General features: G+C 46.0%; 1 protein-coding gene and 1 pseudogene across 1 annotated transcript; one reads left to right on the top strand and one right to left on the bottom strand.

Annotated features, from left to right (window-relative positions):
* Positions 1-39447: 39447 nt before the first annotated feature.
* LOC149361093 (uncharacterized) lies at positions 39448-41093 on the bottom strand. The gene has a single exon (XM_089567996.1). The coding sequence runs from the start codon at positions 41091-41093 to the stop codon at positions 40095-40097; it is 999 nt and encodes a 332-aa protein (XP_089424122.1). The 3' UTR covers positions 39448-40094.
* Positions 41094-52642: 11549 nt separating this feature from the next.
* LOC149361092 (uncharacterized) lies at positions 52643-69744 on the top strand (annotated as a pseudogene).
* The last annotated feature ends 2345 nt before the right edge of the window (positions 69745-72089 follow it).

Below are 72089 nucleotides of genomic sequence, written 5' to 3'. Positions count from 1 at the left end.
GTTCATAGTTGCTAGGCGAAGACGACGTTGTTTTGGGACGTTCGGCAGTGGACGACGACGAGGACGTGGCAGTTTGTGCTGGAGTGATTTAGCTCGGTGTGGTTTCTGACTGTGGCCTGTCCCGTCTGCCGCTGGGCTAACCCCCCGTAATAATATGATTTCGGGAGAATAGCGTTTCGCTGTAGTATAAGGTATGAAATAATGACAACCGGGCGAACTTTCTACGTGTAGCTAGAGATTGAAGAATCATGGCTTGCTTCAGTGCTGATACGCTTTGATGAAGTGAGTAAGATGACAGTATGAATCTGAAGGCTTTATTTTGCACTGCTTCTAGAGCATTTGTAAGAATCGCGTGGGAGGGGTTCCATATAACAGAAGCGTATTCAACAGATGACCTGATAAGCCTGGTATAAGCGCTGTGCCTTGTTTCAGCGTTCGCAATGGGTACAGGGCGTTTCAAGAGACCAGTTTTTTTAAAGGCTTTATTGGTTATGTATTCAATGTGAACATCCCAGGTTAAGTTCTGACTGAAAAACACTCCGAGACATTTTATACACGGCACGGAATCAATTCCCCTATTATTTAACCGGTAATTATTCTGTGATGTTCCTGCCACGCTAGAGAATCTTACATGCTTAGTTTTACTGACATTAATATCCATCTGCCACGTTGAACACCATTCCGTTAGTTCGGTTAGATCTCATTGAAGTGCTAGTGCATCAGTCATCTGCAAAAAGCCGTATTGATGAAGTAATATTAGAGGCTATGTCGTTAATATAAATTAGAAAAAGCAAGGGCCCTAATACTGAGCCCTGCGGGACACCGGATAATACGCGAGTGGGTTTAGAAATGAGGTTCTCAATTTTGACCGACTGGTAACGGTCAGTTAGGAATTGCTCGATCCATGTAGTTGTTTTGTCGACGACCTGTAAATTTCGGGTCTTTAGCAGTAAGCGTTTGTGGGCAACACGGCCAAAAGCTTTTGTAAAGTCAATGAAAATGGCGTCTGTGAAATGAGACATGTGTAGTGATTGATGAAGATCAGTCACAAGCTCAAAGAGTTGCGACTGGCATGATCGGTTTTGCCGGAATCCGTGCTGGTTCTCGAGAAGTAAGTTATTTAGGTTCCGATGGTTCATGATGTGGGAAAACAAGATATGCTCTAGTAGTTTGCAGCAGATACAAGAAAGTGAGATAGGCCTGAAGTTGTTTGGATCGGTGTTACTTCCTCATTTGTGTACCGGAATGATGTGAGGTTGTTTCCAGTCGTCCGGGAGCTGTCCTGCATCCAGAGATTGTTGAAATATCAGCGCGAGCAAACCAGGTGATTCGTGACATGTTAGTTTCAGAATCTTGGTACTGATCCCATCGGGTCCTGGGGCCTTTTTTAGTTCTAGCTTGTCGATTGCGCGGGCGACGCCATTTGTTGTGATAGGAATATGTGCAAATTGAAACCGTATGTATGTTCGAGAAATGGGCGGTAAATTATCAGTGGGGAGTTCATTTGTGAACATGTCACTAAAAGATTTGTTGAAAATTTCGGCGCACTCGTCTAAAGGTAAGGGCGGGCCCTCTCCTTTAGTTAGTGCTGGTGAAATGTTGCTGCTTTTAGGATTTACAGTGCGCCAAAACTTTTTGGGATCACTTTTTAATAGTTTAGGAAGTGTGTCGTTATAACATTTTTGTTCCTCTTCTTCGAGTTTTCTTTCAGTAAGCGCAGCAATTTTCTTATATTTCATCCAGTCGAGTGGTGCATTAGTTCTTAAAGCTCTTCTGTATACCATCTTTTTTTCTGTTTAAGTACCTTTTGCATTAGCCGCCGCGGTGGCTCAGTGGCTATGGTGCTCGGCTGCTGACCCAAAAGACGCGGGTTCGATCCCGGTCGCGGCGGCTGGAATTTCTTTGGAGGAGAAATTCTAGAGGCCCATGTACTGTGCGATGTCAGTGCACGTTAAAGAACCCCAGGTGGTCGAAATTTCCGGAGCCCTCCACTACGGCGGCTCTCATAGCCTTAGTCGCTTTGGGACGTTAAACCCCATAAACCAAACCATAAACCAAACCTCTTGCATTCGTTACTTAACCAGGGATCATTTATTCGGATTGAGATTGTGAATTTGGGAACGCATATCTTCTCAAGTTCTTTTAATTTATCACGAAATAAGCGCCAGTTTTCATTCGTAGTACGTTTAGTGAAGTCGTAGCGGTAATCAGCTGCAAAGGTTGTTAGAATGCTTTTCATTTTTTGTAGGTCTGCTCGTGCGTAATCCAGTATCTCTTTGCTGATCCTTGCGTTATCAGGGCGAGGCAAGCTGAAGCGGCAAATGAATAATCTTGTGGTCGCTGATTTCCTCCAGCACAGAAGCAGACGCGTCATCAGGATGGTTGGTGAAAACAAGTTCTAAGATATTATCGCCACGTGTGGGTCTATGAACCAGCTGAGTTAGTTGATAAATTTGCAACAGATTGAGAAAGCGAATACATTCGGCTCCGTTATTATCATGGCTGGCAGAATAATCCAACCAGTTGATAGAAGAATAGTTGAAATCTCCGCACAGGACAAGAATTGATTTGGGATGTTTAAGTGTTATCTGCTCTAAGGCTTCATTCAGGGAATCAGTAAAATCACATGCAGAGTCAGGAGGTCTGTAAAGAACTCCTAAGATAATTTTCCTAGTTCCAACATGTGCCGAGACCCAAATCATATCGTCCTGTGTCAATAGGTACAACGGTCGGGCGATATTCCTTCTTCATTATTATGATTACTCCTCCCCCTCGAGAACCAATCCTATCTTTACGAAAAATTTGGAACGATGGCAGAAATGACAATTCAGCGTCGGGGATGTCGTCCCAAAGCCATGTTTCAGTGCCGACAATTACATCCGCGGAACATGCGTAGATGAATGAATTGAGAACAAGTTTCGTTAGTATGCTGCGGAAGTTTTCCAAGAGAACCGAAACGTTATTGGTGTCCATGTGTTTGCTGTGGCCGGGCGGGGAAGCCAGTCTGAAATTTTGTTTGGTTGTTCTTCGCTTGGCTGAGATTTGGTTTGGCTGGTTTCGGCCGAAGCTTGTTCGTCTCGTTCTGTGTTCGGCCTATTTTGGCGTATTTCCAGGACACTGCTAGTAACTGCATCATACATAAAGGTGCTCCCCTTCAAATCCAATTTGTTGAAGCGTATGCGGAAACGTTCCCTTTCGTCCCGATTTGTCTTGACGAAGTCTCGCAACTTCTTGCGCGCTAGCTGAATCTTGGGAGAGAAATCCTCCTCCAGCCATACTGTCATTGATTTCAAGTCCTTCAGTTTGTGAGCGTTGCGCAAAGCCTCTGTTTTTGTTTTAAAGTTGAGAAATTTCACAATTAATGGCCTGTTAATTCCTGAGCGGCGCTGTCCTATACGATGAGCACGTTGGATGTCAGTGACGTTTAAATTGAGGTGGGTGGAGAAGATATTCTTCACAATACGTTCAGATTCGGCAAAACCCTCCTGTTCTTCTTCGGAGAGGCCTTTGATGAGCAGATTTTTTTGTCTCATGCGGTTATCCATATCGTCTACTACATCTTCCAGCTCTTGTTTTTGCGATGCCCAACTTCACCGCCTCGACATTGTTCCAAATTTCTGGGACACTTCCGATGTTCTGTTCAATGTCTTTAACCCGCGTTTTTATGCTCATTATGTCTTTCTTTAATTGCAGCTAGGGTGGCTGCGGTTTCACTATGGCATTCACTGATGAGAGCTAAAACGTCGTCAATCTTTGGACCAGGCTTCGCCTCGACATCCCAAAAATAAAGCAGTAACAGTGAAAAAAGAGTCAACAGCACCACAGACGGTCTTGGGCAAAGCACGCGGATTAGTCCGGATGCCCCTCTCCAGCCACAATCATGAGTGTGATCACGACGCTGGTGAGCGAAAAACGTGCCAATGCGCGCTCGGTACGAACACACATCGATCCCCATTAAATAATAAGTCTAAAAGACGCAGCACATAACACTTCACAGTACACAACTCTCTACTGGTGATCTTTTCAACACGCATAGGACGTCCCAGATGCTTTCATTCTAGTACAACACGGTTTCATGCGGAAAGGGAATATAAAATGTATCTTAATTCAAACCTCAGCATGTACCTCATTGAAATATTGGGCTTGATATTGAACCCGCAAAAGCCTTCAGACCAAGAGCATAATTGTGAACTAAATGTTACTCGTAATTTTCTCGCTTCATGCTCATAAGAGATCCCACAAGTGTACACTATTATTATACTAAAGCCCAGCAATAGGTACAGTCTTTGTCAGAAATATGCAGGCCTAGGGATTGGCTTCCAAGCACTGTAACGGGGCTCTAGCACCGCTGGAAGTCCACGGGAGGCGGGGACGGGAGATCATCTCCCCTTCTTGAGATTTGGAACGATGGTGATACTTAACAAGCCACACAGCACGGCCCAGAAGCCAAACCCTTGGCCAGTATATTTTTGATAAAGATTGTTACTTCTGAGTATCTTTCTTTTTTCGGTCTTTTTCTCTTCCTTTTCTATAGGTTTGTTTGATCTACTGGAGAAAAAACATTAGCCCAATGAGACAGGCGCGAAACATTACTCTACGACAACTCCAAGAAGAGGTAAGAAACTAAATTACGTAAAAAAACCGCTTCCCATTATCTGGCGTGGCAGAATGGCCCACAACAGCAAACTGCAGTGGGTCACTTAAGCAGTTTTAATTAATCCTGTACGCAGCCCATTTTCGCAGCAGGGCCGTGTCTTTGCATAATGAAGCGACGGCAACGTGTGCTAGACGCGTTTAGGTTCGAGGGTTGCCGTTGAAAATGAAGTGCCTCGGCTGCTGTCTTCCCCGCCTTGGCATTCTCGCAATCTTTCTTTTCACAAAAAAACTTCAAGAGGCAGGGCTCGGAGGACTTGTTCCTCCAAACCGAAGTTGCGCGCATAAGCTCCTCTACGGAAATGACCGGATTAAAGAGTCGCATGCAATATTTAGACTACCTCTTTGTTTAGGAGATAATCTAGACTATGTCGAAGGGGCTAACAGCTTCATAGTCACGTTTGCTAAGCAAATTTTGGAACAAGGCTAAAAACCAGTAAGGTAAAGAGAAAATCCTAATTAACTTTGCACATCCTCGAGGGGAAAGTGGGCGTCGTTGACCTGAGTTTTTTCTTCTCGTGCCTTCGCATTTTAAGAGCAGAAATTCGCATTTTTCTCTTTGGCCAGTTCGACGTTTTTTATACTATAATCCATTTAATGTGTCATTTTTTTTCTCTTTTGTTACATTCTTCTGCTGTTCTTGGCAAAGCTCAGTGATCTTAGTAACAAGCGTCGCGAGCTGCAGTTTTGTGGCTTGCTTTTGAGGGTGCCGTCTTTGCGCAGTGTTCAGGGAAAGGTAGGCTGGCTACGAACCGCTTGCCTTTTCTAACGGTCTTACGTGTGGGGCGCCCAGCCGCAGTGGCTCAGTGGATACGGCGCTCGGCTGGTGACCCGAAAGACGCGGGTTCGATCCCGGCCGCGGCGGCAAAATTTCGGTGAAGGCGAAATTCTAGAGGCCCGTGTACTGTGCGATGTCAGTGCACGTTAAAGAAAGTGGTCGAAATTATTTCCGGCGCCCTTCTCTACGCCGTCCCTCATAGCCTGAGTTGCTTCGGGACGTTAAACCCCAATAAACCAATAAATAAAACGTGTGTAGCAGCATTCGTCAACATATCTTATAATGTAGTAGCAGCAAGGAGCTTGCAGTTTGCAAAAGTCTTCATTGCTGCCCTCGGTCGTCGGAAAGCCACGGAATCGTCGATGCACACGAGACAACAGAGACACAATTAACTCTCAATATTGGACGAACACACATAAAAAAAGATACTCTCTGACATTTCTACCACATTTTGCTATCTTTTCTTAATGAGATCAATGAAGACCCGGGGTACACGAAAAACTAAACTAATCTAAAATTTTTATGAAATTGTTGATTTTGTTTGCCGTGTCTGCCCGTGAAATCTACAAAACCTAATAAAGAATTGTCTATAGTTGCATACCAACGCCAACAGACGTTTTCCTTACGTATTCTGAATTCTGAGACATTCTCACGATAACAAAGATTTCACACTTTCGAGATACTTGAAACGATTGATTGCGGGAATTGCGATTGTAGATTATTCCCATTGTAGAGTATTCCCATACGCCATTGTAGCGTATTTAAAAAAGTCATAGGAAAATTAAGGACATATTTTTAATTGAGAACAAAATATGATGAAGTGGGCTGTTGGAGCAACAGAAGAAATTTAATGCTGCTTCTTTTTTAACAGAATGACCCATCGCCCCCATCTCTACTATATGTGGACGAGTCGCTCTCCAAATTGCTTTGTCTCATGCTAATGGTACTTCAGCGACAATGAAAACGACACGCGCTATCTGCAAGTAACTGCCGCTCGATCGATCGTTGATGCAGGTAGCGAACCCACCAATGCCACACTTGATACAAACTCAACACTGGCCTGCCTGGACAAGACGGTGCTATGAAAAGGAAGCCGATGAAGTCCGGGGAGACCTCTCGTGGCGTCTTTCTACCTTCCCTTTATTCCTTTCTCCTTTGACAAAGCGAGGAGTCAAGTGCACTCGAAGGCGATTGGCTCGCTGGTGGAGCGTGCCTTTTTGAAAAGGAAGGCGCGGCCGCTGCGGTTCCGGGTGACTTTCAAATGGAAATGACGCGTGCGCAGTCGTCGCTTTCAGACGTAGCCCTCAAAAGGGCCCGCTGCGAAAACGAAGCAGCAGAACGGGTGCGTTCGAACTAAATAATAGAAAGGGCTCGAACGCGAGCCTTTTGTCGAGTAGCAAATGCATCGCAGGGGTGCAGAGAAGCGCGCCAGCAGGGAACAGGAAAGTTTCGCTCTATGTGCTGATTATTGGGCGCGCACTCGGCGGCATGGAAATGGGCGCCGGAGTCAAAGAAAGGCTGCGCGGGACACTGTAAATCATCTTATTTATGCGACGTAAAGAGCAGCTAAACAGAGCGAAACGAGAGCAGCGTGGAAACGGCGACAAAAAGCTCTCGTAGGCAGTTCTTGCTGCTCCCCCTCGAAAAGAAAGCAGCCGTAATTAAAACGGCCAGCGCCCGAACAATGTGCTCTGTGATTTACATTTTATGCGCCCTGTACTCAATTTCGAACCTTCGCGCTTCAATGCACCGTATCAGGCCGACGCTATCGCCACTGGCGCCGGCACCGCCAAGTTCCAAACGCGCATAAGTGTCGCTTTAATGAGCTGTGTGCAGTTAGCGTCTGCAACTACCGGTATGGCAGTGGTGATTTAAAAAAAAAAAGTTTGAATCTTTCTAGTTTTCTTCCTGCACTTTCAGCGAGTTGATTTCAATGTTTTTGGTTTTTTTTTGTCATTGTTTTCCCGCCTCTTGACTGAATGCATAAAGAAAGCTGGGCTTTAGGCGTGGCACCGTTCGTTCTTTCTTTCCGCTCCAAAATACAAAATGCGCAAGAATATCCATATGCTATCTCAAAGGACAAAACATAGGACAGCGGCGATATAGAAAACAAAACACACGTAGATATAAACAGAGCAGTGAAAACGCCAGAAAGAAAACGAGGAACCCAGAACATCAACTGAAAAAGCCAGGGTGGACACCTAGCTATCTCGTCTACGTAACTATGCCACATTGTCGTGATGGTAGTAAGACGTTAAAACGACACTCTTTGTGTAACCATTTTTCGTTGGAATCATTACTGGGGTGGGCTTTGCTGATTTATGCGCAGATTGTAGGCTTGGAACGATACTATAGTGCTGTTAAAAATGCAACTGGCCACACGAAATATGAAGAATGAAGGTATTGAATTTTTCTGGGGTACACATGTTAGCTATAGCCAAACAGAAGCGTTAGGTCCGAAAGAGGCTCTGAGAAATACAAGCGTGCGAAGTGCAATGTACTTCTTTTGGTAACTAAGAAAGAAAGACAGATTTCTATGTGGCCACATACGTTCTGAACTTTCGAGCGTCAGCAGTTCTATGCCGAAAGTTCTTCTCTTATTTGTTTCCTAATCGCATACCCCGCACAAAACTCTAAGGCTGTTCAAAAACAGCTACATCGATTAACCAGCCGTTGAAAATATAGATCGGAACATCTCCACTTCGGCTTATGCAGCATTTTTTCAATGTAAGGACGGAGACAGATTTGACAAATGGGCCTATGTACAACTCTATCTAGAGGCAGTACTCGTCTATGAAATAGAAACTTCCATAGACCATGCATGCCACTGCAATAGCTACTGTGTTTGGGTAATCATTAGAGGGTCCGGATAGGCATAGGAAAAAACAGCTACATCAACCATTAATCATTCATTAACCAGTCTTTGTATATACAGATCGCAACATCTCCACCTCGGCTCATGCTGCATTTTTACCAATGAAAGGAAGGATACAGATTTGAAAAATCGGCCTATACACAACTGTATTTAGAGGCAGTTCTTATCTATAAAATAGGAACTTCCGTAGAACACGCATGCCACTGCAGTAGCTACTGGGTTTAGGTTATCATTAGAGATTCCGGATAGGCATAGGCAAAAACATTTACATCGGTCAACCAGTTATGGTATGTATAGATCAAACATCTCCACTTCGGCCAATTAATGCTGCATTTTTGCCAATGTAAGGAAGGATACATATTTGACAAATCGGCGTATATACATCTGTATTTAGAGGGAGTACTCGTCTAAAATAGAAACTTCCATACAACATGCATGCCACTGCGGTAGCGACTGTGTTTAGGTAATCATTAAAAGGTCCGGATAGGCATTTAATGAGTACTGCATTGTGCTTTGATAGCCCTATTAAGCCCCTTCCTGATCGCATGCACTAAACAAAGACTCAGTTTTTCGGAGCCGATTTTTTGTTAAAACATGAAAGCCTGAAGTGATCAGCTGAAAAAACCAACGGCCCAGCTTTCGCAACTTTATGACATCGGCAATAGTTTTTCTTTAATTACTTGCCTGTTTGCATTTACTCAAACCTGTAGCATATTTTCCACGTGATTCGAACTGCTAACAATATTACTACAGTTCAAGTTCGCTTCTTTTCCGTGAGCATTATTCAGGTTCTGAACATTCCCTTATGCCACCAGACACACGCAGATCTCGTTTTCGGCCCCAGAATGAAAGGTGCAAGCTTACGACACCAGTGCCATCTTCCGGACCACCACCGCCAACAACGTCAAAGCATATAAGACAGCCTACAAGCAACACCCACTTCAGTGGGCTCGGCAGTGATATGGCAGTCAGCTTATCTAAAATGCCACACCTTTTTTTTTGTGCAGGTAAAACATGTTTACCTTCTTTTTGCTAAGCCTACTAGTTTTGCTCGTCTGGTTGAACTGCCGAGCCCACGCTGCTCCTGTATTTCTCTTGCAAATGAGTGCACACATGTATTGCTTGATCTTTTAGTCGTGTGCGGTGATATCGAGCAAAATCCTGGGCCTACGACTCGTGGTGGCGCCGATCGCAACAATGACGGGTTAATGGCACTAGACGATACTAAGGCTGGTCAAATATCAATTCTAGGCGGAATCAAAGTAATACGGACCCTGCTGGCTGAACACGAGAAAACGTTTCAAGAAATTAAAACTAGACTTGCGGAAATCGAAAACGACTGCGCTTCTTTATGCTCTCTTAAACAGCATATTGGTAGCGTCCAGGGTCTCGCACAGAATAAGGCAAATAAAATAGAGGATATCGTGCGTAGAATAGATCACTCAGAGGATCAGTCTCGCCGTTCTAAACTTCTGTTTCTCAGTGCAAAAGGTACTTGAGAAGATACTTGCACGCACCTTTGCAAAGTGCAAAGATACGTGAAACTTGGGCGGAATCTGACAAATCAATTATCGAACTTTGCGATACCAGACTTTGCGATACCAGACTTAATGTTTCAGTTTAACCAATGTAAGTCGAATGAGCGCACCGACTCGGGCGTTCTGAAAGTAAGAAAAAACAGACGAATAGTAGCAAGATTTGGGCGCTTTAAAATCAAAGAACAGGTTGTCTCTATAGCAAAAAAATTTAAAGGGACAAATTTTGGCATTTCCAAACAGTATTGCCAAAACACTCGCCTAGCTCTTAAAAACCTCACCCAGTTTTGAAAAGAGCAACTTGAGAAATTCACACTACGGCACGGAAGGTAGACAATAGGAAACGCCACATACACATCTGATGAAGGCTCACAACAGGTAGTACATTGCACCCCATAGCTATCCCCTAGTAACTCGCACTGCGCAGCTTTTAACTCTGCTTCATTGCTTCATACTAGCATAATAAGCCTTCTTCCTAAACGCGATGCAATTACCAGTCTCATTGACACCACCCAATGCAATGTCGTCGTAGTGACTGAAACTTGTCTGAATGAACTCATATATTCCAAAGAACTTCAGACTATATTCCCGAGCTTGGATATTTTCCCTCGCGATCGCTTAGGTAAGCACACCGCCGCGGTGGCTCAGTGGTTATGGTGTTCGGCTGCTGATCCGAAAGACGCGGGTTCGATCCCGGCCGCGGCGGTCGAATTTCGGTGGAGGCGAAATTCTAGAGGCCCGTGTACTGTGCGATTTTAGTGCACGTAAAATAACCCCAAGTGATCGAAATTTCCGGAGCCCTTCACTACGGCGTCCCTCATAGCCTGAGTTGCTTTGGGACGTTAAATCCCAATAAACCAAACCAAACCAAGCTTAGGCAAGCGAGGCGGTTGCGTGCTACTGCCCACCTGCCATGAACTTCAATGATTTGATTTAAAAAATTACTGACCCGTTTGAATATTCTTCATCTGCTCCAGCGCCTCTTTTCCACCCATATTAATCCGCAGAGTTTACTGTGCTCCAGGCAGCGATGCTTCGGTCGTTCCATTCTTTCGTGACGCTATTAAAGGGACACTGAGGAGAGCACTATTAATATATTTTTTATAGCAAAATCCGATAGTTCGGCATGTCATGGCTTTGTTGCCACTTGGCCGGCAGCGAAAAATGCATTTATTTCTAAGAAATTTGGATTCGAAGTTGAAAAGGTTTTTCCCGCCGCTGTGATTCAAACTTGGGATTCGGCTATGACGACAGAGGACTAAGTGACGTGAAACATGACGTGCATGACGTGATGCAGACTCCGTGATTTCTGTCGGCCAGCAGTGCGGCCTAGCAGCAGCCGAAAAGAAAGCTACCGCCGGCCGCACGTTGAAGGCATCTATCGGCTATTGCGGCCGTCGCTACAGTCGCTTCGCTTACGTTTGCACCAGCGTTTTGCGAGCGTTACGATGGATCTCGTTCTCGAAGTCGTCAACGAAGTTCTCGCAAATAGACACCTTTAGCATACCGTGTACCTTGATACCGCTAGCGGAATACCGGGAGCCCGCCTAACGCCGGCGAGCAGGCGCTGATTGGTCCCGATGCTTCAGGCGAGCGCGTAGCTGCCCGGCACGTGGCGCCATCTGGCGACGTCAAGGAGATTTGCGCATGCATTGGCTGCGCCTCAGTGATTTGTGCTTCTCATGTCCTAGCGTTGCTAGAACCATTGGTTCTAGCAACACTGTTTTGTTATATGACGTCATGACGCTTGTACTTGCGAGTTTGGCCTGTGGCGGCGATACCTGTATTTTGGTTCTTGCTTTTTCTACGTTACAAGAGCTTTGTTGTCAGTATGAGTGGCGTTTTTGTAATCAGGAGCTGGTATTCTGTCGATACAAGCCAACTTCAATTTCTCCTCAGTGTCCCTTTAACACTGTAACCTCAAAAATTCCGCATGCTACTCTCTTTATATTAAGCGATTTTAACTTCCCCGCGGTAAACTGGTCTCGCCCTGGCGAGATCACATGAAATTCCGCACAAGGCCATTTTTTGAATACAAGTCGAACCTTAGCTCTATCCTAACTAGTATGTTCCACAACAAAGCAAACTGCGCAGTCATCTGGCATACTTAATCTGACACTGACGTACCATCCAGAAAACCTGCTATTCCTTTCATGCCTTCCAGGACTTAGTGGTCATTCGATAATTCACGCCACGTTCTCAACCACCTAACAAAACTGAGAAAAGAAACCAAAACACTGACTTTATGATGAAGCCGATCAGAGAAACATTAACCGTGAACTTGAAAGTTTCTGTTCTTGGTTTCTTATCGACTTGAAGAACTATCGAGACTAACTGGCTACTAACTTTGTTTCAGAATAAAATGAATATTCTTCTCCAACGGTACATTACTAGAATTACTGTGAGCGAGCGCGTTTCTACGCCTTGGTTCAATAATACATTGAATCTCTTCAATAACAATAAGAAAAGGCTGTTTCAGACTGCCTGGTGAAATCACAACCCTAGCACATGTCAGAAATATTATGAAGCTGAAAAGATTTATAGCTCCCATGTTTTTAAAGCTAAGCAATCAGTTTTCAACACTACACTCCACGAAATGTTGTGCACAAACCCTCGTCAGTTTTGGAAGTTCATCAATCCAAACCGTAGCAGCACACTAACACTTCGGGGTGATGATAACACTGCAGCTGCAGAACAAGACATTGCAGAAGTGCTCAACCGGACCTATAATTTTGTATTTACTCCCGGAGCAGATCGGGATCTGCCTGATTTTCTGCCCTTTGTTTCCCCTTTTACGACCTATAATACTCAACTTTACAATAAAAAAAAATGATTCTTTGAAACTAACCTAATCATCAGGTATTAATGACACTAACGCAAAGGTACCAGAAACAAAAATTATGCTACAAGTGTCCTGCTGGCTAATACATTTAAGTAATCTCTTTCATCAGGCATTGTGCCACACGACTGGTAAGTGGGCAAAGTCATCCCAGTACCAAAAAAAAAGGCCTTCATCTTCTCATCGTAATTACCGTCTGATATCCATTACTACCGTTCCACCCAAGCTAATAGAACATGTAATTTTCTCTCGCATCATGAAATTTCTAGTGTTAATTTCTTTCACGCCATCCAACACGGATTCATAAAAGGCCTTTCTTGCGATACTCAGATCTATTTATGAATGACCTGAGCTCCAACCATGATCTCACCATTTTTAGTGGACGCCCAATTTTTAGACTTCGGAAAGACCTTTGACTAAATTCCACGCGAACGGCTTTTTTTGAAACTGTCACATCTTAACCTCATTCCATAGTTTTTCAATGCCTTCAAAACTTTCTAACCGGCAATGGTTCGTTTTTGCTAATAAATGCTCGTCTCCCCCTTTTCTGTATTTCTGGGGTACCTCACGGCACAGACCTGGGGCCCTTCCTTTCTCTTATATATATAAACGACCTACCAACTGATGTACACTCTTACATGATCTTATTTGCAGATTGTGTTGTTTAGTGCCCTATCATACTAACAGTGCTCACCAACTCCTCCAATTCGACATAGATTGCATATTATCTTGGTGCAATAAGTAGATAATGCCGCTTAACGTGATAAAACAACTTGCTTTCCTTCACTCTGAACCATCCTCAAAATACTTTATTGTTAAATCAGAAATCACCACTGTAACAACATATACATACTTGGGCTTACATTCAACGCATGATTTTAGGTGGACATACCACGTAACACAAATCTCAACGGAAGTAAATTGCGTTCTCGGGTATTTTTGGCGAGCACTACGTATAGTGCCACTATCGTTGAAATCATTAGCCTGTATGTAACATTTGTACGACCCAGACTAGAGTATACATGCGCTGTTTGGGGCCCTATTCAAAATATTCTTTCTAATACACTAAAAGCAATACAAGACTGAGCCGCTGGGTTCATGTTCTCTGCTTATTCTTATTATGAAAATGTCACCGAACTAAAATGCAATGCTAATCTTATATACTTTACTAACCAACGTCACATCGCAAGGCTATGTCTACATAAAAAATTCTATTATTATTTTCCGCAAGAGTCTTTTATCATCCCTGCCTAACACACCCTCACCTACACGAACCATGAAAAGACGACCTATTTTCCGCCTGCCCCCTCATCAGCGCTTCTGCCATCATTTGAATGACTTCATGCTCCATACCAACTCACTATTCAAGTTATCAACTGAAGCAATGTTATGCTGTGTAACCGACTGCGTCATGTAATATCCCTTCAATCTCGCCTTTAAGGTACAAATAAATGAAATAATATATAATTAAATAAATCAGTCGCTCAATAACATCTTGGGTGTTTTCTACCCGCGGCGGCATCGGCTGAGTCACTGCTACTTTACTGCTTTATCAGTGTGCTGGTGTCTTCTCAAACCACCAATGGTCTCGTCACAGGCACTGCGGCAGGAGTGAGACAGATTTGGGCAGATTTACTGCGTAGGCCCAACTGAGAAAGACAGGGTTTCGCATTTGTTTTCTCAGCGCTACTCGCGCCCCTATTGCCCCCAAAAATCTCGTGATCCATAAGCATTCATATATTGCAGAGCAGCATGCAACTCTGCCCCGTTTAGCAGCGACTGCTGCTGGAAATCACTTGATTCGCCTGCCACCCTCAAGTCCAACACTATACCCATGTGCAAACATCGTCGAAATAGAAGGAACGCATTGGGATATGGGCTGCTGAAGTAAGCTACTGCGAAGCGCCGGTCGCTTTGCACACCACCCAGTAGACCTTGGTGAAGCCGTTGTGCGCAGCAACTTTAGAAGAGCAAGCCGGGCTCGAAGGGTAGCATGCGCTATTTGGAAACAGTGAAGCTGCATCTAATGGCAGGATACATGAACGGTGGCAGGAAGTATGGTGGAGCTGTTTGTGCTGTTTCTTTACAAACAGCTCCACCATACTGTTTACAAGAGCTCTTTACAAACACCATAGAGCTCTGGTGCTCTCGTTTGTGAATCAAGCGGTTCACCTTATTTCCTTCCGACTCGCGGACAACTCCGAAAGACACATTTAACAAAATGGCGTAACAGAGCGTCATTTGGACTAGGGTAGGCAAATGGTACAGGAAATCGCCGTAGCAGGAATAACCACTTTCGTTTTTCACACCAACGCAGTCGCCTTCTCTCGGAGAGAAAAAGGCTCGTAAACTTCCAAATGGCTGTCATCCACCGATATAAAGGTGCTTCGTTCAGCGAATATTTCATTAGTGATGAGTAAATTGAACTTTATTTACTTATTTAGTCACGGTTAGCGTATTACGAGGAGGGCGGGTGACACATTTCTAGTCAATTAACGAGAAGCATTTTAAAAATAAAATGGAAAGTGAAGCTCCGCCCCAAGATAAAATCAAATCAAATCAAATCAAATCTTTATTTACATCATCCAGATGTTAGGGGCGCAGACAAAAAGCTTTCACTGGAGCTTGATTGCGCGCCTGCGCCCCCGTACAAGGTTTCAAGGTATGTTTGATTGCATATATTGGCAGCAACTAACAAGAACAATTGCGTTTGAGGAAAAATAAGCGAGACACAACTGACTCGGAAAAAATAAATAAAAAAGAGATAGAAAGAGACAAAAACAGCAAAAGAAATAAGATGCAAAAATATTGGTTTGTAAGACTAACACAAAGCATTTAGCAATAATGGTAAGTGGTAGCTGAGCATTTGACGTCCATAGTTAGTACGTATTTGGGGAATGAACCATTTATCGCGGTTCCTTATGGCATGAGTGTGTTCTCTAGGTGTTAGTTGAGAAAAAGTTTCAAGAAAATTACGATAGGTATTACTTCTCCTATATTGCTTTATTAAGTTGACATTATATAGATCGTGTATTGGAGTTATGTGGAAGGCATTAAAAAGGAGTTTTGTCGTAACGTCGCGGGGGATGCTTGCAATGCTTCTTATGGCTCGTTTTTGGATTACATGTAACCTGTTTAAGTTGAAGAGTGTGGTAGTTCCCCATACCGTGAAACAGTAGTTTAAAACGGAAGTAAACATGGAATTATAAATAATTAGTTTCACTTTTTGTGGCAGAAAATAGCGCTGTTTACTTAACACACCAGTTATTTTTGACAGCTTGTCCGGTGTTTTATCGACATGTGTTGACCACGATAAATGCTTCCCGAAATATACTCCAAGGCTTTTTACGACGGGGACAACTTCTAAAGGCACAGACCCAATCCGAAGTAAAATGTCGCTATTGCACACTTGGCCTGAAAAGCATGACTTTTGTTTTATTTACGTTTATAGATAGGGAGTTTACGACCGACCAATGATTTAAAAGGTGTTAACACGTGTTTCCTTGTTCAGTCAGATTATATGAAAACGATGTCATTAATGTAGATGATAAAAAGTAGAGGCCCCAATATGCTTCCCTGCGGAACGCCTGCTAAAACTGATTTCGGGTCGGATAATTTATTGTTAATTACTACTTGTTGTACTCGCGCTGATAAATAAGAGTTCAATATGTCATGAAAAACGCCACGGAAGCCATAGAACTCAAGTTTAGCAAGCATTGTGTGATGATTAATAGAATCAAATGCCTTTGAGTAATCTACAAATACACCCAGAGTTAGTTGTTGCTGTTCGAAATATATCAGGATTAGTTCCTTTTGAGTTAAAAGGGCTGTATATGTGGAATGGCCATTTCTAAACCCATGTTGATGAGGTGTCAATAAGTTATGTTTGATACAAAAGCTAATGATCCTTTTGTACAGCAGTTTCTCTAGGCATTTTGAAAAAATGGAGAGGATTGATATGGGACGATAGTTCGACAAGTTATTTTTCTCGCCACCTTTAAAAACTACTGTCACCCTAGCAACTTGCATGGCTTGTGGGAAAACTCCCTGCAGAAAGCATTGATTAAATATATGCTCTAAAACAGGACTAATAAGATCCATGGTATGTTTAATAGGCTGAATTTTTAGATCATTTACGTCCCTTGTACTACTCGTTCGGAGAGCAAGAAAACAGCTTTCAATTTCACTGCGATCCGTTGGTGATAAAAATGCACTACTGTTATTTCTAGATTTCAGATAGCTTAGGGAATCAGGATTATGTACACTGTTAACTAAAGACACGAAGTAATTATTAAAAGTATCTGCTAGTTCTTTACCCGAAAGTTTCTGATTTCGGACTAAGATTTCTAGCTCGACGGGTTCCTGTTCTGTACGGTTTAGAACTTTATTTATTTCTTTCCACATGAGGTCGCTTCGGTTTTGTACATTACCAGTAAATAATTTTTCCATGTATTCCTTCTTGGTTTCTCGAAGAAATGAAGTTACTTTGTTGCGATATGATTTAAATTTGGCTAAGTCGTCGGAAGACCTAGTTCGAAGAAACCGTTTAAAAAGATTATTTTTCTTTTGAATCATATTTAAGCAACGACGATTTATCCAGGGCTTGCGCGCTTTACTAGGCCTCTTAGTTGTTTTATAAGGGAAGCATTTATTGTACAAAAATTTTAGTGTGTTTATAAATGTGTCGTATGCTTTGCTAGGGTCAGTTATTTTGTAGACGTGATTCCAGTCAACTTTTCGTATTTCATTTCTGAAATTTTCGATAGTTTGATTTGTTATGCACTGGTATGTCATATAGGAAGGCTTACTCTTTCGAAATGTCGTTGGCAACTCGACAAAAAGAAAAATTGGCAGGTGATCACTAAGTTGCGCCAGTACCACTCCAGACTTGATAAATTCCTTTGACAAATTGCTACAGAAAACATCAATGGATGTCTTTTGTTAACGGTCGCGTTTCTTCATTAATGTAGTTGGTAAGGGCGTAACATTCGAACAACCTGCTTGCTTCTTGTGACTCGGGAGATGAGGACGAAAAGTCAATATTAAGGTCACCACTTAGTATTAGCTTTAAGTCATTTTCGGTTACCCAAGATAACATTTGATCTAAAAAGGACAAAATGACTGAGATGTTCCCAGATGGGGGACGGTATACAGCAGAAAATACGTTGCGGCCAGATTTCAAAGAAATTATCTCATAATTTTCGTTCGTTTTTGAGAATTCTGGAATAAGGCAGCATTGGAAACATTTCTTAGCAGCTACCAACACGCCTCCGCCCTTTTTATTCAGGCGAGTTTGGAGATAAATATCGTACTGCGGCAGTTTCAATGGCACCGTATCTTTTTTATACCACGTTTCGGTTATCATAATAACGTCAAAATAAAAAGTAAAAGCATCCAAAAGGGCAACAACTTCATCTTCTTTGTTACAGAGTGACTGCGCGTTCAGATGAAAAAAAGTTGAGGCTTTTTTGTTCTTTGCGTACAAAGATGAAACATCATTTTGTGCAAAGAAGCCGGACACCACTTAAGTAACAAAAAGAGTTCGTGGGAGGGCACGCCTAGTTTATCTTGTCTAAGTCTTTCAGGCAAGCTATCCTGACCACATCCGAACTTTCGTCCCTTCTAGCTAGAATGTGGCCATGACGTGTGCAGACGAATTTCCAGCGTTTCTCCTTTTTACGCGAAATTGCCATTCCTAGCAGCTTTTTCAGGGCGGGACACAAGTGCTCATTTATGTAAATGGAAGTTTGTCCTGGGTGGGCAAGGTCGCTTGTAGTCATATTGGTTTTTTTTTTGCCTTTGTTAGAACGGTGTCCCGCTTCAAGCGGTTGCGAAACTGCACAACGATGTTCGGGATTGTGGTATTCCTGGTAGGAACACGGTGACAAGCATCAATGTCATCGAGCGCTATGGACTCGTTAATCACTTCCCCAACCTTCTGTAATGTGTCTTGAAGGTTCTCATGCTCAGTTTCGGGAACGCCCTTAATTTCAATGTTTTTATTTCTGGAATACTGCTCTAGAACAGTGCATCGCTGTTCAGAATCTTCTACAAGCTTCTTGAGTCCATCACGCTCAGATGACAGTGTAGCATTTTCAGCTGTGAGTACCTTGTTTTCTTCCTTAAGCGCTGTAAACTCAGCAGCTTGAAATTTTTTGGAGCAGAAGTCAACACTGTTGGATAATTCGCGGCACTCTTTTCGAACGTCCCTCTCGATTGAGCTACGCAACGAAGCAATTTCCTTTCGGAATTCTATTCGGAGTTCCTCACGTAGCTTGTCGACATCAATAGGCATATTTCACAGGCAACGTCAGCTTGGCAGCGACAGCAGCAAAAGGTACTATAATACTATAAACGTAAAAGGAGCACAACCACAGACCTGTGGGTGACAAGAAAAGCGTGCGGTCGGTCAGGCTTTGTCCCGCTGCCCCTGTCGCTGCCAAGTGCCAAGACGCTGGTCCGATGGCGCTTGTGTAGTTGATGGCCCCTGGTGGTGGTTCCCTGTCGTTGCAGCCCTCGGCGATGAGCAGAATAACTTGCGAGACGTAGGCACCGCAGGCGTTGCCGTGACGTCACAAAAAGTTCTTTTCCGAAGGATGAAAATCCTGGCACGTGGATTACGGCACAGCACAGCAGATCAGGGGTATCTTTGGGTGACAAGAAAAGCGTGCGGTCGGTCAGGCTTTGTTCGGCTGCCCCTGTCGCTGCCAAGTCTTGTTTGCGTAGTCGTAGTCGTATGTTTGCATAGTCGTTAGTTCTGCAGCACCATCATTAGTGAAGTAAATGGCTTACAAAATGAACATTGAGTGGGCAGTGTGTTTTCTGTTGGAAAACAGGAAGAACCGCAAGAACTTATTGCGCCCAGGTATTATCTCAGTGATTAGTGGTCTGTAGAACAAGAATCGTTCCGGTAGATTACGCAGTCGCCAACACAAAACTTAAATAGAGAGTTCACAAAGGCAGGTAGATCAATAATATAGATTAGAAAAAGCAAAGGATCGAGCACGAATTATTGGTGTTCACCAGTTCTGACGTGAACAGTAGATGGGTTATAATTAACACTTGAGGCAAACAATTCAGGGCGAGAAGTCCTTGGTCTATGGACTGCTTTAGGGTGAATGACAAGCTGTGCTAGCTTCAGTAGAAGTCGGCGTTGGGGTACCCCATAGAATGCTTTTGACAAATCTATAAACACGGCGTCGAACCGAAAGCCTGTGTCAACTGGTAAATGTAAGTCATTAGTAAATCTAGTGGGTTGTTTGTCGCATGAAAAGCTGTTCTGGAAGCCGTGCTGATAGTTAAAAATCAAGTTATGATCATCGAGGTAGCTAATCACTTGGCTGTTAGGAACATACGCTAGAAGTTTGTAAATGATGTTTTTTGTGCAATAGCCCGAAATTTAAGTGGGGAGGAACTCTCACGAAATTCGAATATAGGTATTACCTTTCGCTATTCGCCGGTCATTGGGAACTAGTCCGTTTGATAACGATTGCGAGAACAAACAGGACAGCAGATTGCAAATGCTCTGTGGTGCATTCTGACGTATCTTGTTGTTAAAGCCGAGGAGATCCGAACTACTAGTAACCTGAAGATTGTTTAATAGAGGTAAGATATCTTATTCATTTGCAATTATTTCAGGCATATAAATGTCATGGAGTGTATTTAAGCTAGAAAATGAGCCAGTCACTCCGCTAGTAAACATTGATGAGAAGTGTCGATAAAACTCCGAGCGCATTCAGATTCATTAATTATGACGCTATTAGAAGCAGAAAGCAAAATGTTAGTATGAAAGGTACGATTTAGTGTTATCCAGAATTTATTTTAATTTTTGTTAGCAGAAAAGACAAGCCATGATAAAAACAATGACGTCGAGAGTATTTGAGCAATGAGTGATGTTTTTCTCATATAAATTGTGCCTTTGCCACCTTTTTAAAAGGCCATTTGTTACTGCCTACCGGTACAATTCTTTTTTGAAATTCTTCATACGCGCAACTTTTGATTAAAAAATGGTTCATTAATCCCAAAGCTAAGGGGCGCGAAGCTGTTTTTAAGGTTAGTTACAATACTTTTCAAAAAATCTCAGCTTGGTTCTATCGCCCTCGAGGCATATGCAGCCAAGAATTGAGCAGAGAAGTAATCTAATCCACAAGCTCATTCTGTAATTTTTAACTCTGCTGTATTTTCTGATTGTTTCTATATGTAGGTTTTGTTCATTAAACAACGAGTAATGTTTTCTGTTACAATGACACCATCTGAAATTCTGTCTGAATTTTTATGCCTGAACAAACTTCAGGTTTCATTGTACAGATTAATGTAATATTCCTGACAGTGCTTAATGTGCGACGCGTGGCAATGGTAATAATTTCTGAGAATGAAAAATCTGTACCCGAATAAAGAAACATGTGGGCTTAACTGTCGCCTCATTACTTCCTTACTAGTGCGGCGGTTTATTCAGGAAGCTCCGTGTAGACGCGTATTAGAGAAAAACATGTCGAGATTCATCGGAATGTTTCCTAGCCCAAGCAATAGTATGCTGCACCCTTTAATTAGAAATCTAATACAACTTCTTTTCACTTTTGTGTCGATGATTCACTCTTCTCTTAAGCACAGGATGATCCTTGATGCGGACATGGAGAATTTGAGGTGTACGGTCGCGGCTATAAGACGGAGCACACCTCAGCAATAACACTTTTCTCATGCCTAGGCAACAGCTAAAAGAATCAGATGAGTAATACGCGCGCTAACAATTGCATCGGTGCGCTTAGTCATAACCCCCAGAAAGAAACCATATTTTGTCCATGGAACGCGCGAGTAAAGTTTACAGGCCGAAGCCCTAGTAATATTTTGCCGCACCAGTATAAGTCTTTAAGCAAGGAGTGTTCAGGAGCGCTGAATGCAGAATTCAATACTGCTTACACGCAGTATTTGCCAGAAGGTGTCTCGTTCTTCGCTTTCCCATATGCATGTACTATTGGGGACCGAAGCCACCCCCCCCCCTCCCACACACACACACACAGAAACAAATTTCGAACCGTACCGCGCTGCAGTACAGCACAGTTCAAAAATAGTGGAGATGATGGAAGAAGAAATGTAATGATGGAAGATGAAATAGTGGAAGAAGCATTAGAGGCCAAATATACGAACCACGTTAATGACCACCTTAGTACAGATAAGGCATTCCAATGAAAAATTAGGCACGAGTGTTCTCATGCGCATAGACAGCATATTTCGCATTTATTCCTGATTGATGATTGTACATTTGGTCAGCGTCGGATTCAAGGCTGTCAAAATACGGACAGACTATATACCAAAACAATTTCTGTTCTTTCAATGCTCAAAACAACACATCTTGCTTTCCATCCGCGTCGGTCATTTATACTTAGCAGCTACTCCTCCGACGAACATACGAACATATGCCGTGCTGACTGGCACATCGGACCAGCGACAGCATTGCGGAATAAGGGCTGGCACAGCTGCGAGAGCCATTCCCGGTTAATGCTGTACTTAAAAAACCATCACCAAGGAAAGAAACTCTCAAGTGAACGCGATTACAGAGTGCATCTAGCGGCCGCGCCTGCCGACACTAAGTTCGGGTGCCGCCCACACATGTCTGCCCAGGATGTCCTACTACAACGACATAGTACGACCCACAGCCATGCAACAAAATCACAAGACCTTTAACGCTCTCTAACTTAAGGGGGCGTTTGACAATGTTAAACATGGTAGCATACTGTCTAACTTGAACACCACTAACTGCAGGGCGAAGGTCTTCGCCTATGTCAGAGACTTTGTCTGCGCATCAGGCACTCCTCCGGATCGAGGACGAGGAATACGGCCCGTACGCTATGGGTACACGGAGTACACCACAGGTGGCGGTGCTATCACCGCTCCTTTTCAATATCACCATGACGCACCTGCCCGGCCCACTGGCTCGCCGTTGGCCGGGCAGGTGCGTCATGGTGATGGGGAGATGGAGGACCGCCTTCAGCAGGCCGCCTCCTTAGTCGATGCATATGCTGCCGACTGTGGTCTCCAATGTGCTCCCGCGAAATCAGAACTTCTACATGTCACGACAAATCAAAAGGACAACACGTCTCTACACATATCTCTGTCGGGTGGTCCCATCAGAGAGGTGCAGAGCTCTGGATCCTGGGTCTGTTCATCAATACATGCTTAGGCCGGACTCTACTATAGCGAAACTCAAGCGCATAGGCGAGCAAGCAGGGCGCATGGTCCCCTGCGTTTACAACAAGCGGGGCGATCTGCGGGGCAGGGACGCGCTACGGCTCACCCATGCCTTCTTGACCAGCCGGATCCTGTACGCCGTGCCGTACCTATGCCCCACCAAATAAGAAGACGAGCGCGTTGGCGCCATCATTAGGAAGGCAACAAAGCGAACACTTGACCTCCAGGTGGCGGCCTCCAACGCCGAACTGAGTGCATTGGGGGTGATAAACTCCGATCAGGAGTTGCTGGAGGCCCACCTCGGGAACCAATATACGCGGCTCTCGCAGACGGCTCCTGAGCGCCGCCTGTTAAACTGCTTACATATTCAAGATGCATGCATACCAGAAGGGACGGCGAACATCCCGGTGCTGTGGCACCATATGCTCTAGGTCACTCCGTTCCCGCGTAACATGGACACGACTTCACATGAAGGCAGACGACAAGCGAGGATTCGCACGCTTGAGAGGCAGTATCGATCTAAACAGGGCATCTGCTCCGTGGACATCACAGGGCCGTCGCCCGCGGGATTCTACACGGCTGCCATAGCCCACCGGGGAATGAATGTCGATGGGCCATCTTTTCGGGCCCCAAATTCAACGCGAGCGGAGAAAGTTGCAATAGCTCTCGCTGCCGCCGATCCAAATCGGGAATGGTTATCACAGATGCTCGCCGGGCATATCTAACAGGGGAAATATCACCTCTTGCCTCCCAAATTCTAAGACGGGCTCCCGCCGATCCAACTCGCACAAACGCAGTCTGGGCTCCTGGTCACCATGGTCTACGAAGCAATGAGGCCGCTGAAGCAGCCGCCCGAGCGCTCACACACCGGACTCCTCATCCTAACTCTCCCGGCTCAGAAGCTCATAAACAACTTTTGTGGTTCCGCGAAATCTTAATTCATTACTGCGACAGCCACCGCCTCTACCCGGCACCTGCCAAGGGGCTGAGTAAGGCGGAGGAGCGAACTCTGCGGCGCCTGCAAACAGGAACTTTTCTCTGTTCTGCCATCGCCAAACACTTTGATCCGAACATAGATGGGCGCTGCCTGCACTGTGGAGAGATCTGCGATATTTTTCACATGGTGTGGGCATATACTCAGAATCCGCACCTTCCCTCTTCCCCCACCTCCACCTGGGAGGCATGGGAGACTGCCCTCCTCAACTGCTCCACACTGGAGTCCCAAAAGGCTCTAGTAAAGCGGGCGCGAGACGGTGCCTCGTCGTGCGGTGCCCCGGAGTAAGGATACCGACCATGTAGCGGTCTCTTCTGACCCTCAAATTCTCTTTGAGCATTAAAGAAGTTTTTCATCACCACAACCACCGCGCCTGCTAAACCAAACAACACTGTTGCCGGAATGTGAGCAGATTCTGTACTGGAACCAGTGTATAAAATGGCTGTTTCATCTGGCAATAAATTTAGTTGAGAGTAGCGCTCCTTTGTGTCTGTGTTCTATCCCCGTCCTTTCTCAGTCGTTTTGCGCTAAAAGCCTTTTCATTACTAACAGATGGGGTGCTGACGCATTTCGAACCTTCATTATCAATGCACATAGCTTCAAAAATTTCACATTCCGCTTGGGTTTTCATTGTGCCTAGAATGATTGTTTCGATAAAACAGCGTTTGCAGTGCGCAGCGAAATTCCCTCCCGCCGATATGGATTCCGCTGGCAAGCGCTCTCGCTGCGAACGAACGGTACCCTGGCGACATTGACCCTTTACCTTGCACACCAATCTTACCAGAAACAATCATTCTAGACACAATGAAAACCCAAGCGGAACGTGAAATTTTTGAAGCTATGTGCATTGATAATGAAGGTTCGAAATGCGTCAGCACCCCATCTGTTAATTTGTCAAAAAAAGAAATGATGTTCCTGAGGCGTGGCGTTGCTAATGCGCGTGTGTGAGTTCAGCATTTTTTAGATGTCTTATATTGATTGTTTTTGAATAAACGCCAGTTGATCTGGTCTATGGTCTGGTCTATGGAGTTTAACGTCCCAAAGCGACTAAGGCTATGAGAGACGCCGTAGTGGAGGGCTCCGGAAATTTCGACCACCTGGGGTTCTTTAACGTGCACTGACATCGCACAGTACACGGGCCTCTAGAATTTCTCCTTCAAAGAAATTCAACCGCCGCAGCCGGGATCGAACCCGCGTCTTTCGGGTCAGCAGCCGAGCACCATAACCACTGACCACCGCGGCGATTAAACACCAGGTGAAGACTAGCGTCTGTCCTGTGCATTTGTGTTCTTGTCTCGTGTGTTCACTAAGCGCTAGCAAATATGATTCCAGACGCTTTCCAACAAGCCCAAGTTTCCGCCTTAACATCTGTTAATAAAGTCACGAAGAGCACCTAAGAATACTACCGTGATTTGAATGCATAAGCGCTTTATTTTTTCGTATTTTTATTCTTCTCTTCCCCTGTAATGACACTCCTACTCATTAGCACACAGTCGTAAGCCAATGCCTATGCTATGTTCCCCTCTGTTCGCCAAAAAAGCAACGTTTTTTGTGGCCTATGGTTTGCGAGCTCGCATCGCAATCTGAGAGTCCTAGGTTGAATTGCCCAAAACCTTCAGAAAAATTATTTCCCTTTGTGTGGTGACGTGCCTTTTGGGACGCCACTTTTTCTGGGCACCGGATTTCGCTGCCGATGACAAATATAATACTTTCGCATTAGCACGACGAGGAAACCCTTAAGCTATTAACTTCATCGTCTTATCTCGAAAAAAATCTCGATAACGTAACATCACGACTTTTCCAACATCGAGTGTACAGGCCTGACACAAAATGCCATTATTTTTGCCCTCAATCAATGCCCTCAATGCAAAATGAGGCCTCATCAATAATTTTGAAACCTGACTGTACACGAAATGTAGGCGAATGATGGGCCCTTGATTGAGCAACCGCAGTTGGAAGAAAGTCTAGTCGTGAGGTTAGAGCCTCTCTTGTTGTTGTTTGTAGGTCAGTTCGTGCCATTCGCAATGTGCGTTTAAGATGTCACCATGAACTTTAATTCAAATGGCAAGGCGTAGTGCCCTCCCAGGTCTACCATCGAAGGAAAACACTGAAAAGTTCCTTCCATTTCTCTTTCCATTTTTAACAACTACCATGATCGCGAATTCTTATGCCGATTTTCCCTTCCGATTTTCCCGTTTGTCAAAAGTACAGAACTCAGGGGTGTACGCTGACCACATCGTGTGGTACGCTATGCATCAGTCCAAGCGTTCCAAATATTTTGAAGTCGAGAGGAAGTATAGGCCTCCCCTTTACTAATGTTAGAATTTCCGCAGATCCCATAACAGTCCACTACACGGTTGAGAACCAAAACCCTTAAGCTCTAAACTTGTGCTAAAAGCTGTACGTAGCCCGACACAACCATTACTGGAAACTTTGCGGACTCGCAGGTGAGCTTGTAATCTAACACAACGGCAATCAGAATGCGAACAGGCAAGAACAAACGGAACTAACGTGAGCAATAAGCTAATTTTATAGGATTTTATAGGATAAAGTTCAGAATAAAGAATAAATACTTTAAAGCTTTGCTTTAAAAAATTAAAAATAAAGGTAAATGTTAACTGTCATTTCTTACCAGCGATGGTAGTTCGCTTATTTACGCGCAGCATACTGTGTAGTAGTAAGAAAGCGGCATCTATTCTGCTTTACGGCAGTTCAAGGGTAGGAACGCTCCGATACAGCCTGTTGAACTTTACAATAACGTCCACACTGTTTCTCGCACGCATTAGAGTCTGGTTTTACGCATTACTACTTAATGCTAGCAAGCAACTTGCCTTAGTTATTGGCCAAATTGCCTTGGACTTCACATTATCTTTGAACTCCTGTCAGCGAGTACCGTATATCAGCAGAATATAGCGTGGCTAAGCAACTGTGTGAGCAATGAGGACCGCCAGAGTGGGCGGCTTTGGAGTAAAGCTGACCCTTAGGAGCTACCTTGCACGCATGGAAATACCGAAACACTTCATTGCTTGCACTTCGCTTTCTTGGAATGCGGCTGCGGAGCCCGGATTCACTCGCGCAGTCGAGCGCCCATTACCCAATCTCAATTTCGACTGAGCCACTGCGACGCTAATGTGGCTTCTGTTCATCATTTCTACATCTGTTTGGCGCTCGTAATTACCGCTACACGTTAATACGGTCCTGCAAAAGCACAATAGTCGAAATGGTGCGTTTGTTTCTCAGCATAGCTAGGGTTTTCGTTTGAAAGATCCCCTTACTTGGTGGGTTACTTTCCCAAAGCCCGAACTATAGAAAAAAAAATTTGTGCCGTGTTCGAACAACCGGAAAAAAAGACGTAAATGCCGAAAGGATGCACAGCACGATGCTTTCTTTAAAATACAGCTAGTGAGCTATGCACGTTCACGCAGATTGGTTTTATCTGTCAATGTCCCAGCGATAGCGCTTAACAGATGATCGAGATCCCACACTGGAGATGCGGGATTCTGGTGCGTTGTAGCTGCATTCCACAGCAAAAAAGCGGGACTTCAGAGGACGCTAATGTAACAAGAATGACGGCTGATCGCAGTTGGTTCATATTTCCGGAATGGTTTGGTTTGGTTCATTGGGGTTTAACGTCCCAAAGCAACTCAGGCTATGAGGGCCGCCGTAGTGAAGGGCTCCGGAAATTTCGACCACCTGGGGTTCTTTCCGGAATGCACTTTGTGCAAAGCCCGCTGACCCATGGAACCATTCGTTATGGTTAAAAAGTAAGAGTCTACAGGCCCCATTTACAGCTCTCATAAGGACAAAATGCCTGCAAAAAGTGCTAAACGCCCGGTTAGGTGTGCCTCTGTCCGAGCTTAAGCGCACGTTATGTTAGTGGTTCATTTTCTTTCGCGTCCGCTTTTTCGGTCTGACTTTACTGCAGCACCGCGAGGGGAGGCCTTTTCAGTACTCCTTGAAGTCAAATGCGACACTCGTTTCATTTGCTGTTGCCGAGGTTCCTTCCTCCCTCAAAAAATTGTCTGTGGTTTAGCTCTGGTTCAACCTGGAGGGACGCGATACCTACAGCTGGCTGAATGGAACTCGCTCAGTCGAATTCCGAAGTCAGTCTTTCGCCGCTCTGTTTCGCTGGGCGTTCATTCTTTATCTTCGTCACTGGAAGTGGATTAACTGCATCACCCTCTCCACTCCTCCCCCACTCGGTTTCGCCGGCGCACCGCGCTGCTGGCAGCTGCTCCGACCCACGTGACTAACCACGTGACCAGCCACGGCGCCGCCACGCTGAAGGCGGAAAATGCTAGCGTAATGTAGGCGCGTGGCGCGCACACTAGCTGCGGGCTATGGCGTCACTCCGCGCATGCGCACAGCAGGCGAAACGGCGGTGCCACTGCTCAGTGGGCAGCCACGCTGACTTCGCGAAGCGGCTGGCGTAGTGTAGCTAGCGCTACAAAATACTTGCGCGACTGAATACTGCAGAATTAAAGAAATGTGTGCGAGAATAAAAAATGTCGCAGCACTGGTTTTCTCCTGTGCTCCCATTCAGTTGTGTGGAACTTATGTCAGGGGGCCTAATTTCCAACGTTCTCTTTTTGGGTTCTGGACTGCGATGCCGTTTTCTTACAACCGAGGACTGGCTGAGGCACTGCTTTCAGTGCATTTTTATTGCGTACTATATACTTCTACTACTCTGGTCATGGGTGACAGCGTCACTGAATGTGCAGATTGTTTTTTTTTCTTTTCAAAACGCTATTCGCAATAATAGCGAATACTTGTTTTATTTGCATCTATAGCGGTCGTGGTTGGTTCGGTAACAAAGTCTTCATAAAGTTTCCATTTTTTATTCTTCTTCCAGCCAATGATTTTAATGGAATTTTTTTTTATCTTATCAAGCGCATAAGTGGCCGGCAGCCGTGTCAAAAGGGTAGTATTTTTCCTTTTCGCCAATTTTCTTTTGAACATTTTACTAACGGTGATTGCTAAGGCCTTTATTGCCATTTTTCAAACCAAGCCTTAAAGAGCCACTGCCCAGGGTCCGGACATTTTTGAAAAACAAGCCCACTGCATAGATGAGGCATCGAAGATAACCTCTGCAAAATGCTAGAGCCATGCGCGCCCCGAAAAGCTGCGAAAATTCAAATCAAAGCCCGCTCGTTCTTTCCTTCAACAAAAACGGGCCCGGTCCACTACTCTGAACCCCGTTGACGTCATGGGGGTTTACTTTCTCTGAAGGCACTCCATTGGTGTATCGTTCTGACTGACGGGAGAAGATTGGGCGTAGCCTTGGCGTCGCGTCGTCTGCACAACGCTTTCCGCAGCGCCTTCTGTTCTGGCTCATGCCTACAAACCCGCATGAAGGAACAAAAAAAAAAAACTGCGGAGGGAGCGTGCGGCGACAGCCTTGAACCGTTGCCATAAAAAGTAAAAAATAGTAAAACTGAGGGAGTTGGTTCGCACCCCCCCCCCTCCCCCCGCCGTGATCACCTCACGAGACGCTCTGCGTACGCGCTCCCTTCTCAGATTTTTTTTCTTCTATGCAAGCCCCCCAAAACAAGGTTTTAATTACTAGTGCAGCAGAGCCTTTCCCTCGCTCGCCCACTTGACCGCTCCGCACACACACCGCTTATCTTTCGTGCATCTTGCGTACGCCTTGACTCGAATGAATGACATATGCTTTGGAGCGGAGAAAAGACACAAACACACAGAACACAAACACTCATGGAGAAAAGCAAACGGGCGGTTGCCGGGTCCGCGCTTCGCCGTATGTTTCGAACACAACCGACTTCCGCCCCTCCGCTCGTGAAACGGTGGGGAGGCCTAAAAGAAACGGAAAAGGTGGCTCGTTAACTGGGAATGACAAACAGATAGTATGAAAGGATGCGCTCGCTAACAAGTCTAGGTGGTCGAGCCGATCGCGCCTCTCGATCGTTCAGTGTGCGGAGAAAATTCTAAAACCAAGAAAAGAATTCCATTGAAGGCGGGGCCATGACGTCGCCCTGTGACGCACTCCACAGACACCACGCCTCCGGCTTACACCGGAGAACGAAGGGGTGATTTTGCCTTGCCGAGCCTACTCGACGAGGAGCGGGAGAAAAATTTCGAGGAGGGAATGGAAGGAGAGGAGGCTCGCTCAAAGTGAGGTAGAGAGTGTTTGGGACCATGGGGTGGGCAGGGGCCCTTTAACGCGTTGCGTTCGTAGGGGGTTCACACTAGAGAGCCAAATTGATTTCCTTGAGGTGAGGCGAGATTATTGCCATCACGAGCATATTTGTGAAGTGTACACTTCTGGATCTATGGAAAGCCGCCCACATTTCAGCGATACCGCCACCCAACATCAATTGAACGGTGCAATGCAAAGACATATCTTCATGCCACTCTCTCAAAATCCTGTGGAGAGAGCGACAAGACTGGCTTTTTTGAACAAATGGAGCACCAGTTTCCCGTGCATCCCGCGTACTGCCGTGAGCGATTGCCCGCTTCACAATATAAACCGTGCAAGCACATACGACGTACCTGGCAAACAGAGAAACAAGTCTCGTGGCTGTCACAGCATGCTGACAGTCGGTGATCTACGATGCAATTTACGGAAGTAATGTGGAAGGGAGTGCAGCGTTTCTGCGCGTTAGTGCTTGTTTAAAACGAGGAAAGAAGTGGAAAAAGTACTTTCGTGCACCGCCTGCATCTTTATTATCTATACAGGAACTTTCACTGGCAGCAGGTAATAGTAGCATGAAAAAACTGCGTAACAGCGAAAAGTAGTACATCCGAATCGCATCGGCATACTTCTGTCGTCCTCGGCTCGCATGATATAGTTCGTAGTGTCACAGAAAACGGAATGTTGGAGTGTATATATTCCGTCCAAGCGCATTATCTGCAGTGACTGCGGCTTCGGAAACAAAGCAAGGTTATTTTTAACCGCAGTACAACGTGCACAAACGTACGCTGAGTTCACTGCTTTTTCGAGAGCATAATTTTTGGGCACTGTCTGCGAAACCTCTTTGTATATTAGGGTCTCTTGTAGTGCACAATGTGTGAATAAACTTCGCCATTGCCGAAATAATGAGGTCGATGATATTCGTTTGTGTTTATTTCTCAGTTCTCTTAAATACGACCAGAAAAAATGGCTTCATGAAAGTTTCTGATCAATAAGGCGCGGGCCAATCTTTGGTTTTTCTTTTTCTTGCTCATGCGGATACCGCCTGCCATTTGCATATCAGTGGCTATAACAGCAATACGCTCTTCGTTATTAATATAAAGTGGCGACGGCTGTCAAATAGGTGTGGTGATGAAATTGAGAGCGTGTAAACGACAGCAGTTTCTGAGGCATAACGACTAAACCCGCAGCAAACCCAGGACGGAGGCAGGCGACAACACAGGGGCCTTGTTTTCGCCTGCCTCCGTCCTGCGTTTGTTCCGGGTTTAGTCGTTATGCCTCAGAAACTGGCCGACAACATTACTCCCCGGCTTTTCTGAGGTGGCGTAGCGATGCTGCTGTACAATTATGACTCGCCATTTTCAGCCGCATCCTCAGATTCTTTGGATGTTTAAGAAAAGAAAAAACCGCCTTTTTATCATGCCGAGTTAGCAGGAACACACCACTAGTCCCCTGGTGGATCACAGGAATGACTTAATTCTTTCCCATTACGCCATCTGGCACCAAGGCATTTAGACCGCTACCACGCCATCTAGACCGACCATCCGGCAACTAAAATCGCATGCGTATCCTGCTTGGCCCACGGCCACGGTAGTCTAACATACGACTGCTGTGTTTGATACCATCAAGTCATAATAGACTTCCGGGTGCTCGACGTACGACCTTGCGTTAATTTTTTGAAGATACTGAAGGTTAGCCTCGCGGTTATTCTGTCGGCAATTGCTCCACCACTGTGACACTTTTGTGCTAATTACGTGCAATTTATTGATTGTAAAACATTTTATTCGCCGGAAAGAGCTTGGTAAGAGGTCGCGTTAATTAAGTGGTCGAGAGTACATAGCCCTCGACGACTTCATCAGCCCACTGCACCGCCAAAACTTGCGTTCTGGGATTAGAGCGAGCTAACACGGTCTCCCACCACTCGTGAGAAGGAGCGGTAAATACATCATCCGGAGGTGACTCTATTTTACAATCCCATAGGATGTGATCGTAGTTGGCTCATGGGCCGCACTGTTCGGGCTCTATAGATCCGGATAAATGTGCGCGAGCAGTGATGGGGTGCGTAGCGGTTACCATGTAACCTCTTGTACTTTAGTCAAGCTTTTGGCCGGAGGGGGAGGTTCTCCTCTCTATTTTAAAAATTCAGGGGGCACTTTGACTGTCTAAAGTTCGTAGAGGCGAAAGCGTTTTCCGAACCACTTTCACTGCTTCTGTGGCACTGGTGGCGTCACATGTAAATGAGTACTAATTACTAAGTGATGACAAATCAATGATTAGTGGTTAATTACTGATTATTGCCTGAATACTAATTAACTGCTAATTAATGACGCTTAAGCTTCGCCTTTAGGAGTGGAACGCGACAGCGTGTTGTAGCGCTGCCACGGAACGCCACCACCCGTTTGGCGCGATGCCTTGCCGTTTGAACGCAACGCTTTTTCAGGAAAGGAAATGGCGCAGTAATTCGCTGTCATCTCGGTGGACGCCTGAACCGCACCGTAGAGGAAGGGAGGAAGTGGGAGTGAAAGCAGAAAGACAAAGATAGCCCGTAACGAAGAAAATGAAAATTGTATTTGAGGAAAGGAAATTACGCAGTAACTGTCTCACATATCTCGGTGGACACACGCCAAAATTCAGGGGGGGGGGGTGCACTTTTTTGACCTAAAGTGCGGTCACTGATGTGTGGTTAAGATGTTAAGCTTCGCCTTGGAACGCGACAGCGTCTTGCAACGCTGCCAGGGAGTCCATAGAACGCCAAAGCCCATTCGGTTCTACGCCTCGCTCGTCGGTAAATTGGTTTTTGAGGAAAGGAAATCTATCTGTGTCTCATATCTCGGTGGACACCTAAACCTCGCCGGAAGGGAGGGGAGGAGGACGGCAGTGAGCGAAGACACCGTATTCACTAGACGCGCCTTGTTCATTCCAAACCATCGAGCTGGCATGGCGGAGTGGATAGCATGCTCGTCTCGCACTCCGAAGACCGGGGTTCGATTCCCGAGCTCAACCAATTTCCTACTCGGTTTTATTTGTTTATATGGACTGACTAAAAAAGTTAATTAGGCTAATTGGGTAATTAAGCAATTAACTAAGTTCAGTCTCGCTTACTTGGAGCATCACTATACGATTCCTTCAATTGGTTGCATGGTTACTAGCCAAAGTACAATTGGCCCCGTTTGAAATTCGCTCACTGTGACGTCATGGCCGTCTCGACCAATTGAAGAGCGTGACATTTCTGTCGGCAACTGCTGCTTACAACGATGAGACATTAAAGGCTTTCGCCTTAAAATGATTGGTGAGATCATGATATGTGATCATGAAGGGCTTCGTGAAAATCAAGGAGCCAGGACCAGGGAGCCAGATTGTGGGCTGCCTCGCACCCCGGATTTTCCGAATGGGATGGGACCCATATAAGTTAGGAATAATTTGTTGTGAATTTGGTGGCGTTAAGAATTATAAGGGAGGTGTTTGTAATTTGCCCTTCTGGGATATTATTGATAGCCATTTTGGAGTAGCTGAGAGTGATGCTCTCTTGGGTATCAGGTAGGGCGAGGGCTAAAGCCACCTCTACTGCCGTTTCAAAAGGTTTCGTTTCGGCTGCTGCCTATACGAAGTGGTCACCATTCTCGCCCACAGCCACAATTGCAAAGGCATTCGTATGTTTGTATTCTACCGCATCTACATAAAGTGTTCCGGCGCACTGTCCATATTTATTATGTAAAGCTTTGGCTCGTGCTTGTCTTCTACCCTCATGGTGTATGGAGTACATGTTTGTTGGAAGTGGTTTGATCAGTAGGGCTGTCCTGCAGTCGCAGGTCAAGTCTACTTCAGCGTCTTTATTCTTAGGTTGTTAGTTAATTCCAAGCCTGGTTCGAATACGCCTACCAGTCTTGAATTGCTTAGTCTCGGCGTTTGTCATTAAAAGGGCTACTTTCAGTTAATTGTAGGTGTTATGTATTCCCAACCTCAACAGCCTTTCGCAAAAGGCATTTAGTGGGAGTGCTAAGGCGGCTTTCCAATCCAATTTGCCTTTTCCTGCTTTCGTAAATTTGAGTTAAGGAGTGGCGTAAAGTACCCTGCTTTAAATAAGTGCAAAGTATAGGGCACAGATCTGCGACCTAGCGGAACAACGCCACAACGCACACAAAAGCCTAAAATAATCATCAACTGCTGCTGTCACGACTTTGTGTCCAGATAAGTGTCTTGAAGGAAGTTTAGATCAACAGGGAAAGCCTCTCTCCTACATGACCAATTTCCACGGAGGTACAGGGTGTCTTGAAGGCCCTGCCGACAATTCGCAAGGGCCACCAAATAAGGTCTCAATCCAGCAAATATATTCGCTGCGTTTCTCAAAGCAGAACCCAACCTCACATTATTCCTAGTAGCCAATTCGCGAGCCTATTTGGTAATAGCTACACCAAATGCACTTCCACGTGACTTAATTCTTCGCTTCCGTTGCTAAGTGTACTTTCGTGACAATCTTCCGCGATTATTCCAGCTGTCGCCGAAGAGCCGATGCGCAGCATACTTTGTGTCGGCGGATCGCATTGGCAATGCCTGGCGTCTGCCATTATTCCCAAGTGGAGGTGGCAGAATTTCCAGACATAGACGATCACACCTTGTCTTTTCAGTCAACCCTAGATTATCGTCATTCGGCTCAGCGATGAGACGAAGTAGCAACCGCGAAGCCTACCTAGAGAACCTTATTGCGAGGTTCTGTCCGGCTGGCTTGTATTCCTCCTGCTGGTGCGGAGGCGTCAGCTTGACTGAGCCGCGCTGCAGCGAATAAGCCGCATACTTAAACCGTTCTTCGAGGAAGCAAGAATCAATACTGTCCCCGGTAAGGGCTGGCGGCAGCTGCGGCGACGTGCACAATTCTGCGCTGCTGTGGCTGCCATCCGATCTTGCTTTGGCTTGCGGTGCAAATATAGAGCCCGGAATAGAGCACGGAAAGTTGCCTCCTCTCATGTGACCAAGACACTGCTGTTTGAAGTAATGAGCGGTATTGCCGCATACTGGGAACTGGATGGAAGCTCTTGGCCTTCATTCTCCCCTTTTCTTTATTTTTATTTGGGAAGTCGACGCTTTCAGACCAACAGCGCAACACAACATGCCTTACCACTCATGTAAAGCCCGCGGAAGGTTTTGCCACGTATGCTCTCAGGAGTTTTATTCCAGCCTCTCCATGGCAGACAAATGAGTGGAACCCTTTAGCGCCGCTCTTTCAACATAATCACAATTCAGCTTCCTGGATCTCCGTGCCTTCTTTCAGCCTCAGAGTGCTCCCTCCTAGGGCCCTCCGATTGAGAAAAATTCACAATCGGTGCCTCTCTTGTTCCCACAAGAATGTAGCACTGCATTCTAACTGCTAAGTGCCCACCTTGGAACGAGACGCTGGAAATAAAAAATTTCCGAGCGCTCCTTGCACCAGTGCAAATTTCGAAAGCACCAATATGAGATCTTAAGCTTAGAAAGACGTTAACAACTGTTCGAACATTAAGTACCGCGATGTGTTCCTGATATCTGGCCAGAATGCAGGGGCAAATTGAAGACTTAGTAGCCATACTTGAGCAATAAACATGCCTTATGCACAATACAAAACGAGCGTTGTCAGTAAGCGAACTGCAGTCAAGAACAGGAGCCGTATATAATGAATGGTAAGTACGTGGCAGTTACCTTCTGTGCTCTCCAGTGCATTGCAGAAAGAGAACCCAGCACTAAGAAACACTGATGTATGACCGTTAGCCCACAAAATTATAGGCATACTTGTTTCATTCTCGCCCTTGACGACAAGGAGGACGCGCTTTCACAGCCATCCTGACAATTACACGCTTAATGTTGCCCGTAGCTACCACAATTCACATTAGGAACACATCTGGGGACGTATTTTGTAAGCTGTGGATTTTAAAAAGGCCACTTTGCGTCCGTCTCATCGTTTCTCGTTGCCATGGAGCAAGGAAAGCTGAGGAGAGGCCCTCGCTACGCGAGCTGAACGCCAAAAAGTTTGCCGTAAGTCAGGAGCTTTCGCAAGGACTACTGGGAGTCTCTGGCTGACGGCGCAGCCAATGGATAACGCGGAGCGCAGCGGCGTCGTCTGCTACATTGTCTGCTGCGCATGCGTACGCGCGCCGAGACAGCGACCAAGTAGGGCAGGGAAGCAGGGTGGAGCGGCTTCAAAAACTGTGATGCAACCGCCTCTCCAGATTTCGTTCGTTCCTCTATGATAATTGGTCACTGAGATATACCCGCGGCTTTCAAGCGTCTGTAGCTTGTAGAAACCGACCCGGTCATAGACTTGTTGACTACTGCGCAGGAATATTGGGTGTCATTAACTGCGATATGCAGCATGTGACAGCTTATAGAATACGGCTCCCGGATTTCAGAGCGGGCGCTGTACCTGCGTCATCTCCCGAGAAGCAACACGTGGCTGTCGCGTTACCACGTGACCACCTCGCTCCGTTGCATACTGCTTCCGATCGATGGCGCTAGCGAAACCAAGGCGGATGTAGAATGGTGGCGAAGGCTGGGCACGAAAACGGTTTAGCGAGCCACTTTGGGGCCAAAACACTTTTATAAAGAAATTTATTTATTTATTTATTTAGAGATACTGTCAATCCACTGGGATTTTAACAGGAAGGGCGCTGGAACAAGGCACATCAAAGTAAAAACTACAACAACGTCATGAATAATGGACACAAAGAGTGAACAAGAAGAAGGATTGAAGGACAATATAAACGACTACAGTGTCGCACTTAAATAAGGTTCAATACATAAAATTCACGGGAACAGCAATAGGATCGTCGGATTGTACAGTTAGTTCAAGACAAGATAACATAATCAATACATGGGATATATATGACATTAGAAACGAACAAGCACTGGTAAGAAAAATAGCAAGGCAAAAAAGGAAGTTTTCAACAAAGGTTCAGAATTCAAGTGTGTTTACGAGTGAAGATAATTTTCTACTGACTGAGTGAAGATATCTAGTGATGTGCTGCGGGTAATAGAGTGGTCAAGGGTGTTCCATTCTCTTATTGTGAGTGGAAAAAAGGAGTATTTCAGGCAGTCAGTACGAAATGTGTGCTCTTTTAATGTTTCTGAATGTCTGTGACGTGTAGGTCTTGTCTCTGGGGCCATAAGGTACCTAGTTTTATCAAGGTTAAGCTGGTTATGGAGTAACTGGTAAAGTATTTTTAGTCGTGCAAGTTTAGCTCTATTTTCCAGAGTGAGAATGCCGGCTGTCTTGAGTAGTTCGGTGGGTGAGTCAGTAGGCCTGTATTTATTAAACATAAATCTTACTGCCTTTCTTTGGATTGCTTCTAATTTTCCTATGAGATATTTAGTATGCGGAAACCATGCAACGTGCGCTTATTCGAGTACCGATCGTACGAAAGCGTTGTATGCAATTAGTTTTGTTGGAGGAGGAGCTTGTTGAAGATGCCTTTTGAGGAACAGGAGTCTTTTAACGGCGGCTGATGTGACATAGGTGATATGTGAATCCCATCTGAGATCATGGGATATTATTATACCGAGGTATTTATAGCTGTTAACTCGAGTGAGGGGGGCGTTGTTGACAACGTAAGTGTAGGACGACTGATGTTTTTTTTTCTGGTTATTGTGAGGAGAGCGGACTTATTAATGTTAAGGGCCATCTGCCAGTCTTTACACCACCTAGATACGGCTTCTGCAGCGAGGTTTAGGGCCATGTGGTCATCTGGTGTGTTAATTTCGCGGTAAATTATACAGTCATCAGCAAAGAGTTTAATATTAACATTGACATATGAGGGCAGATCGTTGATAAAGATTAAGAATAAAACTGGAGCTAAGACGCAACCCTGAGGTACTCCTGATGTTACACGTTCTAATGAGGAAGGCTGGTGGTTAATCACAACGTATTGGGAGCGACCAGAGAGGTAGTCCCCAATCCAGTTAACAATGGGGCTGTTACCAAGTGTGCATTCCAATTTTTTGATTAATTTTTTGTGTGAAACGCGGTCGAATGCTTTCGAAAAGTCGAAAAAAATCATATCTACCTGTTTTTGGTTGTCAATGCTCAAAGACAGATCATGTACTAGTTCCAGGAGCTGAGTCACTGTTGATAAGCCACTTCTAAAACCATGCTGGAAGGGGGATAGAATGCGTTCTTGTTCAAGGAATGTGGTTATATGCTTAGTAATTATGTGCTCAAGAAGTTTACATATTGTGCAGGTTAACGATATGGGTCTGAAGTTAGAGGGTTCGTTCTTGTTTCCAGATTTGTGAACAGGGATAACCTTGGCGATTTTCCAATCTTTCGGTAGAGTGGAAGTCGATAATGATTTGTTAAATAGTAAGTATAAGTACTTAGCGATCCATTCGGCATATCGTTTGAGGAATGTGTTAGGTATGTTGTCAGGGCCAGGCGCTTTTTTTGTGTCTAAGTTAAGTAAAAGATTTAACACACCTCTTTCGCTTTAACACACCTCACAGAACAACGCAGCGAGCTATGGAAAGGAAAATGATAGGTGTAACGTTAAGAGATCGGAAGAGGGCGGAGTGGGTGAGGGAACAAACGCGGGTTAATGACATCTTAGTTGAAATCAAGAGGAAGAAATGGGCTTGGGCAGGGCATGTAATGCGAAGGCAAGATAACCGCTGGTCCTTAAGGGTAACGGAGTGGATTCCAAGAGAAAGCAAACGTAGCAGGGGACGGCAGAAAGTTAGGTGGGCGGATGAGATTAAGAAGTATGCAGGGATACAGTGGCGGCAACTGACAAAGGACAGGGTTAATTGGAGAGACATGGGAGAGGCCTTTGCCCTGCAGTGGGTGTAGTCAGGCTGATGATGATGATGATGATTTCGCTTATACTTATCGGTGTCAAAGGTGCTGTATATACAGTACTTAAAGGGGAAATAACACCATCATCAACAGTAAAAACGGATTTGAAGTAATTATTCATAGAATTAGCATAATTTATATCTCGTTCTTGGGAATTAGGGTTCTTACGTCCTTTATTAGGCTTTAGAAAATTCCAAAATTTTAAGGGAGAGCTTTTTAGAAAATTGGGCAGTGTTTTCGAGAAATAAGTGGTTTTTGCTGACTTAATCATTGATTTTAAATCACTAATAGCCTTGGCAAGGCGACCATTGGTTCGAGGTTTGCTTTTTGTCTTCATCGATTTTCTCAGCCGTTTTACTTTGCGTTTGGCATGAATCACATCGCGTGTTATCCAAGGGTTATGTTTCCTAGTTCTTTTTGTTTTAGTTGGTACGTAGTTACGGATGCAGAAGAATACGGTATCTTTGAACATGGACCATAAAGATTCAATATGTGTGGAGGGCTTCTCATACATTTCTTCAAATGCCGAGAGTTCATCAGTGAGGTGATCGATTATGTCAGAATCTTGAGCATTATTGTAGTCGAGGTATGTAATTATCGAACTTGGAGGAGCATCTTTGTTACATGTAGGGATAGCGCATAGAACTAGCTTGTGGTCTGATATACCATCAATGATTTCGAGTTCTGCTGTGTGTACTGAAAAGTGATCACTTAAAAATATAAGGTCAAGTATATTAGACGTTGTTCCCTGTACACGTGTAGGTTCGCTTACTATTTGGTAAAGATTGAACTGGAGCATAATATCTAAAACGACTTCAGAGCTAGGGGAATTAAACTGCAAAGTTTGCCATTCTATATCTGGAAGATTAAAGTCTCCTAGTAAGATAAGTCTTGAACCTAGCGTGTGACGCTGCATATAGTTATACAATGAAGTCATAGCGGAATGGTCAAATGAAGGGCTACGATAAACACACCCCACTGTGATAAAGTGCGAGCCAAGCTTCATCTTGCAAAAGATTGCCTCTGCATCCTGAACTTCTGGCAGAATAGAGAAGGGAATGTGCTTTTTTATTAGAATAGCCACTCCTCCGCCACGTGTTGGCCTGTCCTTGCGAATAATTACGTAATTCGGAGGTGTAATCTCGGTGTCCAGGATATCAGCCGTTAACCAAGTTTCTGTTATAGCCACAAAGTCTGGCTCGATACCAAGAAGTAACGCTTCGAGTGAGTCAGATTTGTTCAGGATGCTGCGGGCGTTAACGTTTGCAAAACTTATCTGCGAGGATGTTGCGGCCGTCGTGGGCGTAATGCGGGTCCCTCGCCTTGTTTTTCTTGCATGTTTTTTTGGCTTTCAATGATGTCAGTTTCAAGTTGGCCTTGGTCGTCTAGCATGTTTTTTCGGCTCTCAGTATTGTCAGTTACAAGTTCCATGTGTACTGGACAACCTTTTGTGTTATCCCAGCGATATAATTGCCCATTTAGGCGTAGTTTGTCATACGTTAATGACACCTTGTCTCCCTCTTCCTTATTCTCTTTTGCCCAGTTCCACAACTTTTTTCTTACTTCCCTCACACGTACCGAGAAGTCTTCGCCTATCGAGTAATTAGAACCCTTCAACTTACGACAATTTCTTAACACATTTACTTTGTCGCGGTAGTCCAGTAGTTTAAGTATTATCGGCCTGGTTTTATCTTTGACTGGCCGACCTAACCTGTGTATCCTTTCAATGGAAACTGGATCAATTTTAAGAATTTTCTTGACAATTTTTTCATTCATTAACTTATCGAGTGATTCGGTATTTTCTTCTGGGTTTTCTCGGACACCGTATACTATCAAATTCGAGCGTCTAGAACGATTTTCTAGGTCCTCCAGTCTTGATTCGAGGAAAGTGACTACCTTCTGCAGGTTAGTAACTTCGTTAACACACTCTGATAATTTGCTGTCCAGAGCAGCTAGTCGTTCCAACTTCGCGTCGATGGAAGCTAAGCGCCCATCCTTAATTTCCCTGATATCTTCTGAAATCTGTTGCAGTTGGCGTACGAGTTGGTCATTATCGGGTCCGGGGTTCGTCTCAACGTCACCGGACAGCAGCAACACTTTCATAGCAAGACAGGCTAAATCATATGCAAGCGTACAGAGCAGGCCAGGGCACGGCAGCACAACCAAACACAGGTCGTCCGAACGAAAGCATTTTCCGTAACGTTTTCTTACCTGCATGAAAAAGACGAGCGGGTTATCGATCCGCATACTGGTCGTGCTGCCGAGGCCCATTGGCCCAAGGAAGGTCCGGTCCCGGATTTATGCACGAAGAATGCATCTTGTCCACCGGGGTAGCGTCGTAAGCCACGTTGACGCTGAGTGTCGCCGAGACGTGGCGGCCTTGTCGGCAGTCCCAGCTATCCAGAATCGGTGGCGTTATCCGCACGAGTGAGCTGTGATTGTAGATCAGCTGTGTCGTCCAAGCTTCTGTCGGTTGGAATGATCGCACATGCCCCGCCGGTGTCATCAGCAGGACGGCAATAAGCTGCATGAAAAAGACGAGCGGGTTATCGATCCGCATACTGGTCGTGCTGCCGCGCCCATTGGCCCAAGGAAGGCCCGGTCCCGGATTTATGCACGAAGAATGCATCTTGTCCACCGGGGTAGCGTCGTAAGCCACGTTGACGCTGAGTGTCGCCGAGACGTGGCGGCCTTGTCGGCAGTCCCAGCTATCCAGAATCGGTGGCGTTATCCGCACGAGTGAGCTGTGATTGTAGATCAGCTGTGTCGTCCAAGCTTCTGTCGGTTGGAATGATCGCACATGCCCCGCCGGTGTCATCAGCAGGACGGCAATAAGCTGCATGAAAAAGACGAGCGGGTTATCGATCCGCATACTGGTCGTGCTGCCGCGCCCAAATTCAAAGGTACTGTAGGATGGGGGTTCGTTAAAGGCACTGGGACCTCAGGAGCAGGGCGGCAACAGTCCGTGGTCGGCGAAGGCGAGAGCACAGCACGCGCAGCGATGGCAGCGCCGCCGCTAAGCAGTACGGTCGTCTTCGTCTTCACAATTGCCCCCGGGGAAAAGAGGAGCCAACCTGGCGACTTAGGGCGCGGGTAGGATGGCTGGGTCGTAGAATGGCTTGAGGCGCTGGACATGAACAGTCTCGCGTCCACGGAAGCGGCGATCAGAAGACGGCACGAGAAGTTCGACTGTGTAATTAACCGGAGATGTACGCGCCAGGACACGGTATGGGCCATGGTATTTGGCGAGAAATTTTGACGACAGGCCCGGAGTATTTGTCGGAATCCAGAGCCACACAAGGGAGCCATTGGGGAAGTGTAGCGTTGTTTGATTGAGGTCGTGGCGGGATTTCTCTCTGCACTGGTTGTCAGTTGTGAGAGCACGGGCGATGCGGCGACAGTCTTCGGCGTGCTGGGCGGCTTCAGATAGAGGCGCATACTCGGAAGCGTCGGGTTGGTACGGCAGAATGGTGTCGATGGTAGCAGAAGGGTGACGGCCGTAAAGGAGAAAGAAAGGAGAGAAGCCAGTAGTGGACTGCGTTGTGGTATTGTACGCATAGGTTACATACGGAAGCAGAAGATCCCAGTTAGACTGGTTTGAAGAGAGGTACATAGATAACATGTCACCGAGGGTACGGTTAAAGCGCTCGGTGAGACCGTTGGTTTGCGGATGATATGCGGAGGTGGTGCGATGAATTACATTGCACTTGGTGAGCAGTGCCTTCACAACATCGGATAAGAAGGCGCTGCCTCTGTCGCTCAGCAATTCGCGAGGGGCGCCATGACGAAGGATGAATCGGTTTAAAATAAACGAGGCAACTTCGGAGGCTGTGGCAGCTGGAAGGGCGGCGGTTTCGGCATACCTTGTCAAATGGTCAACCGCGACGATAGCCCAACGGTTGCCGGCCGAAGTGTACGGAAGGGGGCCGTATAAATCAATGCCGACGCGGTCAAATGGGCGTGGCGGGCAGGGTAGCGGCTGCAATTCTCCAGCAGAACGTTGAGGTGGCGGCTTGCGACGTTGACAGGTAAGGCACGAGCGCACGTATTTGAGGATGAAGGTGTACATGCCACGCCAATAATATCGTAGCCGGATGCGAGCGTAGGTCTTGAACACTCCGACATGACCACACTCCGGGTCAGCGTGAAAATGGGCGCAAACTTCCGAGCGAAGGTGACGGGGAATAACTAGCAACCACTTGCGGCCATCTGAGCTGTAGTTGCGGCGATAAAGGAGGTTATCACGAATTGAGAAATGGGAAGCATGGCGGCGAAGAGCACGCGACGGAGAAGCAGCCGTAGGGTTTGTGAGGAAGTCAAGAAGAGAAGAGATCCATGGGTCGGCACGCTGCGCCGAAGGCATGGCGCTGATGTGAAGCATCGGTGAGGAGGCGTCTAAGGTTGAAAGGCTCGAAGTATTGGCTGGGAGTGGGCAGCGCGATAGAGCATCGGCGTCTTGATGTTTGCGGCCAGTACGATACACGACGCGGATGTCGTATTCCTGGAGGCGAAGGGCCCACCTCGCGAGGCGACAGGATGGGTCTTTCAGAGAGGACAGCCAGCACAGCGCGTGGTGGTCGGTCACTACTTCAAACGGGCGGCCGTAGAGGTAAGGGCGGAACTTGGTAAGGGCCCAAACAATCACCAGACACTCTTTTTCAGTGACCGAGTAATTAGATTCAGCCTTTGTGATCGTGCGGCTGGCATAGGCAACGACGTATTCGGCGAAGCCAGGTTTACGTTGCGCGAGTACGGCGCCGAGGCCTACCCCACTGGCGTCAGTATGGACCTCGGTGGGTGCGGTCGGGTCGAAATGGCGAAGTATCGGTGGGGCAGTGAGCATACGGCGCAAGGAATCGAAGGCGTCGTCACACACTTGGGACCATTGCGAAAGATCGGAACAGCCGGACAGAAGTTGTGTCAAAGGTGCAGCGATTGAGGCAAAGTTGCGTATAAACCTACGGAAGTAGGAGCACAACCCTAGGAAGCTGCGCAGTTCTTTGATAGAAGTAGGTCGAGGGAACGCAGCCACAGCACGAAGTTTAGCCGGGTCCGGACGGACACCCTCCTTGGAAACAACGTGGCCTAAAATGGTGAGTTGGCGAGCGGCAAAATGGCACTTCTTTAAGTTGAGCTGGAGGCCGGCGTCAGAGAGGCAGGTCAAAACGTGCTTCAGGCGGTAAAGGTGAGTGTCAAAGTCAGGCGATAACACGACGATGTCGTCGAGGTAACAGAGGCAGGTTTTCCACTTGAGACCACGCAGAATGGTATCCATCATCCGCTCAAACGTGGCGGGAGCATTACAAAGACCGAAAGGCATCACAGTAAATTCATATAGGCCGTCAGGTGTTACAAAAGCTGTCTTGGGGCGATCGGCCTCTTCCATGGGTACCTGCCAGTACCCGGAACGTAAATCTAAAGAGGAAAATATCTCGGCACCTTGCAAGCAGTCTAGGGCGTCATCGATGCGTGGCAGGGGATATACGTCCTTGCGCGTAATCTTGTTAAGGCGGCGGTAGTCTACACAGAAATGGATTGAGCCGTCTTTCTTTTTGACAAGCACAACTGGCGAAGCCCATGGACTGCTTGAGGGTTTAATCACGCCGCTCTTGAGCATTTGGTCGACTTGATCTTCAATAACTTGGCGCTCGGGTGCCGACACACGATAGGGGCGCTGCCGTAGAGGAGCGTGGGCACCTGTGTCTATGCGATGTGTGACAGTCGACGTTTGGCCTAGTGAGCTGTGATGACAGTCGAAGGAGGCGCGGAACTGGTTGAGCAAGTCGAGAAGCTGCGTGCGCTGCTGCGGTGGAAGATCTGCGTCGATGGAGCGGAGAAATAGTTCGGTAGATGAAGGAGTGGGTGTAGAAGATGGTGGGCTGAGCGCAGCGAGACTGATGTGCGATGAACCGGCAGGCTCCTCATGGGTTAAAATAGCCGCGACAGGTTGGACACTGCCGACACATTCGCCACGGCGCAGAGCACTAGAGTAGGGAAACGGGTTACAGACCCACAGTACGGAAAGGCCAGCAGAAATAGTCAATACGGCGTAAGGCAGAGGAAGGCACTTGCGCCGGAGGAAAGTATGGGCTGGCGTGAAAAGAACAGTGTCATCACGAGAAGGGGCACAAGAGAGGCGCACAAGGACGGAAGAGCATGGAGGCAGGTCGATGTCTTCGGTGACGAGGGCTTTAATACATGGCGGCGAAGGAGCAGCGTCCGGCTGGGATTGGGGCAGAGCACAGAACCCGACTTCAGCGCGAGCGCAATCGATGACAGCGGCATGACGAGAAAGGAAATCCCAGCCCAAAATAACAGAGTGAGAACAACACGGCAGTACGACGAACTCGATCGTGTAGAGGACATCCTGAATTAAAACTAGAGCGGTGCAAGCTGCCGACGGCTTGATGTGCTGAGCGCTGGCCGTGCGCAGCGAGAGACCGGCAATTGGCGTCTTCACTTTCTTCAAGCGGCGACAAAGGTTTGCGTCTATTACTGAAATTGCGGCGCCAGTGTCTACAAGGGCCGTGACAGAAATTCCCTCGACCGAAACGTCAATAAGGTTCGCAGGGGCCAGCTGAGGTCTTTGGTAGTTCGACGAGGACGCAGTTCTTGCCTCAGGAACTGCGACATCTAGTTTTCCTCCTGAGAATTACTTGGGCGGCGACGCATCGGAGAAATGGAGCGTCGTCGCGGCGAAGGGGAACGGCGGTCGGTAATCGCTGAACGGTCGGGGGAGAAAGGACGAGGGGACGCACGGGGCTCAGCAGACGCGGAGTACTGACGCGCTGGAGGCCAGTACCCGACCGGCGGTGCCGAAACTGGGAGACGGCGACGGCAATGGCGGGCTACGTGGCCAGGCAATCCGCAAGTGTAGCAAATAGGCCGGTTATCCGTCGTGCGCCAAGGATCTCGGTATCGTGGAGATGGTCGCAGATAAGGGGCCGGTGCTTGTACGGGCACTGACATTATAGGGTACGTAGGCGGCCGAGGTTGTGCGACGACTTCAGCGTAAGTAATTAGACGGGCGACAGGTTTTGGGGCGACGTTGCCATAATTGAGAGGGGTGGCGACTGGTCTTGGGGCGGCGTCAGCGTACGCCAGCGGAGCTGCGACAGGTGGTGATGAATGCGCTGACGGAAGCACCTCAGCAACCTGCTCTCGAATTGCATGTTGGAGAGCCGGGGCCAAATATGGTGGCGACCCTTGAGGGCTAGGCAAAAGCGAAAGCTGACGGGCCACCTCCTCACGTACAAAGTCCTTCATTTGCTGCAGCAGATGGGAGCTGTCAGCTGCGGGTGTCAGTCCAGAAAGTGACTCTGGCTGAGCTGAGTGCTGACGAGTCAGGACCCTCTGCTTACGCAGCTCCTCGAAGCTCTGGCACAGCGTGATGACTTCCGAAACGGTGCGCAAGTCCCGAGCGAGCAGCATTTGAAAGGCGTCATCATCATGCCTTTCAAGATCTGCTTGATCTTGTCAGCTTCCGGCATGCTGACGTTTACTCGGTTGCAGAGGGCGATTACATCTTCTATGTAGCTAGTGAAGCTTTCGCCGACCTGCTGCGACCGTTCACGCAAGCGTTGTTCGGCGCGAAGTTGTCTGACAGCTGGGCGACCAAACACTTCTGAGAACTTCGTCTTGAAGGCTGACCAAGTCGCAACGTCCCCTTCATGGTTGCGGTACCATAAGTTTGCGACGCCGGTAAGATAAAAAAATTACATTGTTGAGCTTTGTCTCGTCATCCCACTTGTTAAACAGGATCACCCGCTCGTAGGATGCGAGCCAGTCTTCCACGTCATGGTCATCTGTGCCGCTGAAGATAGCCGGGTCCCTTTGGCGAAGGGAAGCAGGCCCACCGGGTCGGTGGGCCTGCTTGCACGGCTTGGTGTTGGATGTCTACAGGCATCGCAGGTGTCGGAAGAGTGCGGCTACGGAGCTCCAGAGCTGATATCGTTACCCCGGCACCTCCACCAAATGTAGGATGGGGGTTTGTTAAAGGCACTGGGACCTCAGGAGCAGGGCGGCAACAGTCCGTGGTCGGCGAAGGCGAGAGCACAGCACGCGCAGCGATGGCAGCGCCGCCGCTAAGCAGAACGGTCGCCTTCGTCTTCACAGGTACAAATAAAAATACCATAAAACAACAGAAAGAAATGAATATTTTAATGTCACGTTTTATAAAATAGGTATATTATTTCAGCAAGACATTACGCGGAATTTTGTAATTTTTTGCAATGCTCTTGTTCCGCTCCCTGTTTACGAGTGTGCGGTGCATTTGGAGCGCGACTTTGCAGGCCTTATTTCGGTACCCGGCCAGAGTGGCCGCGGGAGCTTACGAAGCGGTTTCTTATCTCCAGCTGTCAGCAATGGCGCGCCAGAGAAAGCGTGTAAATTAAGCTCGCCGGTCTCGAAATGGCCCCTTTGAGAAGTTTTTGTCGTCCTTGCTCGTCGCTCCTCTGTCATCGTTTGGTTACATTTGCACCCCGCCGCACCCGCTGCAGCAGTTTTATTGGTTCTATCGTTTCCTTCGGTGTACGACCAGTGCGAAACCTTTACCGTCGTTTTGTCACGCTCGCACAGTGTTCGTTTGAATACTTTAGCTCTTCATTTCAAGGTGAGCTCGCGGCATGTGAAGAAATTTTGCTCCGTGGCACATTGCGGCAGCGTAGACTGTACCGTCGGTGTCTTACTAAACCGCTTCCGGCTGTACCTGGCTGTAGGGCCGCCGCGGTGGCTCAGTGTTTATGGTGCTCGGCTGCTGACCCGAAGACGCGGGTTGGATCCCAGCCGCGGCGGTTGAATTTCTTTAGGGGAGAAATTCTAGCGGCCCGCGTACTGTGCGATGTCAGCGTACGTTGAAGAACCCCACGTGGTCGAAATTTCCGGAGCCCTCCACTAAGGTTTCTCTCATAGCCTTAGTCGCTTTGGGACGCTAAACCCCATAAACCAAACCGTACCTGGCTGTGGTTGCACAGGTGAGCTCTTGCCATTGTCGTCTACTCTGGATGTGCTTTTGTCCGACGTTTCGCGTCTGTTTCCTAGCTGTAACCGTCTCATGCGTACTTGGCTTCATGTTACCGAGGATATTTAAGTAAATCGCAGGGCACGCACTTGCAGTCCTAAGGTGTGCGAAAAAGGCCCACCATTTGTCTTATTTAAAGTTAGTTTCGTGCAGCCGACTGTCACCAACGTGAACATGATACCGGGCTCTCAGGAGCAACCACACGCCTTATCCTGGCCGCAAGGCCAATTTAAAACCAACTGTGCTTCCTGACAGCTATGAGCATGACTTTAATGGGTTTTTCAACACCGTGAAGCCAATTTGAGGATCCCCTCGCAACTGAAAGTATCTAAACTCAACCACGTGTATGTGCGCCGCCTTGACGGTGCCTTATTTGAATTCCGTCAGCAGTAGTTATTGCCGTTCTACATATAAATTACCGTCAGTGTAGTTTTAAACTCATTTCGTTGCTTCGCTCTCGTCACTCTTTGAGCATAGAGAAGCAGCTAGCCGGGTGGTATCAGGCGAGCGTAACCGCACTCTGAGGCGCGGAGGCTTGGCGCGAGCATTTATTGCCACAGTTAAAATATACTGCACTGCATTTAGGTGAAAGGAATCATGGCGTATTGCCGTTTGGAGTATATGGTATTTTTTTTATTCACATACCCTAAAGGCCCTTCACAGGCATTACATAGGGGGGTTGAAAAACCCGTAGTCAAGGTAGTAAGTACATAACAAAGTGAAATTTGAAACCTTAAAATGTGAAAAGCATAAACAAACGCGCTCCAGTAAAGAGTGAACATAACTGGGTCAATGAAAGACTTGATAACACACACACACACATAGACCACAATGCAGAAGACAAAACTCAATCCTAGCAACAGTGTAATAAGAATAACTAAGCGTTGAGTAAGCACTTCAGTTTGCTAACAAATGCGTCGTAATTTTTTTTCGGAAACGATTTCTGCAGGCAGCTTATTCCAATGGTAAATGGCAAGGAACAATGGCGAATTGTGCATAAGTTTGGTGTGAGCGATCTTGGGTTGCACTTTAAAGCAGTGGTCTAATCGGGGAAAAATGCGATGTGCTGGTTTGGTATGAGATTCTGTGAAGGGCGAAGGACTGTGGTAAAGCCTGTGAAAGTGACTTATCAGGGTGATAAGTCTTCGCTTTTCAAGTGCGCTTAAATTTATAGACGATTTAACATCGGTGATGCTGGAGTAGCGAGCGTATTTCCTTGTGATAAACCTAGCTGCCTTATTTTGAAGTGATTCCAGTTTCTCGGCAAGATATGCTTGATACGGGTTCCAGATGATACCGGCATATTCTAGCTGCGATCTTACTAAAGTTGTGTATGCCAAGAGTTTGGTGTCCTGATTTGCAAAGTACAAACGACGCCTAATGAAACCGAGTGTTTTGGATGTTTTAGTGGTTATGCAATCAATGTGTTTGTGCCATGTCAAGTCCGAAGAAATGTGAACACCTAGGTATTTCACTGCAGGAACTTTTTGGATGGCCACGTTACCAATAGAATAAAAGATGGGCTCAGTGACTCTAGCTGTCGTAAATGTTACAAGATTAGTTTTCAAAACATTTATTTCCATATGCCATTGTTTGCACCACTCAGCGATTTTGTCAAGATCCGATTGCAAAACATTAGTATCGAGAGGATCAGTAATCTTTCTGTAAATAACACAGTCGTCTGCAAATAGCCTAATTGTGGAAGTGATGTTGCTGCTTATGTCATTAATGTAAATGAGGAAGAGGATCGGGCCAAGCACCGAACCTTGAGGCACACCAGACTTTACATGGGTTAACGCGGAGCAAAATCCATTGGCAAACACAAACTGCTTACGCTTAGTTAAAAAGTTAACAATCCAGTTCAAGACATTGCTGTTTATATTGAGATTTGAAAGTTTAAATATGAGACGAGCGTGAGCAACTTTGTCGAACGCTTTTGCGAAGTCGATTAATATGGCATCAGTTCTCGTTAAATGGTGTACAGCGTCGTGCAGGTCAGCTACGAGTTCAAATAGCTGTGACTCGCAGGAACGGCCACGCAAGAATCCGTGTTGATTTGGGAAAAAAAAGTTATGCTGATTGAGGTACTTCATTATTGCTGATGATATGATGTGTTCCAGGATTTTGCAAGGTATACTCGTTAATGAGATGGGCCTGTAATTTGAAAGGACAGAAGGTTCTCCAGATTTAAATAATGCGTGCGATTTTCCAAGCGTCAGGCACAATTCCTGTATTAATAGACTGCTGAAAAATGGGAGTGAGTATGTGAGCTATCACTGGTTTAGTTAGCTTGAGCAGTTTTGAACATATGTCATCCGGCCCGGGGGCTGAATTACTCGGCAAACGATCAATAGCTTGCTCAATTCCTTCCTGTGTAATTAAGATGTCAGCCATGTCCGCGTTTATAGTAGCAGCATTTAAACCTATGGTAATTGGTGTTTCGTGAGTAAACACGGAGCTGAAATATAGGTTAAATTCTGTGGCAACATCAGACTAGACGAAGGAGACTTAGGATTGACTACTTTCCAAAATTTTTGTGTATTGGTCTTAAGTAAAGTTGATATATCATGATTAAAGAATTTATCTTTGGCACTCTCAACTTCTGCTTGGCAATCCTTGACTGCGCGCGGTAGTTATTCCAATCGCCCTCAGATGCCGTACGTTTTGCCTTAGTGTAAAGACGCTTTTTCTTCCGGATGCACCGTTTGACGTTAGAAGTGAACCACATGCTCTGTGATGACGTCGTGACCGTGATTTTTGGTATGTGTCTTTCTTTTAGTTTGTTCATTTCAGCGCTTAACAGATTCCAGTTGTCATTTGAACAACGGCTTGATAGTGATTCTAGGAACTGCTCACTGAACAATGACAGTTCACTAATCAATTGTTCAACATTTGCCCGTGCGTAGTTGTAAATACTTTTCCTAGGAATTTCCGGTTTCTTTCTCACTAGTGTATATTCGCAGTGAAGAGCATTGTGATCGCTGACACATTCCGAAACATGCACTGACATTTTTTCAGGTTGCGCTGTCAATACAAGGTCTAGGACCGACTCGCCACGTGCAGGAGCAGAAACAATTTGCGACAAACTGAACTGAAAAATCAAACAAAGAAATTCTTTACATTAATTTTTCCTTGCAGGGCCTTCGGCTGTGTACATCAGCTAATTTATACCTGGGTAGTTGAAGTCGCCAGCAAGGATTATCTCTGAGGTTGGGTATCTGTCTTGCACAAAGCACAGTGATTCATTCAGATCCTTAATAAATTCAGCTGGCGAATCCGGTGGACGGTAACAAACACCGACAGTACAGGTAACAAAATCATGCAGTCGCAATGCAAGCCACAAGATTTCTATACGTGAAGGGCTCTCTAGCAAGGTGGCTTGGAAATTAGTTTTCACGGCAATCAATATTCCCCCACCACGTGAGGTGCACCTGTCCTTCCTAAAGACAAAGAAGTTACGAAACAAACAAAGTTCGCTATTGTCGATATCAGGGTGCAACCACGTTTCCGTTCCCACCACTATATCCGCTTCACAACAATCAATGAGCGCACTGAGGGTGTCTTGTTTGCGAAGCAAACTTCGAAAATTACACACAATGAATGAAAGTTTATCTGCACCATGTTTTTTTCGTCAATCCGAACTAGTGGCCGCCTCGTGTCCTGGGAGAGGAACAACTTGCTGACTTGCAGTATCGAACGCATATATTTTTTTATTGAAAACAAGTTTATCGAACAGCAGTTTGTACTTTTTGTCGTCGGACTGCCGTTCACTGCGTGCAAAGTCTCTTAGTTTTTTCCTAACTAGTTGTATTCGAGGCGAAAAGTCTTCCTAAATCCACACACGAGGAGAATCCAGGTCCTTTAATTTAAAGGCATTTTTCAAAACGTTGCTCTTATCCTTAAAGTTCAGGAACTTCACAACAATAGGACGCACATCGTCAATTTTTTTTCGGCCCACACGGTGAGCACGTTCGATTTCACCTGTTTGGATACCACGGTTGTTTGCCACAAACTCGATTACCAGTTTCTCCGTATCTTTCCACTTCTCTGCTTCTTGCTCAGGAATTTCCTTAAAGATTAGATTGTTTCGCCGCATTCGGTTATTCAAATCATCAACGACTATGCTTGCATGTTCGGCCTGTTTCTCTTTAATAGTTTTTAGCTGAGCATGCGATTCCTGAAGTGTAGCATTCACACTGGTAATGTCTTCGTGCAAGTTATCCACGACCTCAAACCTATCTTCTATTTTGGAAAGACGTCTTTTGATCTCCGTTACGTTCGTCTGAATATCTTTAATCTTACTAGACATGTCTTTCTGGAATTTTTCATTCGCTAGTGCCATTTCTTTAACGAGAGTAATGATTTGGTCAGACTTGTCCGGGCCTGGGTTTGTCTCGACGTCACCAGAGCAAATAAGTAGATGCGCTACACAGAAAAGAACCACAAGTAGTCGCCCTCCCCGACGCCAGCATCCAGTAAGTGCACATGGTTGCATCCACCAAGGTGAATGATTCTCGTTTGGTTTTGTGAGCACAACAAACCGGCCGATTCTGACACGGTACGTGCAGAAATCAGTGCCCATAGTAGAACAAAAACACTACTTGGGATTTGCAGCCAATGGACAGTATCAAAAATAAAACCGAATGCCAGATCATATACACTGACCCACAAAATGCTACGCGTTCCGTGAGCATCCAGTACTGGGCTGCAAATCCCACACGATGGTGGCCGCGATGGCTGTTTGTAGGCGATGGCTATTTTTATTCATTTGGGTGCAGTTGTATAACGTGCACGCTGCATCATGTCCAGGGGCGAAACATGGATGCATTTCTGCCGCAACCTCAGCCTGGAGAAGACGCCGCGCCAGCTCCGAGACCTGAGGGTTTGTTCCAAGCACTTCGCACCGTCTGAGTATCTGCGGCCAGGATGGCTGCATCACGATGCTGCGCCTACTAGAGGAAGGACTGACTGTATTGAATGTCCTTGTACTTCACTGTAAACTGCACTTCGTGTATTCTTTAGTTTGATTAGAATAGCTTCCGATAACTGCGGTTAGCGACAAGAAGCAGGTCTGTAGGTTGTGCGCAGTCCCTACGAATGGTGTAATGCTCTAGCGTTGAGCAGGTTTGTTGATGCTCAAACTTGTTTTTAATATTGTCATGCAGATGTAAATATAGCTATTGTATTCTTTCAGTTGAAGAAATGAAATGTGAAGAGTAGTGTCAAAGCTCTATGCCCCATGTGTCTTGGTGTGCCTATTTTATGTCATTTTTTATCTCAATTGAAGTTGTCGTAGCTTGTTTTCTGTACATTTAAATCTTCCAATTTGCAACATTTGTAGCACTTCAGGGCTTTTTCCTGTCTCCACTGGGTCCATTGCCGTGATTAGCCGGCTCAAATTAGTGGTATTGTTTGTGCTGCCTGTAACATGCGTTTTTGATGGTGTGTATTCGTTTGCTTGATGCAATAAACCATCAATATGAGAACGATACTTGCCGCACACTGTTGTAAACTGTGCACATGAGCCAGTGCTTTGTGGATCATAGCTTGCTATACTCAGAGACCAAGTACTTGCATAAAGGTACTTGCACCAGCATTTACGCTGCGAATTATTCATGTCTAGCCTGTGTCTAGGCTTGCTGCCTTTCTACGCTGCCTTCTTTGCCAGCAACTTTCCTTTGATTTCCAATTGCTCATAAATAAGGATATGACTAGCAGGAACTCGAACACATTTTACTGGCAAAAGCTGGCGCGCGTCGAAAGGCAACAACCTCCAAGGGACGCGGTCTCGAAAATGCGGGTTCTATAAAAAGAACCCTTTATAATTCGCGCCAAAAGCATATGTATGCGTGACGTCATTCAACGTCACACATACGTAGGTTGCCCCCCACAATAGGGGCGCTGAGGTGCACCATGAGCCCCCATTTCTTGGACCAGTGGGCGTCTGTGGAGCCTTCGCTACCTTGGAGACACTCGCGCCGGCGAGAAGACTGGTGCTATGTCGGAGAAGCAATGGTCGCGCCACGGGTGTCTCCATTTTAGCAGAAGTGTGCTGGCAGAGGACGCGTCATGCAAGCTTAAGGCGATGGCGGGCTCGCCACGGCCCGGTGCCTGATTAGCTGCAATGCAGATGGGTAAAATATTTGAGGAAAATAGGTTTGGTTTGGTTTATGGGGTTTAACGTCCCAAAGCGACTGAGGCTATGAGAGACGCCGTAGTGAAGGGCTCCGGAAATTTCGACCACCTGGGGTTCTTTAACGTGCACTGACATCGCACAGTACACGGGCCTCTAGAATTTCTCCTCCAAAGAAATTCCAGCCGCCGCGGCCGGGATCGAACCCGCGTCTTTCGGGTCAGCAGCCGAGCACCATAACCGCTGAGCCACCGCGGCGGCCTTGAGGAAAATAGCACAGCAACAGGGACAAGAGAGAAGACGGGACAGGCGCTGACTAGCAACTGATGGTTTATCGCAAAGGAACACAAAAAATGTACTTTCTTACCAACCAGGAGCACGCACGATCTACAACATCACTGATAAAGTGTCAACTTCAGTCGTGGTGGTCAAGATACAACAGTTCACAGTCATGAACGAGGATGGATGGGATGCTTACGCATGTGTGGCGGTTTTTGTGAGTATGAAATGCCTCGCTGATTTCTCTAGTTAGTATATCTTTGTGATTGTACAAGACCTTAGCATATTTAAAAAGTGGAGTGCATTGTTCTGCAGCAGGCGCTGAGGTGTTATGACGACGTTCTTTGTAGTGCAAGGCTAGGTTTGAGGATGGGGCCCCTTCCAAAGAGGTGTTGTGTTCACGTAAGCGGGTATTCAGTCACCTTCTCATCTGGCGCATATAGTTCTTGCCGCACGTGAAGAGAACACTATACACCACACCCTTGGCACAAGGGACGAACTTTAAGTCATGATTTACTTGACACTGATGTTTCGTTTTTCTTTTTTGTATTTCAACCTTCAACTGAAACCTTCACTTGCTGTCAGCACCTGTCCCGTCTTCTCTCTTGGCCCTGTTGCTGTGTTGTTTTCCTCAAGTATGTACCATTTAGATCAACTCACCGTTTTGCTATATTTACGCACTCTCTATGACATGCTGATTTGTCGAAGAAAACATACACTCGCGATGGTTCAAATAAAAATAAAAAGAATTGACGTTTCGGCGCCGTACGGGTGCCTTGATCACAAAGAAGTGAAGGACGGGCAGGTGAGCTATATATGGGCGCTTTTTTGAAGTGTGCGCAGGTATATCTGTGGGAGATTGCCACGGGTCCGGTAAATCGTGTTTGGTGTGGATTGAATGCACAATGATTTTATGAGAAGGTGTTTTGGCAATGATCTTTCCTTTGCAATTAGACTTGCTGCGTCCCAGTCGATGGTATGGCCACTTTCTTGATGATGTTGCGCTAAAGCGTTTGAGTTTGATTTTCTTTTGGCGACTTCATTTTGGTGCTGTTTGCACCGTTTCTTGAATTTTCCTGTTTCTACGATATAGGAAGCGTCACAATCACGACAGGGGATCTTGTAGACCACACCTGAAAAGATATCGAGGTCAAGAGGGTCCTTGATTCTCAAGAGTCGTTGCCGAAGTTTGCACGACGGAACGTCAGCTACACGAATGTCATAATCTGAAAAGATGCGAGCAAGGCTCTTACTCACAACGTGGGCATACGGAATCGGCACCCGCTTCTTTGCGCATGCGTCAGTTCGGATAGTCGGAGCAAAGGCGCGTCGTTCCTGGGACGTAGTATTTGGGCTGGGTAATCGTTCCGTATCAGGTCTTGCCTGACCTGTTTCACTTCTGCGGCTCTGCGCTTAGGACTTGAGCATAACCTAAATGCGCGGTTGAACAAAGACGCAGCGACTGAGCGCTTGTTCCCGATGGGATGAGATGACTGAAAGTTTAGGTACCTTCCGGTGTGAGTGGGCTTACGATAGACGGTGGTTTGCAGAGAATGCGGTGAGCGTTCCACGAGGACTTCGAGGAAAGCGATGTGGCCATCCACCTCCTCCTCTAGGGTGAACTGAATGCTTTGCTGGAACGTGTTGAGGTGCGCTAGAAACCTGTGTACGTCTGGCCGGTTGATGACACAGAAGCAGTCATCGACATAGCATAAAAAAAACCAGGGAAGGCAAGCATTTCTGCTAATCCTGTTTACATGCATGCTTCTCTGATCGTTACGAAAGCGGCTTGGGGTGCGAACATTATAGTAGACTCCTGTGACAAGACAAGACACCTGTGACCGAGGATAATTTCCATGCCAGCTACCATCTCTTGATGTAGTTCCAGGGACTGCAGCGGCGTGAGATTGGTCTTAAGAAATTTAATTGTATACTATATTGTACGTTCGGCTGCTCGAAAGTAGAAAATTTTATTCCTCCTGCAATATGTCAATTTCGAAACCTCAAGAATTCCTTCTCAAAAATTCTCCTTGTGGCTGAAATGCGGCGGCTCAATTTGACAAAGGGGAGTAAAATGTGAGCATTAAAATAGCTTCTACAGACATCGCTTTCACGATATTGATTGCTCCAAGTGTGTTTGCATGCTTAGCACCTTTTATAAAATTCGGAAATTTATTTCCACGCCTTGGCATGCAGTATTGCCGCCGACTGGAAATGAAAGCGTTGTATTGTTCTGTCGCACTGTTTCTCTTGCTCCAATGTCTGCCAGACAGCGCAGGCTGTGGTCTTCTCCAGACACATAGCTGCCTCTTCTGCTTATCTTCACTGATCACTTTGTTCGGAACGACGTTCCCTCCGACTTTGACGTTATCATCACTTCAATAGCGCGTCTTCCACACACCTACAACTTTCATATGCTTTATAGGTATTTTTCGAACACTGTACCCTTACTATACTACTAAATACTACCGCCACCGCTGTCTGCCTAGATTCCCTAAATAGCGATGTATTTGCTTCTGGGCACGTCGAGAGGCCCGGAGATCCGAGATATCCTTTTACCTCCTGTATTTTTTTTCTGCGCGCCCACGAATCGCCCGAAGCTGCACGTACATCACATCCACTGAAGCTGTGGAACTGGGCGCTGAGATGTTTCGCGTTGTGTCTTGCATGGCCACAATAATAAGCTGCTCCACATCTGTTGGATTAGTGAGGTTCTCACAGCTCTTTTCTAGTACAATGCGGAAAGCACTCCAGTCGGTGCAGCGTATTTTGGCATGTGGAATACGGTGAAACCACCGTAGCTGCACATGTGGTCACTTCCAAAAGTTTCAATATCAGCACACCACGTTGCGGACGACACCACGTTGCGGACGATGAGAGGCGTCTGGATACAAATGCCAGGTCCAGGCAGCTGCTGTAGGTAGTCCCGCGCAAAAAGGTCGGCATGTCATCTTTGAGCAAAACAAGACCTGCACTGTCCTTGAATGTGGCGATATCCCGCCCTCGGACGTTCGTAACGGCGCTTCCCCAGCCCTGGTGATGCGCATTAAAATCTCCTACTATTATATGGAGCTCTGAAACGCTGTCGAGTAGCGATTGCAGTCGTAGGGCGTCAAACCGACCTCTTGGTGGGATGTAGCCACCTATCATAGAGATTGTGCGCCCATTCAAAATCACAGTGATTGCTACATACTCGTTGCTACTGCCCCCAGGAATTTGATGCCGAACGTGAGTGAGGTCGCGGCAGACGCATAGTACTACCTTCCTCAAATGCCCAGCCGCTTCAGAAAGGAAAATCTCTTAACCGGACAGTCGAAAAGGAGACATGATATTCGGCTCACATATCATAAGCACAGGAAATCGGTACTTGAAAATCCTCTCCCTGAAATCTGCTAAGCGGCCTCGCAGACCTCGAGCATTCCATTGCAATACTGCCGATCGAGAGATTCTCTCCTGTAGTAAGGGTGCTGACTACGGTAGAGCCATAATTCCTGACTTCTATGAAAGAGTGGCAAGCACCGGTTCAATAGCGTCTAAAATTTGGACAGCAGCCTTGGAAATTGGCGTGTCCACTCCAGCAATTATCATCCGTAAGGTGCTTATCAATTGTTTCAGCATCATCCTGATTTCGTCATCTGTTCTAGGCATATCCGGCGGACGCACAGGCTGACGTGTCACAAAGTTTACAGTGCGCGACAGCAGAGGTGGCCATAGAAAGGGAACCAGCGAAAATAGACGCAAGACAAGAACAAAGAAGGCACACACCACAACGCTGGACTTACAACTGATTTATTGCGATGAAGAATTGCTCATTTTAAAAAACTTTCCTGCCTGCGCACACACCCTACAGACAATACACTTCGCGCACCACATGATGACATGGCTACTATAATGATAAAAACTTTCACTCCTTTTCGGTGATAATCACAGACGGCTCACTGACGCATTTCTGCTTATTCTTTCTGATCATGAATGCCTCCAATAGCTCACGCTCACGTTTAGATTTCCCCCGCCCGATAATGCTGGTAGTGTGAAAACTAGGAGAACATTTGCAGTCCTTTACATGCAAGGCTAGATTGCTGCCTGTGCAGTGCCCAAAGTTGTGCGATGTTGCAGAGAGGTGGCAGAGAGGTGGCCACCACCGCAGAGAGCTGGCCACTCTGCGGAGTCCTCCTGGGTGGTTGGCATACTAGGCTCTTGCGGAGCTGAAGGCGGTGGCTTCTGCGCGGCAGAGCGGTCTCGTTCATCCTGATGTGTTATCACTTCATTTACTGAATTCAATTTCTCCTGACGGTTCCGTGTCCTCCTTCTCGAGCGGCGCGCTGCGATTGCTGCTTCTCGGTGAGTAGAATGGTCTCTCACCATTTGCTTCAAGATTTTCATCTCTGTTTTTACCTTCGGACATTCCCTAGATGTTGCCTCATGAGGTCCTTTGCAGTTGGCACAAATGGGAGCTTCAATCCTACATGTGGGTCCCACGTGAACGCCGCCACAATGCGTACATGCTTTCGTGCTCGTACACGCAGCACTTACATGTTCAATCTTCTGGCATTTTCGGCACTGCACCGGTCGGGGTACTTAAGGACGCACTGGGTGTCTCACAAAGCCCACTTTCACATGAGATGGTAAAGTAGTACCCTCGAACACTAGTTTGACACACCGTGATTGGCCGAAACGATGGATGTCAGTGATGCGAACAGAGCTTGCACCAAGTGGCACCAAGTTGCATCAAGTTTCACCAAGTCCATATCCTTGATTTCTATGTCCACGACGGAAATCACACCCGCAGTAGTGTTAAGTTCATGCGCGAAGAACGAGCGGACTCGTATGTTCTCAAGGACTGACAAGGTCTTCAACTTCTCTAGGGTGGCCCACTTAGAGACACCAACAGAGAGTATATTCCTTCCTGCATTAATACGCACTTCTTTCACTTAGCCCGGAACCTGTCGTTCAAGAAGAAGAGCCAGGGTCTGCCTGTTCATGGAGTTGAGGTTCTGTAAATCCTCGACAGGCGTGTATGAAATTGTGTGAGAGATTGCTGACTTACATTGGCCTCGTTAGCTGTTTTCACACTGGACTTGTTAGCTAGCTTCGTACGCACGCTGGGTCCACACTCTGTTGGGGTTTTGGAGAGCTTCCTTTTCAGGCGCCGACTCACAATCTCGGTGTAGCCACCGTCGCACTCCATGTCATCCGAGTCGGAAAAACTAGATGACCCCGGGAGCTCTGAGGGAAGATCCACACTGCATCCAGGTTGACATGTGCGGTCCTTACTGCTAACCACAGAAGGCAGCAGAGGCGGTGGGTCATCTGCCATCGCCAGGGACGGCGAGGTCGCCTTGAAGGCCACAGACGGGCAACGTCTGCCAATATATCTTTGCGAGCTGCTGTCAAGTGACAAAAAGGATGGAAATTTTGGAGTGCCTGCGTTTGCAAGATGGTCATAAGGTTTACTAAATTTTGTTTCGGATAAGTAATCCCATTAAGGTGTAATTCAAGTGTTATGCCGCTAACTTTCGTCGCGGTAAGTTCATTGAATGATTTTTATGCATTTTTAATGAGTTTCCAGAACACTATTCGAAACGCCCCGCCGCGGTGGCTCAGTGGTTACGGCGCTCCACTGCTGACCCGAAAGACGCTGGTTCGATCCCGGCCGCGGCGGCTGAATTTCTTGAAGGCGAAATTCTAGAGGCCCGTGTGCTGTGCGATGTCAGTGCACGTTAAAGAATCCCAGGTGGTCGAAATTTCCAGAGCCCTTCACTACGGCGTCTCTCATAGCCTCAGTCGCTTTGGGACGTTAAACCCCAATAAACCAAACACTATTCGAAACTGCGTTGTAAAATCCAGACTTTGGTCTGTTTAAAAACCAGAGCTGAGCTTGTTTCTCAACAGCTTAAATTCCTGCAGTTCTGCAACATCACGTGTCCGCAGAAATTTCTTGATCAGGTTATGCTTCTTTTTTATTCGCATAAAATGGCCCCTTGTAATCCACTATTTCTTCCTTTACATTAGCTGTAAGTGTAAAATCAGCATCGCAACTATTTTGTATTTAATACTTACAGATATCGTGGGACCGAGACGGATCTGGTTCTTTGGATACGTTCGCCCAGTTTATGTTTTCAACACGTAACTGAAAACTCTCTTTTCCGCCATCGCTGGATTAAGATAGTATTTTTTGTGCAGTGTGCACGCGTCGCCATTGGTGATGCTACAAAACTTGGTACGTGGTCGTTCCAGCCTGAACCAAGTACACCGGAGCAGGCAGCAGATTTAGAAAATTTTTAAACTTTAATTCAATCAGCGTACTTGTATTAGATGTGACTTACGTAGGCGATGGTGTTCTCACAACGATTTGCAAGCATCACTTCAAGAAGTTTAGCTTTAGCAGTGGTACTAGAGACTAAGTAGACATTAAAATCACCTATGACCGCTATATGTCTCTTCCGGGAATTCACAAAATTCGTGAGTGGTTCACTGCCATTTTAAAAAAAATTTACACCGTGCCCTGGGGTGATCATTAGACACAAACGATAGCAATATTTTGGTTCCTGATGGCAACCGTTTTAAAGTCACGTATTTTCTCATTGTGACGACAGTCACGAATAACAAGGGACACAACCTCCCCTCATTTTTGCGCACGATATACATAAACCTTACTGTACCCGGAGAAATTGTTAACATCAGTGCAGCTTGAGAACAATGTTTCCTAAAAAGCCAAGAAATCAATGGAACACTGCAAGTGAGGAAGGTATGACTCAACGTCATCTTGTTTGTCTCTAAGGCTCTGCGTATTGGAATGAAATCATGAAAGCCCCTTTTCATGGAAACACTTGTTTCCATTCACAACATCAGTAAACGAAGTTGTTATGTGGCAAGCCATCCTGATTTGAAGAAATACAAGAACACATGGTCGCTCATCTAAACAATTTTGCTCTCATCATTCTCGGTCGCAATCCTGACAGCACGTGGTCCTGTTTGCTTTCTTACCAACACTGTACCTTCAGAAGTCCAAGCTAATTTTGGTCATTTCTTTTGCCCTTTCCCTTACCAGCCATAGCAATCGTTTGTTCATAGCTGTTAAATTTTCATAGAAGCTAATGTCGGTCAACGCTGCTTGGATGCACCAGCGTGCTTCAAAGCACTTGCGCTTGAGGTACCGGTTGGAAAACCTCACAATAGCTACAGGCTTTTTATCCTTCCTGCGGGCAGACGGTGCACATGTTCAACATTCCTATAGGGTATCTCAGGGAGCTGTAATTTTCTGCCGATCTTGTTAATTTCAGCAGAGATGAAGATAGCGGGAGCGTACTTTACACCAGCGATGGCACCAAAGGGAGCCTTGGAAAGCGGCAGGAGCTGGCACCACACCGCGAGCGCCATAGCTTCGACTGTGCCGTGCCACCGATGAAAAACAAAAAACCGCTGCCGGGGGCTGTCTGTCGGCAGACAAAGCTGTATGGATTTTTTGCAGTACGTGTAATTAAGCTATTGAAAGGATAATTTATGCTGCCGCTTGTCAGAAGTCGGTCTTTTTCGAATGAGTTTTTGTGTTTTAAGAATGAGTCTGTGCAGTTCGGTGAACTAGAGACTGTAGAGGAATGCTTCCTTAGTATGTCTGCCTGTTCGTCGACACTTGTTCTTGCACCAGGAGCTGTCAGGAAAGCAATTGTGAACGAGAAGTTCCCATTAAGTTTATGAACTTGCTTCCTCATTTTTTTTCTACCTAACTGAACTGTTTATGGATAATAAGCAGTCTTGGCAAGAAGCTTTCTCATTATTGCGACGAATGCACCGTGCATTTACTCTCGCATTTTTAAAGATAAGATTCTTGTGCGTTTGGTACATGCAAACATTTCGCAGGTTTCATTGCGCATCTTTTTCGCTTCTTTATATTTTTTGTTAAAAGAAACCTTGTGGTTTTGTCGAATAACCCAGGAGGACTCAGGAATAGCTAGGCGTGCTGCAGTAATTAAGCAGGTTGTGAACATCAATTCAGTTCATCAAAAATGGGTTCTTTAATGTTGCTCGGCTGAAGTACCTCGTTTAAAGAAATCAGCGCAAGAAACGGACGAGGGATAGAAGAGAGGACACATAAGACATTCACGAGCGCTTATGTGTCCTCTGTTCTGTCCCTCGTCCGTTTTTTTTGCGCTCACATCTTCACAACATTCAACACCAACTAGCCCGGCAGCTTGCTCTCTTCAAGTGCATGAATTTCAATGTTCTTGCGGCGGCTGGACTGTTCCAGTTCACTTATTTTTTGTTATAGCTTTTGGACAGTTCTTTTATTGCTTGCACTTTCAACATCCTACACTCGACGCCGTCAGACTCCTATCTCTTTTTTCTGACGTTGTAGGTTCACATTCAGCTCATCGTAAGTATCCGACAGATGCTGCACTCGCTTCTCTATGCTCAACACAGTTTCCTGTATGCTCATTAGCTCGTCTAATTTGGTCTCCAGTACGAGCATATCCGACAGCTTTGCTTATTTCAGCGAGTTTAGCTTGGAAATTCTCAATTTCCAAGCTGGTTAAGCTGTACATTGTTAAGCTGCTTTCTTTGGATGCCGAGATGCAAATACATTCAGAAGGTATCTGGTGGCAGCAGCAACGCGTATGTGTACGGCTGTTTGAGCAGTGGGAAGGGGAAATTAAGGGGACGCAACAGAAGCGACATATCAAGTGCGGTAACTTTTTATTCTCGACACGGGCACCCATCGCATAGCAAAAGCTCGTGCTTGTCAAGGTGCTTCCGTGTGCACTGGTACTGCTTATGCTACACAGGGCATGCGATATGTACGCACTACTTTACAGACACATTTACAAGTGCTATGCGCTTTTCTTTTCGGCTAAGAGACCCGGGTGCAGAGCGTTCCTGGCGGACGAAAACATAGTCGCTATTCTCGCGTTCAGGATCGGCTGGTAAAATCATCCGTCGCAGTGGCTCAGTGGTTATGTTGCTCGGCTGCTGACCCGAAAGACGCGGGTTCGATCCCAGCAGCGGCGGTTGAATTTCGATGGAGGCGAAATTCTCTAGAGGCCCGTGTACTGTGCGATGTCAGTGCACGCTAAAAACCCCCAGGTGGTCGAAATTTCCGGAGCCCTCCACTGCGGCGTCTCTCATAGCCTTAATAGCTTTGGGACGTTAAACCCTATAAACCATAAACCATCTCTTCGTTATTCCTATTCCTTGATTTTTTTAATGGCGCGAAATGTAACCGCCTAAACAGACATCAGGAAATCTTATGTAGAACGTACTTTTTTCTCAATTCTATTCTGATTCATTGAATACCTTATCATTATGCAGTTTCAGAAGGCCTTGTTGCGCAACGAAGTTTCACGCATGCAAACTTGAGATTTCATGCGAAGTAGTTATTGCCATCGTATAGAGCGTTAGGGTTTGATTGGAACGGCCATTACTATAGTGCATTAAAAAACAAAATAAGAAACCAGCTGCACGAAAAACAACCGCGATTTCATGCAGGAACAGGCCTTATTGGACCCGTATCTGCTTTTCTTGTGACCGAGCGCCTTTTCAGGGCTGTAATTATTCCGCCCGTTCTATTCTCCTATTTATAAGTGAAACAGTGTTTGCCTAAACTGGAGTCTGGGTTTGCTTTTATATTTCCGTGCCGAGCACGGCTATGGTAGAAACGGGGCGGGCAACATTAGATAAATGAACGGAAAACGAAGGAAGGTATTCGCAGCGTAGTTCGGAGCCGTTCGGGCCCACCACTAATGAACACCAGCACGGACCCTGTGCTCATTACAGCCGGTTTCCTCTTCTTGTAGTCATCAAGGGTAGAATCGAAATGCTGAACCTCTCCTGAAATGTTTCCGAGCGGGCAATCTCCAGGAGTCCCGAGGACGTGTACTTCTGTGCTCTTTTTGCGTTAGTTTCTTGTAAGTTTTATTTTAGTCAGCATTTAATTTACTGCAAGTATTCACAACGTAACGCTTCGCGAATATTTAGAAGATTGAATGACACCAAGAGTTCACAGGAATAATCATATTACAACATGTTTCAGAAGAAGTTAGCGCGAAAAACGGGTATGGGACAGAAAGGAAAAACACATAAGACATTCGCGAGCGCTCGAGAATGTCTTATTTGTCTTTTCTTTCTGTCTCTTGTCCGTTTTTGCGCTAACTTCTTCAGAAAATGCATCACCAACTAACCCGGCAGCTTGCTCTCCTGAACTTGTTTCAGGTACAAAATAATGTGCCAAATGATTCCTTTATCGTTGTACCTACGATGCTTTGCGTTATATACGCCCAGTATAATTTCAACGCCCAGTGTCGCGAATTGGGGGCATACCAATTGCACGCCCAGCAATCATTTATTCGCTCAGCTTCGAAGTTCTGCTGTTTCTACGTTGCCACTGGGGAGCGCCTTCTGACAAATGTGCTTCGCAGAATCGTGAGGAAGTTCTACGACGGAAAAGCTGACATTCATGTATGAAAGAAACAAGTTTCTAAGGAGTCAATTTTGTAGCACTATGGACTTTTTTTTGCCACTGAACACAGAAACGTTTGCTCCATAAAAAAAAAATCCACTCTTTCTGCACCCTTGACTATTGCTATGCACTATTAAGAAAAGATAACCCCGGCTAATCTTTCCTGGCCCAACTGCTATGTTTAAGATTCCTTTACTGCCATCATTGGAACATGTTGTCGGACATGGCTGAAACGAGAGTCGAATAACAGAAGAGCTTGTCAGTAATTGTGGTGGGAGCTCTTGTACTTAACCAGCGGCTGAGAAGTGCATATGCCAGAATAAACTGAAAAAATACAATCACGAATTTGCAAGCTTACAGCAGGACTGGGCGATTAGTAAAAAATCATATCACCATTTAAATAAACAGCAGCAAAAATGGGAAGCAATATCAGACGTTGAAAAAATTTATGAACCATGCAAGTGTTTAATCGATGTCACATATAATAGAAAGTTGAAATACAAGAATGAAAAAAAGAAGTTTGCAGAAGACGAAGAGGATGACGATAAGCATGACGTGTATTAAACTAAGAATAAAGGAGATGAAGAAGTATTCGATGAGGTGGGAAGAGATGATTGGTGGAGAAGAGAAGACAGCGACGACAAGGATGATTTGTTCGAACGCCAAGGTTATAAAAGCGTGAGGAATAGCGTGGCACGGGTGGGGGGAGAAGAACAGAGAAGCGGAGGTTCCGGCTGGGAACACGTCTCGGCTGGAAGAAAGCAACGCCGGCCAGTGCTCCGGCGGTGATCTCCAGTAACACGGCGTCGCACCGTAGACTTCCTGCCGTTCCTCAGCCCATTCCGAGGAGTCAACGGCTGACGCAATCACCTGCTATGACCACGGGTGGCTCCAGCGCTGTTGTCACCCGTCCGCGTGGTGCGCGCAACGCCAGCATCACCAGCATCGCCTCCACGGGCACTTGGACCGCGAGCTTCTACGACGCAGCCAACGACGCCGCCAGCGACGCCAGCGCCACCTCGACTCCGGCTACCTAGATGCCACTGACTGGACCCTTGCAACGCTTCATCAGCACAGAACCATGAGCACGCAAGCCGAACGCTAGTAGACTGGGCGTTCCCTGGTCGTGTGTATTGGTAGCCTTTGTGTTAGTTTTGTTAGTTCTGTGTGGTAGAGTTTATGTCGCGTAGGGTGTATTAAATAGGCGTCGGTGTTGGTACACCTGTCGCCTAGTCCTTTCTTTCGGCCCGAGTGTTGTCGGAGGATCCGTGACAATCGATTACACGAGTTTAAGGATTGACTGTGCTTAATTTCTGAAGGACGTTAAGCGAACCTTTCTTTGACAGGAATTCAGTCGAAATATTCTATCGCTCATTCTCACTTCAGGGTGCCCAAAACTTCAATTGGATGAAAACCTAGTTCTGTTAGGGTTGTGTAATCGCAACCTAGTGGTGAACTCACGACGACCATCACTGGTAACGAGGCGGTTATACAAAAAATACCTAAAAAGGCGGGAAAATGTCACCATTGTACTTAAAAAATGAGCAGTTTCCAAGTATTGGTTTTATATGCTCTGTAACACTGCAGTTGTGACGGACAGCTGAGGCCCATTTATACGATATAATCGTGATGCAGTAATACCCGTCGCAGTGGCTCAGTAGTTCTGGCACGCTGCTACTGAGCCGGAAGACACGGGTTGAACCCTGGCCAGTGCGGCCGTGGTTTGAAGGATGCGAAACCAAATGCGCCGGTGTGCTGTGCGATGTCAGCGCAGGTAAAAGAACCTGAGAAGGTCTAAATTAATCCATAGCCCTCCACCACGGCATCTTTCATAGCCCATGTGTCGCTTTTAGACGTTGAAGCTTCACAATTTACAATTTGGAATGGAATCAGGAAATCCAGAATTTCATCTTCAATTGTCACTTAAGGATTGTGCTAAACACTTCCATAATATTCAAAATGAAATATCGGCTATGTTGTTAGTTTACACTGTGTGAGGTCTTCCTTGCGGCTGGGCTAAATAGTTATGCACTACTATGGTCTTAGATGTTATTTCTAGATTTTGACAGTTTTGTTACACTATTTATAATTTCTTTGTTCTATGTATTCTTGATTATCGCAGCAATGCTATTATCTACTGCATGCTTAGCCTGCCTTATAACCATCCTGAAACACCCTCCAAGCGAGCAGTGTTGATAAATAATTAAATTAATTAACCAATCATAAACCTGTAAGGTGGCTCAGTGGTTATGGTGCTCGGCTGCTAACCCGAAAGACGCGGGTTCGATCCCGGCCGCGGCGGTTGAATTTCTTTGGAGCAGAAATTCAAGAGGCCTGTATACTGTGCGATGTGAGCGCACGTTAAAGAACCCCAGGTGGTCGAAATTTCCGGAGCCCTTCGCTACGGCGTCTCTCATAGCCGGAGTCGCTTTGGGACGTTAAACCCCATAAAGCAACCATCATAAACCTGTGAGTGAATATGCAGGATGTCCCAGCAGAATTTAGCCAGGGTATAAAAATATGCCGCGGCAATGTAAGACCATGCGACCAAATGCATATTGTGGTCTACTGTATGGCGCAAGTTACACTGTTTTTGTAATGTGGTTAAGTGCATTACCAGTCGAAATTATTTAACCAACTTCGGAATAACCAAAGATGGGAGAAAAATTACAATCAGGAAGTTGTAGGACGGTTCGAAAAATGTCTGATTGAAAAGATTCGAACCTCACATCGACTACGTATTAGCCTATTTTCGTTCACTACAGATGGCCGCGAGATGCAAAGAACACCACGTGACATGTCCTTTTGCGCGCCGCGATTGCGGCGCTCTCAAACGTTCTGCGTGCATACCAACAGCTCATTTTGTCAGGCATGCTGCCACTGAAACAGTGACATGGCTGCAACGCAGGCGCTGGCTGTGCGATTTACCCCAGTGCAAGTGATAAGGGCAGGGTGTGCTTACAGCTGTCATGAACGGCCGTGAGGGAAGCGGGCTTATTGGTTTATTGGGATTTAACGTCCCAAAGGAACTCAGGCTATGAGGGACGCCGTAGAGAAGGGCTCCGGAAATTGCGACCACCTGGGGTTCTTCAACGCGCACTGACATCGCACAGCACACGGGCCTCTAGCATTTTGCCTTCATCAAAATTCGGCCGCTGCAGCCGGGATCGAACCTGCCTCTTTTGGGTCAGCAGCCGAGTGCCGTAACCACTCCGCCACCGCGGCGGAGCGCGAGGGATGCATAACAACGGCCGCTGGCGTAAATCGCACAACAAGCTTCTGCATCGCTGCCCTCTCTCCTTTTGAGCAACAGCACAACTGGCTAAATAATCTGTTCTTTCCTACGCGGAACGTTTGAGAGCGCTGCAATCACGGCTTGCAAGCAGACATGTCATGTGATATTTTTTGCATTTCGCGGGCATCTGCAGTGAGCGAAAAACGCTAATACGTAGTAGGTGGAAAGTTAGAAACTGTCCAATCGGACGCTTAGCTGACTGTTCGAAAATTTCCACCCTGGAATTTTACGCCTATCTTCAATGATTGCGAAGTTGGCTAATTAATCTCCACTAAATATGCAGTTAAGCACAATACAAAAATATAGGGTGACTTACTTCATTCAATAGCCAGCAACATGCATTTCGAATCGTCGTCTTACACTGCAGTGGCATAAATTTAAACCTTGGCTAAAGTTAGCTCCGACGCCCTCTATATAAAACCATTAAAGTACTTGAGCCAAAATTATTGCTTTCTGTTGGAACACTCTTAATTTCGGTTCCCCATAAACGTCATCGTTCCATAGTTGAGGGTTCGACGGAAGCCCGTCTGGCGAGAGAAATTCAGCATATCAACAACCACGCTCGCTAAAGTCATACAAGAAAAACAAACATAAAAATTCAGGGGACACTTTAACTCAATGTGCTTAGAGGCGAAAGCGTTTTCCACACCACTTTGACTGTCTCTGTGGCACTGGTAACGTCACCACTGGATGACTTCGCATATAATCAATGACTAATTGGTAAGTAATAACAAATTACGAATTAATAGCTAATTACTGATTAATTACTAGATACTAATTAACTGCTAATTAATCACGCTTAGCCTTTGCCTTTAAGAGTGGAACGCTAATTAACTGCTAATTAATCACGCTTAGGCTTTGCCTTTAGGAGTGGAACGCGACAGCGTCTTGTTGCGCTGCCACTTCCAATCAGCCAGCTATTAATGAAATGCTTGCCGAATTGCTTGCGGGCCAGAGAAAAATGGCCGAAGATATTGCAGATATAAAGCATTTCCAGCAGAGAGTGAACTCTCGTTTTGAGGCACTTGAATCACGAGTCTCTGCTCTTGAGTCAAACCCGCCAACCTCGAACGGCGACGCAAGCGACGGGACCATGCAACACCAGTTGAATTCGTTGTCTGAGGTTGTTAGCAAGCTTGTTTCAAGAAATGATGAGCTGGAAAACCGTTCTCGCAGAAACAATCTTATATTTCACGGTCTTGCTGAAGAAGATGAAGAAACTAACAAAGCTCTGTTCATTGCGGTGACTAAGGTATTCATCGATAACCTTCAGTTGGATTGTCCTAAAATAGAAAGGTATCATCGGCTAGGTAGAAAGCAGGAAGGGCGCCCTCGTCCTGTCATTGTTAAGCTACTCGACTTTCGGGAAAAAACTCAAGCGTTAAAAAATGCTCATAGGCTCAAAAATTCAGGCATTAGCTTATCCGAGGATTTCTCAGCTCACGTTCGATTGATCCGGAAAAAAAATATGGGATGCAACACAATCTTATCGTGACAGTGGCTCGAAGGTTCATTTGCGTTATGACCACGTGTTTATTGATAGCGTGCGGTACAACTGGGATGATGTTGAGAAAAGTTTGGTCAAAGATTCGAAATCAACGCCCCCGGACACTGCTGCTGCTAATGCTACTGCTGCCAAGCCACCCGCAGATTCTGACTGACGGGACACCGCCGCCAACCTTCGTGTTCTGAACATTAATGCCAGAAGTTTAGTAAACAAGCTTCCAAATTTTATCTCTTTAATCCTAACTCATTCGCCTGATGTCATTGCGGTCACCGAAACGTGGCTACATGATGGTATAATTGGTTTGGTTTGGTTTATGGGCTTTAACGTCCCAAAGCGACTAAGGCTATGAGAGACGCCGTAGTGGAGGGCTCCGGAAATTTCGACCACCTGGGGTTCTTTAACGTGCACTGACATCGCACAGTACACGCGCCTCTAGAATTTCTCCTCCAAAGAAATTCAACCGCCGCTGACTCTGAAATAACTCCTCCAGGTTTCGTTGTAATTAGGGCGGACAGGCAGCATGGGAAAGGAGGCGGTGTCGCTCTCTTCATTAAGTCTAGTCTTAAATTTGTTGAAATTTCGGTCCCTGTCGAAATAGAGTCAACTTGGTGCAAACTCTACGTAGGTAACAAATCATTTGTTATCGGTGCGGTGTATCGACCACCAGGCACTTCCATAGACCACGTGCATTCTTTAAGTAACTTCTTGCATTCTCATCATATCAGCAATCCAAATATAATTATCCTAGGAGACTTCAATCTCCCCGGAATTCATTGGCATACATTATCCATTACTAGTCACGACATTGCAATCCGTAGTGAACTTGTCAATTTTTCTTTGTCATTTGGATTAAAACAGATAGTTGATATGTCCACGAGGTCTTCGGCAATACTGGATCTGGTGTTTTTAAGCTCTTCTCTTTTCGCGATGAATTTTACATGCGAAGTCGTCGAGGGGATATCCGATCACAACGCTGTTCTTGTTTCGATCCCATGTTCTATTCCTTCCTCAAAACTAACTTATTCAACATTTCCGGATTTCAGTAGAGCAGACGACGTGGCTATCCTGTATTTATTAAGTGACGCATTTGAACAGTTTCACCACCTTAGCATATCAGGTGACGTGAATTCTTTAGTAACATTTTTCGAAAACATTGTGAAGGTCTGTATTCAGCGTTTTGTTCCATTAAAAACTAAAAAGGAAAACCACAGTATGCCCTGGATAACAAGGGACATACTGCATCTTTCTCGCCGTGTTGCCAGACTACGCGTTTCCAAGCGCAATGGTAACCCTGAACTCTTGCAACAGTTCAGCGACGCTAAAGAAGAACTCCGTGCCAAAGTTCACTCCGGAAAAGATTTTTACTACAGAAATTCCTTGCCGCAATTAATGAAACACAATCCCAGAAAATTTTGGGCATCCATATTGCCACAGAGCACTAGTCCCAATACCTTCATTATTGATGATAAGCCGGTCTGTGACTCATTAGCTATAGCTACTAATTTCAACACATATTTTCAGTCGGTATTTACAAGAGATAAAGCCGCCGCGGTGGCTCAGTGGTTATGGTGCTCGGCTGCTGACCCGAAAGACGCGGGTTCGATCCCGGCCGCGGCGGTTGAATTTCTTTGGAGGAGAAATTCTAGAGGCCCGTGTACTGTGCGATGTCAGTGCATGTTAAAGAACCCCAGGTGGTCGAAATTTCCGGAGCCCTCCACTACGGCGTCTCTCATAGCCTTAGTCGCTTTGGGACGTTAAACCCCATAAACCAAACCAAACCAAACAAGAGATAACCTTGAAATGATTACTTTTCCTAGCAACTCTCAATGTTCTGTCGAAGATATTTCAATAAGCGTCGAAGGTGTTCTGAACCTCATTCTGAACATAAATGTGAAAAAAAGTAGTGGTCCTGATGATATTCCTAATATTTATCAACGGTTTACCGGATTCCATTTCTTCCCATATCAGACTTTTTGCTGATGATTGTGTAATTTATCGCAAAATTTATTCTAACACCGATTGCCAATCCATTCAATCTGATCTGGATTCAGTAACAGCATGGTGCTCAACCTGGCTTATGCAACTTAATCATTCAGAAACTAAATTGATGTCTTTTACTAACCGAATGTCTCGAATTCAAACAGCATACTCCTTAAATAATAGCTCACTCGAGCTAGTCACCACGTATAAGTACTTAGGACTTCACCTTCATTCAGACTTAGCATGGAACCACCATATTAACCTTATGCTTGCATCTGCTAATCGGTCATTAGGTCTCTTAAAACATAACCTAAAGCATGCTCCTCCTCACCTCCGTGCTCATGCCTATACCACTCTAATTCGACCTAAAATTGAATATGCCTCGGCTATTTGGGACCCTTACCAATCTTACCTAATAAATAACATTGAATCATTGCAGTACCGCGCCGTTCGTTTTATTTACTCCGATTATTCACGTAACACCAGCATCACAGCCTTAAAGAAACGCGCAGGTCTCCAGGATTTATGTCTCCGCCGTAAAATTGCACGACTATCACTTTTTCATAAACTTTATCATCCATCACTTCATAACGACTTTTTT

This window comes from Amblyomma mixtum, chromosome 2 (genome assembly GCF_055824585.1).
Source record: "Amblyomma mixtum isolate Tamu chromosome 2, ASM5582458v1, whole genome shotgun sequence".
Classification (NCBI taxonomy): domain Eukaryota; kingdom Metazoa; phylum Arthropoda; class Arachnida; order Ixodida; family Ixodidae; genus Amblyomma; species Amblyomma mixtum.
This window is presented reverse-complemented; position numbering and strand designations above follow the sequence as displayed.

What these genes read in the sequence shown, in the direction of transcription:
- LOC149361093 (XM_089567996.1), bottom strand. Translation starts at nt 41,093, where the DNA reads ATGGGCCTCGGCAGCACGACCAGTATGCGGATCGATAACCCGCTCGTC.